This window comes from Helianthus annuus, chromosome 9 (genome assembly GCF_002127325.2).
Source record: "Helianthus annuus cultivar XRQ/B chromosome 9, HanXRQr2.0-SUNRISE, whole genome shotgun sequence".
Classification (NCBI taxonomy): Eukaryota; Viridiplantae; Streptophyta; class Magnoliopsida; order Asterales; family Asteraceae; genus Helianthus; species Helianthus annuus.
In genome coordinates this window covers 111,101,480-111,173,568 of record NC_035441.2, presented here as the reverse complement: position 1 = coordinate 111,173,568, position 72,089 = coordinate 111,101,480, and the positions used below count along the sequence as shown (strand labels likewise).

Below are 72,089 nucleotides of genomic sequence, written 5' to 3'. Positions count from 1 at the left end.
ATTGCCAAAATTCAACAATTAATCACATTATATATGAAATTATCGTCAATGTCAAACGTAAATAATCACTACATATAACAGTTCGCGTTCGTTTTTGAAACAATAACTTTTTTACCGAAATAATAATAACAAAATTTGCGTCATTAAGATTATACCAAGTCGTGAGTTGACTGAAGTTGACCGAGTCACCGAACCAACATCGAATCATATCTGCTGACCGTGGTTTGACTGAGAGTTGACGTGTGTTGACTGAACCCGAGACCGAGTCTGACCCGCGGTTGTCTTGCTGAACCGAATCGAGAACAAAGCTGAGCCAAGACTCGCCAAAAACTCGACCAAAACTGAAGCGAAACCGAATCTGAACCAAAGTCTAACCTGAATCGAATCGGAACAGAATGTGACCCGAACTAAGGTTAATCGAATGAGAACCGAACAAATCGCTACTGAACCGAAAAGGATCAAAACCCGTACCTGAACATGACCCGAGTTACGACTGAACCGAACTTGAATCTGGAACTGAACCGAGAACCCAGACTGGCCGGACCGCCGCCGCCATGAGCAACGCTGTTGCTGCCGCCGCTGTCTCTCTCTCTCTTTCTCTCTCTTCTCGTCTCTCTCTCTCTCTCTCTTCGCGTCTCTGTTCACGCCGTCGTATGCCACCACCAGAATGGTGGTGGTCGGTCGTTCAATCGGGAAGGGACAGGGGCTGCGTGGTTAGTTGTGCTTGCCAGAAATGAGGTGCCGGTGAGGTCGCTGGAGGTTTAAGAAGAAGAGAAGGGGATTGGGTGCGAAAAGGAGAGGGGTGTCGGCTGGTGGTTGAATGTGGGAGAGGAAGATGAAGTTCTAGTTTGATTGTATGAGATGAAGAGGTGAAATCAGGTTTAGAGAGAAGATACAAGTGTCGGCTGAAGTGTTTTAAAACAATTAGGGTTGGGTACCATTTAATACTATTAGGTAAATACATGATTAGTCCCTCCACTTATGGAGTTAATTAAATGGTCAAATTAACTTGGTTTGAGTTTGATTCCAATTAACTAACTAGGTTATCTAAATAACCTTTAAATCAATTAAATTAATTAATTACTTTATTTTATTATTATTTTTTTATTTATTTTACAAAACAAAAATATTTAATTATTTAAACCCTAAATATATAACCATTTTTTTATGACGGATTAGATTAAAGATGAAGATTTTTCGACGATTATAACGAAACGACTAATACAAGGTTACAAAGTTTCCAAAAATGGGAATATGAACAATGGTTTATAAATATGGAAAGTTACGAAAACGCGGGGCGTTACAGTCTCCTCTCCTTTAGGAAATTTCGTCCCGAAATTTATTTAGAAGGAAGACTCGATAGGGTTTTGGCAAACAGAAGAGGATTGTTTAAAATTGAGGCCTTGGAGTTTGAGACAACAGAGTATAATTGAGGTATAAGGGTGAACGTTTGATCTAATAACGAGTATGAGTATAAGAACAGCATAAATATTGTATAGATGAAAGTAGCGGGTTAAGAATGATGTCTCGTCGTGGATAATCGGATACAAGGCGTTTGTGAGTTGTTTAAAGTTTGAATTAGGTCCAAAAGGTCTGCAAAACACTGAATTTCTCATGGCACGTTTTACGAAAGTTTGGTAACATGGTGAAAACACTTATATATAGGAAGTACCAGCGGCGTATCCACTATGTTTTGACCACATTACGTCCGTTTCGTATTCGGTGTCATGTTACGTTCCGTGTCTTACCATACACAGTAGTACACTCTATGGTTTCTCATACGCCTATCACTATAATCCCGTGTGCACCCGCGATTATATTGATCGTCGCATGATCCGCATAGCTTGTACTAGTTGTGTATGAATTAAGGTATGTATAAATTATGAAGATGAGGCTGAGTGTGAAAGAAATGTAGCATATAAGCATGTTTGTGTTCCAAATAGCATAAGATCAACGTAAGCGAATCCCTCAGGTTTCGCTCGCGTATGGGTGCGAAAGTACAAATCTTGTGTATAAATGAAGCATAAGCATACATGTTTAAATATGAATACACGCGTGAGCATAAACGCAACACGCATGGCATGAGTATGAGAAAAAGGATAAGCATAACGTGTACGAAGAAAAAAATAAGTATAAGTGTGAGTACAATTTGAGCACAAACGAATGACGTGAGTATAGACACAATTCGTATAAATGAGAGTACAAACAAAAGTACGAGTATAACAGAAATCTTATAAACGTGAGTATAAATGCGAGTACGAATATAACGTAAATCGTCTAAACGGGAGTATAAATGCGAGTACGAGTATAACATAAATCGTATAAATGAGAGTATAAACAAAAGATGCATGAGTATGGATGTAAATGTGAAAATTAAGTGTAAAAACATGAATGTTTAAGTATGAATAAAATACATGTGTATGAGTATAAGTGTAACAAAGTTGTAAAAGTGCAAATGAAAACATAACTCGTATGAATATGAATACGAATGTAGTATAGACATGAATGTAAGGACAACGTAAATGTATAATTGTGAGTGTGTGTATAAACGTAAAACGTATGAATTTTGAACGTGAGTATAACATAAATGCGTAAGTGTGAACATAAGTGAAGGCATAAAATGTATAAGTATGGACGTAGGAATTAATGATTTTGTTTATAGTATAAAATTAAAATACACGAGTTTATGCGCATAAAAGATTTAAAGTTTTGAATATGAAAGGAAAAAGAGAACGAGTGACACGCGTGAGATTGTTGTGAGATATTGACTAAAACGTGTACAATGATATGCATATATAGTTGTTTGCGCAAAACGTGGAGTTAAAAATAGATTGAGTTCTCACGAAATATAGACTCTAGTTTGTGAATGTAAAAAGAGTATAAAACGTCTATTGGTTATGTGAAAAAGGTACTTTGGAAATGAATGGAATTGCTACTATGGTTTTAAAAGAATTTACATAGTTGAAAATTTGTCGTCCTTATAAAGTTTCCTTGCCCACGTGTTTTGAATTTAATTAGCGCATCAAGCGAGGTTTTGAAAAAGTTCTTGGGATTAAAAAGTTTGTATCGTTTAAGTAACTTTGTATTAGAAAGTTTAGAAGCTTACAGCTTCTTGCGAAAAAGTTGATCCTTAGAAAAAAGGAATTTGGTACATGAACTTAGTGATTGTTGAAAAATGTTTCATTGGTGTTGAAAAGGAATTTTAGTAAATGATTGAATAATATTGGTAATATTTTATAGGTATGTGCGACAAAGTGGATTTGATTCTCAATTGAAAATAAAAAAAATCTCTAGTTTAATGGTGTGAGAGGAGTGTGTTTCAATAATTACGTTGATTGGTGAATTTGTGGGCAATGGATTTATTAGACCGACTAGGCTGACAAGTAGTATTTCGTGAAATTTTGAAAATCGAGGAACAAGTGTTTATGGTAACATTAAAGTTTATGTGTACGCGAGTGATGTGAAAATAGATTATAGAATAAGAGGTACGTTTAAATAAATGAAGCATTTTGAAATTCATGATAAATGATTTAGGTATAAACATGATCGTATTTACATAAAATAATCTATTAAAAGAAAGCATTGGTAACGATCACCTAGGTAAGGGAATCACCCCTAATCCGTTGGTGAGGTCGTTGTAAGATGAGAAAGGAAGCGGAGTTAATCGTCAAGGTAAGGAGATCACTCCTATCTTGATGATATGTTTTCACTCGTTACAAAAGTGTAATTAAAATTTAAGTGAAATTATGCATGCTAATGATGTATAATCGTATGACGTATGCGCAAAAGTGAAATCTTAAAAATGGTTCAAAATTGACAAGAAAGAGTTTCATCATAAAAGATCGAAGATAATAAAGCGTACATCTGATAAAAAGAAACTTGGATGGTTCCAAAACGGAACGTTGACTAACCAATGTGGTCGAAAGGTCTTTTGAATTTGAGAGCATGCTTTGGCCCAATAGGTGGTATACTCTCGCTGACAAGTCGGTTAACGGTATTCACCCTTCCGGTTACTACATGCCCCAATTCAATCGAAAATTCGAGACTTGGCGAGATTTACGGAAAAATCAAGGAGTGGGACTAGTCGACTAGATGCGGGTTTCACCCCTAGCTTGACGAGTTCGTACCCTAAGTGTGGTTGGTACTCGTTGGGTTAAAATTTAATTTTGACACGTTAACGAGGGTCCACTAAAAATTGAATTTGAAATTTGAAATTTCCATTAAGATGTGGATTTCACTCCTAACTTAATGGTGTAATTTCGTGCAACAAAATGAAATCAAGCGGGATGAGAGTTGTTTACCAAATTGGGGATTTCACGCCTATTTTGGTAAACTCGTCCCGTTTGTGTAATATGAGTGTTGTCAGATTCAGAATAATCGAGTAAAATGCATGAGGGAAAGAGTATGTTAAAGGAATAAACAAACAAATATAAACGCACAATGAAGTATATCAAGAATAGCACATAATGAGTGGGACAATAAAACATGTATTAGCACATAATAAAGCAAGTATAACATGCCAAGTGTTAACACATGAGCGACATATATGCTTAAAAGATCAAAAGAGAATAAATAAGAGCAAATAAGGTAGCATGCAAGTAGTTTCAAGTAAAACATAAGAATAAAGCTCTAAAACTATAGACTAGGTTAAAGCATTCCTACTTTTCCTAATTCCCTATAGTTATGGCTCTGATACCAATCTGTCACACCCCAACCGATGGCGGAAACATCGGGATGAGACGAAGTGTGTATAGATTGCTAGAGACGTCATAACACTATGTGACAATATTTAATTAAATTCAAATTTCATTTCAAAACTAAATGTCATACAAGATTCAAAAGAAATAACAACATTGTTTCATAACATAACATAACAAACGAACGATAGATTAATCTAGGTGTGTATCTAGTCCACCCTAAACTTGTTTCATCAATCATCCATACTTCATTAGTCAACCTGCAACATGTATTAAAATAGAGTTTCAATGCAAAGGCAATGAGCGAGTATACAAGTTTGTTTACATCGCATAATAGAATAAAAGGCTCAAATCCAACATGATTCATAATATGTGAATTACTAGTATGCAATTTTGGCGTACACTATGATCAAACCCAAGAATCCAACGCATAAAATAGCCTAATCCCAATTGATAGCGGGATGGTAAAAGTTTAACTTAACAATACCCCAAGTTTAACGGGCGGTGCGTAAATCCTATAGCGCTATAATTGTTAAGGTGGGCTAGCAAAGTTAATGAGCATATACGTTCCAAATCGTTCAAATAGAGCATACAAGAATCATAAGTAAAGCACATTAGTTTCATGTTTGTACAAGGATTGAGTATGTTTAGTTTAGTTTAATGATGTTTGCATAATTATACATGTTGCATCCCAAAGTGTAAAGGGGAAAAAGGGATCGAGTATACTCACATAATTGCTAAGTCTTCCGATTATCCAAGTGTTGACGAGCGTAAAAGATTTGGAGGATGGAACACCGAGGTCACCCTATATGGGCAAACGACGGTGGATGAGTAAACGGGAGTCCAAGAGAACAAACGAGAGTGTTATCCTAGATGTTTAAAATATCGCGAACACGTTATTATTTATTAGGTTAAAAATAAATAATCCTAATATTTATGTTTTGCAAAATTTGGAATTCGTATATTATGTTGTCTTGATATGTATATAAAAAATATTGTTATAAAAGAATTCATGCTATAAATTTAGAGATTTGGTTATAAAGAAAACGAATCAAAAAGAATAAAAGAAATCGTTTTGAAATTATATACGTATTGTTTTGTGGATTTTACGAAAAACGGGCAGAGTTTCCTCTGTTTTTGGATGATCCCGACAATACCAGTTGTCGATAACATTGCCAAAATTCAACAATTAATCACATTATATATGAAATTATCGTCAATGTCAAACGTAAATAATCACTACATATAACGGTTCGCGTTCGTTTTTGAAACAATAACTTTTTTACCGAAATAATAATAACAAAAGTTGCGTCATTAAGATTATACCAAGTCGTGAGTTGACTGAAGTTGACCGAGTCACCGAACCAACATCGAATCAGATCTGCTGACCGTGGTTTGACTGAGAGTTGACGTGTGTTGACTGAACCCGAGACCGAGTCTGTCACGGCCCCCGACCCGGTTTGACTCGTTCCAGGAGCCGCGGGGCAGAAATCCCGTGGTATTTATTTTAGGCGACAGCGGAAGTCTTTTAAAAACAGGATCTTTTAATATTTAAAACTGCACGTTATCTAAATTAGGGATAAAACTCTGTAATTTACAATAAGGTGATTCCAATGGGAAATCTTTATTTTCAAAACATGTTTCTTTATTTATTTACATTGAGCCACTTCTCTAAGCTGGTAGTGCTCCACGACACTTTTCTTAGCTCACAACAGATCACCTGAAACATGTTTGAAAAAGGTTTTGTCAGCGGGAAATACTGAGTGAGTTCATTCAGGTTTTATAAAATGACTCTTAGTTATAAATTACAGCATAAGAGCGATTACAATGGTTTATATCTTATATTTATCTGGCGCTCTGTCACAATGGTGACAAGTCACAATGGTGACGATGGTCATACCACTATTAGATCAATGAACCTAAATAGTGATGATTATCCCTAGTAGGTCAATGAACCTGACTGGGAGAAAATTAGTAATGTGCACAATACCCCACTAACCAGTAATTCAAGATATCCACGACTTAGTCCCTGTAATTATAACTTTTGAAAATAATTTGGAGTATTGTAAAACAGTTGATAAAAAGAGAATGACTCACCTTGCAGATTTAACGAGCAGTGTATAAGCCTACTGATTAGCCTTGATTATCCTAATTTAAATAATAACGCACACAAACAGGTTTAGTAACTAATACAGCAGTTACGTCAATTCACGAGATTAAACCCTCACAACGATTTATAAGTGCAATACTTTAACAATTCAACGGATTCACAACGAATAACAGAGCATAGTCCGAATTCGAACAGCACTCAAATATTCAAGTCGAAATCACGACGAATAACAAAGTATAAGCTCAATTTGAGCAGCACTCAAACAATCGTTGGATAGTTACAATCGATCGGACGTTGTATCATAATAGCGATCGAGTTATTACCCTGATTGCGGCAGCACTTCGTGAATTTGTGTGTGTTGTGAACTGATTCTACTATAACTCGACGTACACAGAGTATTTTTACGTCGTTTCAATCACAGGTTTCAAGTGCCAATGTCTGCTATTTATACACGAATTTGGACATGCTTACGGACCGTAAGCCATATCCCTTACGGTGGAAGCAGTCCAAATATAGGCTGCCTAGGTTCGGGACTAGGCTTGCTGACTTATAAATTTTATCAAATCAGATTTCAACAACGAGTTTATGTTGATAATTATCAACTAGGGTTTACCCCCCTTGAGTTTTAGGGGCCCTGACCTTGATTCCGATTGTTCTGGAAATTTTAGGGTTTATGCAGAATTACTTGGGTGTCTCAATTAGGGTTTCCTATTGGTCAAATTATTTTAATAAATATGACTTTTGATGAGAGTTGTTACATCCTCCCCACCTTAAGAAAAATCTCGTCCTCGAGATTTACTGAAAATAAATGAGGATACTTTCGTTTCTTTTCTGATTTCAGTTCCTAAGTTACTAACACTAATCGTTTGTGTTTTGAGAAATTTGACTTTCTTGTCTTTTATTTGTAGTGGTTTCTCTACAATTTCAGCTTTTTATTTACCTCTACATCTGGAAGAGGTACTACCAGGGATTCGTCTGATAGACATTTCTTGAGATTGGATACATGAAATACTTCTTGTACTTCAGCTAACTCTTCTGGTAGTTGTAAACGATAAGCAACTGGTCCTATACGTTTGATCATTGAAAATGGTCCTACGTACCTTGGTCTTAGTTTTCCTTTCTTACCGAATCTAATACCTCTTTTCCAAGGAGATATTTTCAATAGCATTTTGTCTCCAACTTGAAATTCCAACGGCTTTCGTCTATTATCTGTATAATTCTTCTGGCAATCTTTAGCCGTTTTCAGCTTATCTTTCGTGATACTAAATATCACAGTTGTAGTCATTTAGGATCTTCATCCATTTCTTTTGTCTCATGTTTTAATTCTTTTTTCTCAAATATATATCTTAAATTCTTATGATCCGTATGGACAGTAAACTTACTTCCATACAGATAATGTTTCCAATTCTTAAGGGCAAAATTATGGCTCCTAATTCTAAGTCATGAGTGGTATAGTTTTCTTCGTGCTTTTTCAATTACCTTGATGCATACGCAATTGCCTTTTTGCGTTGCATTAACACACATCCAAATCCTAGCTTTACAGCATCACCCTATATTTTAAAATCTTCTGTTCCTTCTGGTAAGGCTAGAATTGAGGGCATTTGTTAATTTACGCTTTAAGATCTAAAAGTTTCTTCTTGTTTAGGTTCTCATTCAAACTTAACTGTTTTACAGGTTAGCTTAGTTAATGTATAGCTATCTTGGAAAAATCCTTAATAATTCGTCTTATAGTATCTGGCTAAACCTACAAAACTCCTAATTTCCATTGCGGATTGCAGAATCTTCCATTTGTTAATTGCTGAAATTTTATCATGATTTATGTGAATACCTTTATGATTCACCATATGATCCAGAAATTGTACTTCTGGCAGCCAAAATTTCATGCTTCGAAAATTTGGGCGTAAAGTTTCTCCTTTCTTAACAACGTTAAGAGTGCATGTAGGTGCTTGCAATGTTTCTCCTGACTTTTTTTTTGGAATAAATAAGTATATCGTTGATGAGAACGATTACCAATTTATCTAAGTATGGTTTTCAGATCCTATTTTACGAATGTTGCAAGTGCATTCGTTAATCCGTAGAGCATAACTAAAAACTTGTAATGACCATACCTAGTTCTTAGGTATGTCTTTTTCTTGTACTTGAACGTAAGTATATCTTGGAAAAATATCTAACTCCTTAAAGATCATCAATCCTAGATAATGTGTATTGATTCTTAATTGTAACCTTATTCCCTTCTCTATAATTAATATACATTTTCATCGAACCATTCTTTTTCTTAATAAATAACGTTGGTGCTTTCCCAAGGGAATGAACTAGGTTGTATGAAACCTTTACTTAGTAATTCATCTAATTGAGTTTTCAGTTCTAACATTCTTGTGAGTGCTAACCTATAAGGTATCTTAGCTATTGGTATAGTTTCTGGAATTAAATGTATCCTAAATTCTATCTCCCTATCTGGTGGTAATCCTGATAACTTTTCTGAGAATACATCTGGGTATTCTGAAACTACAGGAATTTCCTTAAGTTCTTTACTCTTAGTACTAATGATTTACTGAAATCATATATACTATTCCTTGCTTTCGTTCATAACTAGCAACTTTCATTATTGATATGAACTTCGTGACCTTATGTGGTTTATTTCATGTAATCATAATTACTTCTCCGGCGGTTGCCTGAATTTCTATAAAGTTCTTATCACAGAGAATTCGAGCATGGTTGGCTACTAACCAATCCATTCCTAACATATTCAGTTAATTTCATAGGTAATAGATTTGCAAAGAATTTATGACCTGAGAGTTTTATATTTTCCTTTTTTCAAAACCTTATCTATGCTACAGGTTTCCCTGTTTGTCGTTTCGACTGTAAAGATTTGCCTAAGTTTTGGTTAATGGTAAGTTAAGAGCTTGACGGAATGAAGTATTTATAAAACTTTGGTTTATACCAGAGTCAAATAATACTTTTGTGTAGATGTTGTAAACTAAGAACGTACCGGCTATCACATCTGGAATGAGTTCTGCTTCCTGAGCAGTCAGTTGGAAGGCTCTTACATTCCTTTTTGCTTCTTCTGCAGGTTTGGCTGTATTGTTAGATAGTTTGTTCAGTTTTGGACAATCTGGCCTAAGATGTCCAGTTTCTCCACAGTTGTAGCAGACTGAAAATCTCTTCCTCCGGCAGTCTTCTTCTTGATGCCCCAGAATTTTGCAAAAATTGCAATATCCTTTGCATCTTCCAAAATGCTTTCTTTTGCAAGAATCGCAAAATGGGCTAGTGGAAGATTGCCCATTTCCTCCTTTCTTGAAATTATTATGGTTACCCGGACGGAATCCTTGGGTAATCTTTTGGGCTACTTCCTTCCTTCTATTTTCTTCTCTTGTCCGTACTAGTTCATCAGTCAGAGTATTGGCTAGGTCCACCGCATCATCAATCGTGCGAGGTTTCGCAGCCTTGACGATATTACGGATTTCAGAAATCAATCCCCAAATATAACGGGAAATAAGTACCGGTTCTGGCGAAGCCAGGGTTGGTACTACTCGAGCATATTCGAAGAATGTCGAAGTATACTTTCGACAATCTACATCCACCATCCGGTGGGTTAAAAACTTATTGGTCATTTGCTCCTTTTCATATTCGGGACAGAATTTTCTTTCTACAAAGCTCTTAAATTCTTCCCAGTTCATAGCGTACGCCATCCTTCTTCCTTTTGCTTGTAACACCGTATTCCACCATTCTAGTGCCCCTTCTTTAAAAAGATTTGACGCGTACATAACCTGATCATCCTGAGCACATTTACTTATGGCAATTACGGCCTCGGTTTTCTCTAACCAACGCGCACTGCCGCAGTTGCTCCTTCATTGCCTGCAAACTCAGTGGGTTTACAAGCAAGAAATTCTTTGTAAGTGCAACCAGGCGTTGCAGCTTTCATTTTCTTAGGGAGCGGAGCTTGTCGTGGTTCATCGTTATGATTAACATGATTATTGCCTCCGTTTACGCTATTACTGAAGTTATCTTCAGAAATACGTTTACTAGGAATGATTTGTTGTGGTTCTATTGGATTTTTAACAGCATCAACGATTGCTGGAATAGCGTTAGCTATCCCTTGAGCAATTATTGTTGGAATAGTGTTGGCTATCCCTTGAGCAACGATATTTTCTATATCCTGTCTAGTCATATATTGATCCCCTGGTTGTTGCTCAGATTGATTAACCTCATTAACTGGTTCATTATTCGCGTTTTCCATTTGATAATTAATATATATATATATATATATATATAATTTATTAGTATCAAATAAATAACAATTATACACAAAATCATCATATAAATTTCACAATATACATATAGCCAAAACTATCGATTGCTCGATTCCCATTTTTATATTTTATAGTAGGCATCAATACATACTTTTATCTTACAAAGTTTTATTTGTAGTTATTTTACAGACTGATTTTGACTATTACTTTTACACAACCGCAGTTCCATAAATCCCCTATCCTTTGTTAGATGATATTCTAGTCACGGCGTTCCCTCTCATCGTATTTCCAGGAGATCTGTCCCCCAATCTCTTGGATCCTATTCCTAGTATCCATTAGTTCCTGGCCAAAGTGGCGAAGTTCAGCCATATTCTTGTTACTCTTTGATGGATTTGGTAAAGGTTCTGGATCAAACTGAGGAAAAAGCTTATAGGGATTGTTTTGTAACTGTATTTCATTAGTCAACCATTCGTCTATTCCGAAAGGTTGCGGGTGGATTGAAGGATTTGGAATAGCTGATTCTAAATTAGTTGGTAGTTGTGTTTCAAGAGAGTGAATAAACACATTTTCATTAACAGGCTTAATAGTACTATAGCTTGCTAATATAAAATTTAACTCTTCCTGGGATGGTAATTTTTCAATTTGCCGAGAACTTTCCCCAATTTCCATTTTCTTAGGCTTGGGTTTCTTGAGAGGTAATGCGTTGAATTCTACAGGTTCTTCTAGGTCTGATATATACCTATTGAAATCTCTAGAGACCTCTATTCTTACTGGATAGCGATTTAAATTCTGAAGGGCGTCAGACAAATTACTCATGTTGTTTAACAAAATACACACAATTACTAAGTTGAAATTTATAACAAAATTTGATAGAAAACTTTTAAATGTTATTTCATACTGGGTAATTATCAAAATAACTGAAATTTAAAACACCCCAGGTTTTATTTATAAATTTATTTACTTACTGAATAAGGCTTCTAGACTGTAGATAATAAAGGTGCTAAAACTTGGGTCTAATTATTTAAGAATTTGCATTAATTACTATATTGGCTAGCATATAAAGGTCTGCCCATACTGTACGCAATTAGTCAGATAATAAAACACATACTCACAAAATAGCAATTAATAAAAATTAAGTATTTTCTAAATACTTAATTGGCTTAAATCAGTGGCTTGATCAGTGGCTCTGATATCACCTTTTTCTGTCACGGCCCCCGGCTCGGTTTGACTCGTTCCAGGAGCCGCGGGGCAGAAATCCCATGGTATTTATTTTAGGCGACAGCGGAAGTCTTTTAAAAACAGAATCTTTTAATATTTAAAACTGCACGTTATCTAAATTAGGGATAAAACCCTGTAATTTACAATAAGGTGATTCTAATGGGAAATCTTTATTTTCAAAACATGTTTCTTTATTTATTTACATTGAGCCACTTCTCTAAGCTGGTAGTGCTCCACGACACTTTTCTTAGCTCACAACAGATCACCTGAAACATGTTTGAAAAAGGTTTTGTCAGCGGGAAATACTGAGTGAGTTCATTCAGGTTTTATAAAATGACTCTTAGTTATAAATTACAGCATAAGAGCGATTACAATGGTTTATATCTTATATTTATCTGGCGCTCTGTCACAATGGTGACAAGTCACAATGGTGACGATGGTCATACCACTATTAGATCAATGAACCTAAATAGTGATGATTATCCCTAGTAGGTCAATGAACCTGACTAGGAGAAAATTAGTAATGTGCACAATACCCCACTAATCAGTAATTCAAGATATCCACGACTTAGTCCCTGTAATTATAACTTTTGAAAATAATTTGGAGTATTGTAAAACAGTTGATAAAAAGAGAATGACTCACCTTGCAGATTTAACGAGCAGTGTATAAGCCTACTGATTAGCCTTGATTATCCTAATTTAAATAATAACGCACACAAACAGGTTTAGTAACTAATACAGCAGTTACGTCAATTCACGAGATTAAACCCGCACAACGATTTATAAGTGCAATACTTTAACAATTCAACGGATTCACAACGAATAACAGAGCATAGTCCGAATTCGAACAGCACTCAAATATTCAAGTCGAAATCACGACGAATAACAAAGTATAAGCTCAATTTGAGCAGCACTCAAACAATCGTTGGATAGTTAAAATCGATCGGACGTTGTATCGTAATAGCGATCGAGTTATTACCCTGATTGCGGCAGCACTTCATGAATTTGTGTGTGTTGTGAACTGATTCTACTATAACTCGACGTACACAGAGTATTTTTACGTCGTTTCAATCATTGGTTTCAAGTGCCAATGTCTGCTATTTATACACGAATTTGGACATGCTTACGGACCGTAAGCCATATCCCTTGCGGTCCGTAAGGGAAGCAGTCTAAATATAGGCTGCCTAGGTTCGGGACTAGGCTTGCTGACTTATAAATTTTATCAAATCAGATTTCAACAACGAGTTTATATTGATAATTATCAACTAGGGTTTACCCCCTTGAGTTTTAGGGGCCCTGACCTTGATTCCGATTGTTCTGAAAATTTTAGGGTTTATACAGAATTACTTGGGTGTCTCAATTAGGGTTTCCTATTGGTCAAATTATTTTAATAAATATGACTTTTGATGAGAGTTGTTACAGAGTCTGACCCGCGGTTGTCTTGCTGAACCGAATCGAGAACAAAGCTGAGCCAAGACTCGCCAAAAACTCGACCAAAACTGAAGCGAAACCGAACCTGAACCAAAGTCTAACCTGAATCGAATCGGAACAGAATGTGACCCGAACTAAGGTTAATCGAATGAGAACCGAACAAATCGCTACTGAACCGAAAAGGATCAAAACCCGTACCTGAACATGACCCGAGTTACGACTGACCCGAACTTGAATCTGGAACTGAACCGAGAACCCAGACTGGCCGGACCGCCGCCGCCGACTGGTGCGTCGCCGCCATGAGCGGCGCTGTTGCTGCCGCCACTGTCTCTCTCTCTCTCTTTCTCTCTCTTCTCGTCTCTCCCTCTCTCCCTCTCTTCGCGTCTCTGTTCACGCCGTCGTATGCCACCACCAGAATGGTGGTGGTCGATCGTTCAATCGGGAAGGGACAGGGGCTGCGTGGTTAGTTGTGCTCACCAGAAATGAGGTGCCGGTGAGGTCGCTGGAGGTTTAAGAAGAAGAGAAGGGGATTGGGTGCGAAAAGGAGAGGGGTGTCGGCTGGTGGTTGAATGTGGGAGAGGAAGATGAAGTTCTAGTTTGATTGTAGGAGATGAAGAGGTGAAATCAGGTTTAGAGAGAAGATACAAGTGTCGGCTGAAGTGTTTTAAAACAATTAGGGTTGGGTACCATTTAATACTATTAGGTAAATACATGATTAGTCCCTCCACTTATGGAGTTAATTAAATGGTCAAATTAACTTGGTTTGAGTTTGATTCCAATTAACTAACTAGGTTATCTAAATAACCTTTAAATCAATTAAATTAATTAATTACTTTATTTTATTATTATTTTTTTTATTTATTTTACAAAACAAAAATATTTAATTATTTAAACCCTAAATATATAACCATTTTTTTTATGACGGATTAGATTAAAGATGAAGATTTTTCGACGATTATAACGAAACGACTAATACAAGGTTACAAAGTTTCCAAAAATGGGAATATGAACAATGGTTTATAAATATGGAAAGTTACGAAAACGCGGGGCGTTACACAAGATTCTTTCCACGACTTACGCTCACTGGAAAGAGTTTCTTGCCAACTCTTGCGCTCCTCAGAAAGTAACTTGGCAAGAGTACGAACCTGTTTTAACTCAGCAGTTGTAGCCCACTCTGCGGTCTGTTTCTGCTTCTCAAAAGCAGCTTTATCCCTCTCAAGCTGCTCCGCACCCGCACGAGCAGCCTTCACCAACTCTTCCGCTTCGGCCCGCAAGCGAGCAGCTTCCTCCTCCCTGCGGCCTAGCACCTTGTAATCTTCCAGAATGGCGTTCGCCACTATGGAACTTCCTACTAACATGGTAGAAAGTTGGTTAATGCGCAGCTCACGGGGTGCGGAACGGGCACGTTCAACTTCAAATGGGGTGCCCAGACCACCCAAAATTTCCTTGCATGCAGAAGGATCATTGGAAATATCATCCCCCTGCAAAACAGTCCAGGGGGGGTCGACGATAACTCGTACTCCGATCCGGGGTGTACGTGCGGTAGTAATATTCCAACTCAGACTCTCCAGGCTGAATTGGAGGCCCTTCATAACCCGCAACCCCGGACGCGGAACCAGAAACCTTCTCAGCAGTTGGAGACTTCTGCGATCCAGCCCCAGATTTTTGTGGTCCAACATCAGCAAACCTCAAGTCCAACCCATCGCCATCATTTGGACTGATCAAGTTGTTGGAGGAATCCACAGTATCAGAAATCTGGGACGCAGTCTTCTCCACCGTCTTCTCCACCTGCACGGTGGGATCAGGAATCACCTCAACAAAAGGTGCCGCAGGCTCCTTTGGTACCCCCGCATCCGCAGCTGTGGTATGCGAGGAAGACAAAGGAGCATCAAAGAAAGAAAATCCTGCATCTTGTGGCTCTGCAATACAAGGAAAGCAATAGCTATTAATAAACAAGTTGTGCATACAAAACACTTGCAAAAAGTCATATTTACCAGCAGCGACCGCAGGTTTCTTTTGCGTCGGAGCAGCCCTTTTAGACTGCAGCTTCCGACGTTTCAATTCACCACCACCAGCAGCTTTTTGCTCCGGTTCTCTCTTCTTACCAACAACGGTGGGACCCGCAGCGCTTCCACCCACAGCCGCACCACTACCTGGAACACCCAAACCCTCAAGGGTGTCAGATACTACCACGTAATCGGTATATCTGCGATAACAAGAGCGATAGGTACCTGCGGCCTGTGACACCGGAGGAGGGGCAACTGAACCCTCAGTCTTCTCCTTACCACGACCCCACGCGGTTCTCTTCACTTGCTTCTTCTCCACTTGTTTCTTGGGGATGCGCTTTTCAAACTTCCCCAGATCCCTAAGGATACCTGCATTGAAGAAATCAAGCAAACAAGTTACAAAGGTGATCTTTGAAAACAAAGAGCAACTTAGAAAATACCTGGGCCTTCTGGCACGGGTGCCTTCAGCACATCACGTGTGGGAACGCGGAAGTTGCCCACAACCTCCAAATTAAAACCTTCCCGTAAATCACATGGGATCAACTCAACTTTGCCCTCGAAATCGGGCTCAAACATCCTCCACAGGCCAACCGCATTCGCTGATAAAGCACATACACATTAATAAAAAGATAGTGAAGCAAGGAAAAACAATAAAAGAGTAGCAGACTTACCACCACTTTTTTCCCGCAGAATGGGCCTTGCCTTCCTATCTGGCCTGGTAAGCATCATCCGCAACACCCACAGCTGGTTGTTGTCTAGCTTCTTGAGTTCAATAGGACGCAGCCTAGAGAACCATTCCACAGTCTTCGCGGTGGCAATAGGAATATCCTCATCAGTGACACCCACATTGACATCCCTGAAAGTCATATGGGCATATACCGCACAGGCTTTAACATAAAAGAATTTCATCTTCCAATGGGTCATACCCTTTGGAGGTGTCATCAACTTCAAACTCCCATGACGTTGATTAAAAGAAAAAAAACCGGTGTTCACCGTCAACTGGTAAAACCGCCGGAAATTCTCAACGGTAATGTCCAAGCCATGGGCACGAAAGGTGTACTCAAAGTTCCTAATCCGGAACATCCCAAATGGACTAAGTTGGGAAATATGGAGGTGATAGTACTCTAACACCTCAGCAACGAACACAGTCACCGGCAACCGAAGGTTGCCTTCGGTGAAAAAATCAGCCCACAGGGTGATATAGCCGACCGGAGCATCGGCACCGGTGTCCCCCTCTTGTGGGTAAGTGGCTTTCCAATCGTCAGCCATATGTACGGTGGTCATTGAGTTCTGAAAACCACCCCTCGTCCACTTCAACACCGGTAACCCACCACCGGGTGCACCACCGTCATCATCTTCGTCTTCATCAGCCGCCACTACCGGCTGCTCAGGGTTCTCACCCTCCACATTGTGTGGATTTGATGGTTCAGCCATCAGAAATATAGAAGATGAACACTAAAAACTCAAAACACCTCACTAGAAGTTCAGAAAAACGTATCGGAGAAGACACAGGAAACTTGTTTCTCTCACCGGAATTTTCGAAATTTTGAACAAGTGAGGGGAAACCACGAACGGTTTCCCCTTATATACTAATGCGGAGGGAGAAAACGAATCATCACGTTCAAAAAGAACCAATTATGCGGCAACACGTGTACAGCGACGGTTCCGCTGACGGTTATCACGCGCGCGTGACAACCCACGCGCCTGACAGAAGAGACGTTTACACTCCTTGCTACAGTGCATTTAATGCCTCGAGCAGTGCAAATGTCCTTTCATTTCAGCACATGCCAGAAAGATCTCACCAACTTCCAGCAACTCACACGTGTGATCAGCCACGTGTGCAACAAAAAGCGACTACATTATCCAATTCTATGCGGCATGCGGTTTCTCTGGTATACCGCACCATAACCCATACCGCATGTATTTTTTTTACATACCCCATAAAATAGCCAAAAAAATTATATCTTTCCATGGTTAAGGGGTATAAACATGTCCGCACATACCCACGAGCACACGTGGAATATGCGGAGATGACACACACGAGCCCGTACAGGTGTGTCAGATACTCAGAACCAGCGTTGTTCTTTGGACTGAACCGCATCTCAGAAACAGGTAAACCGCATTGCCTTCATTCTCTTCAAGCTTCAAATCCCTCCTGTCCGGTTCACAGCCACAGAGGGTGCATAAACAACTTCTTCAACAAGAAGAAGGAAGGGAATGTACGCACACACACATCAGCAACCCTGACTCCTGATCCTTCAAGAGCCACATCCGAGCAACACACCCGTTTCAAGCGAATATGGGGGACAAAACCGCAGACACTCATGAGTCGCTGCGGACACAACCATAGCTTCCGCAAACGGTTGCTACGGAAGAGCTACAACTAAGTTCACATAGATGAACGAAGCTACTTCAAAGAAAACTCCTCGGTATTGGAGCGTGAAGGAAGGTGGCTAAGGAAGAGATGCGGACGAGATCCCCAGTGATCATACGAGATCTCGTCGAACAACAAGCGATTGAACAGCGGTAACAAGTCTGCTTATGACTTTGTTACCCTACTTGTAAGACGGATAGAATAAACAATGGTGGGCATTACCATGCCTATGACCATGTTTATTTGACCATTATCTAGAATCACATTGTTCGACCAAACATGGCCAACAATGACGCAAGTACCCAACATGGTTTCCACAACCGTGGCCAACAATGTCAAGCAACGAGGTAACCGCAAAGGACGTGTGGTTACTAGAGAGCTAATTAGAAGAATATGAACACCCCACAAAAGGGATCATCATTCGATGTCCAATCATGACAGAAGAAAACTCTCTTCTTCATTCACCACCTCAAAGGTTGGTTCGAAGTTTGTGCACACCTTCACCACCATCTCAGAGATTGGTTCGAAGTTTGTGTATCCGCCCGGCAAGGTCTCAAGGTTGGTTCGACACACCAACAGGTGGCACCTAACCCAAGGCTGAGAATTTCGCATCAAACGAAATAGGCTCACCGGTACGGAAGAGGCATCAAATGACCCTTCCAGACCTCCAGCTTGATTTACAAAAAGCAAAGACCATCTACATGGCCTAGGATATTCTCCAGACTCCAAACTACCTTCTAAACACCATAGTCCAGTACTCCTCCCACATGCAACTTGCATATGGCAGCAACACTAGACTGGGGGGACTTGAAGGGGTATGGTCCCAGATCTCGCGTCAGCATCGACCGCGAGTGACCATTACCCTTATCAAAACCCCCACTAGCTAACAACCTACTTATGTCCGTGCGGGAACGCATCGACACAGTGGTTGAATCCAATCTGTCCAGTGATGGAGGAGGACTTACCTGGAATATGAGAACGGTATAGCGATGCGGCTGGCACCGCATCTGGTGTATGAAAACAGACAGCGATGCGGCCTGGCACCACATCCAGTGAACACTTCTATCAATACAGAGAAGCTGGATAACAGCAACAGTCACCACAGCCGACGATGCGGCCTGGCACTGCATCTCGCGTATTTCTTGATCAGAAGAGTAGGACGCGGGAACATCTACAGTTACCGCAGACAGCATGCGGCTTGCACCGCACCCTGTCTACTCATCAAGTGGGACTGACACCACAGAGCAAGTAGCACCAATGGCAGCCGCCTGTCAGGACTACGTAAGCAGCAGACTGACGTGGCGTCGCCTCCCCGGCCGACATGTCTGACACACCTGCAAAGGTGCAGCATGCCGTCAGTCTATCCATCTACCTCCTCCTTCACTCCTTGGCTATAAATACCAACCCCAAACCAGGTTTGAGGTATCTCTTCACAACTTTCTCACTACTACTACTATCATACTTTGCTTCCCAAGCAGACTACTGATTCTCACGCCGGAGAGTGGTAACAAGGAGCACTCCCCACCCCATCCTCCTTGTTACGAGTCACGGTTTATTTCCTTGTGCAGGAGATCAACTCACCGGTGACCAGCCAGCGATCCTCGAGAGGAAGGGATTAACCCTTCTTGACGAGACCAGTGAGTTAATCCTGCCCGGTTAACCATTGTTTCATCAGGCACGTTTGCCATTTTCGTCCAAAATGACACTTTTGTACCAAATTGCCCCCAACGTTTGTAAGTTTTTGTCATTTTCATCCAAACCACTAACTTAGTTTATTCTTCTGTTAAGTTGAGGATATTTGGATGAAACTGGCAAATATAAAACCGCAGGGACGATTTTGGCAATTTACTCAAACCCTTTTTAATTTCTTTTATTTAATTATTTTTTGTTACATATATAATAAAAAAGAATATACATGGAGTTTTTAGGAAAAAAAATAATAGTTTTGTCTAGGGCTGTAAATGAACCAAACGTTCAACGAACAGTTCCTGAACCGTTCGGCGGGAAGTTCGATCATGTTCGTCCATTTAATAAACGAACGAACATTGAACAAGAAATTTCGTTCGATTAGTTAAATGAACAAACATGAACAGATGTCTCGTTCGTTCAATTATGTTCGTGAACGTTCGGTAAGCTGTTCGTAAACTTTTCTTCATTTTATATGCGTTCGATAACGTCCGTATGTTTGTGTTTTAATTAAAGATTTTTGTACTTTCATATATTGTATCTATACTTTTAATATTATTAAACTTTTTTTATTTTATTACCATAACAATTAAACTAGGAAACCTTATTCCACTTTGTTTATGTACCATTTTCTTTTTCTTTCTCATTATTTACATCGACGAATACGATTGACCTTCGTTCCACAATAAGGGATTCAAATTCCAGTGCTACTTCCTGGGCCATCCACCATTATCCCTCGTCGCGTTGGCCAAATTTACTTGTGTTCGTGAACCGTTTGTGAACGCTCTCATTTCCTTAATGAACGAACACGAACATTAAATCCCGTTCGGTAACTGTTCATGAACCGTTCATGAACACATTTATTTCCTTAACGAACGAACACGAACACATTTATTTCGTTCGGTCCGTTTACAGCCCTAGTTTTGTCACATAATTCTTATAAATTTTCATCCAAATCACTAACTCAGTTTATTTTTTTTTGTTACGGTGAAGGACGTTTTAAATTTTATAAATTAAGACAGAAATTAATTTACAGCTTCTTTATATAAGCAAGTTTTATAAAGAGAAAACGTCATTGGTGTGCAACTCATAACAATCGATTACAACTTTTAGTATTTATCAGTTGTAGAGATAGAAACAAAAATGTAAAACGTTACATATTTTTTAAATCTGTTGAGCACCTAGGAAATATGTTGGTAGAAATAAAATATTTATTTAATTAAGATTATGAGGGTAACTAACTAATACTTATTCTGAGTGGCTTGAGTAAAGAAACTTTTGATTCATAACATTATAATTACAATTTGGTGGGTAATTTTAAGGTTTGGTAACGATACGTTGTTTTATAGAGGGTGGGGGGGGGCATGGCTTCTGTTTTTCCTTAGGAGCGAATTTAAAAAAAGTAGAAAATGAATTACAAACTTGGTACATATGATAAGATATTTTTATTTGACCTTTTTCAATAAGGCCACCAGCATTTTAGTTTTACAAAATTTAGAGGTTTAAGTAGATTTTATTTTTAGAAAACTGATCTATATAAAAAATTAGAAATTACTTTATGTCTTAGTTTATAAACATCCTTCGCCTTAATAGAAAAATTAACTTAGTGGTTGGATGAAAATTTATAAAAATAATGCGACAAAGCTATTATTTTTTTCATATAAAAATTGCAGGTATATTCTTTTTCATTATATATGTAACAAAATTAATTAAATAAAAGAAATTTAAAAGAGTTTGAGTAAATTGCCAAAATCGTCCCTGTGGTTTTATATTTGCCATTTTCATCCAAATATCATCAACTTAACAGAAAAAATAAACTAAGTTAGTGGTTTGGATGAAAATGACAAAAAGTTACAAACGTTGGGGGCAATTTGGTACAAAAGTGTTATTTTGGACGAAAATCGCAAAGCTGCCCAAACCTCAGGGACGATTTTGGCAATTAACTCTAATTTAAGTTAAAAATATTTATTGTTTTAACAAATAATTATATAACATGGAATAATATTAAGGATACAAAGAAACGTAACTTAAAGACACTAATTAATACTAAGTCAAGGCACGACCCGCTCGTCTAATAGACCATAGTATGTTGTATGTCACACCCTGACTTTTGCGGAAGCGTGATTATGGGGTGACTTACTTGTTATCATTGCATTCAACCATATCAAACAATCTATATGATAATACCAAAGATTTGCCATCCATAAAATGAGTTTAAAACATAACAACATTGTCTAAAATGTAGACTTCAAAATTTAAGTTTTACAAACCAGATGAATTGTATAAAAGTTTGCTAAGGACTCGTCAAAGATAATAGTTGTAATCAAAGTTTGGAAGACGTGTCTCGTCCAGGATTAAGACACACTGGCCAAACCCAAAAACCATGGATGACATCTTTATACTTAACATGACTTGAAATTCCAACGCCCGCCAGATCCATACTTAATTTCCTGAAATACATGTAGTTTGGAAAACATCAACAAAAGTTGAGCGAGTTCATGTGTATGTGAGTCTGTATAAATCGTTAATGTGTGTCTGTATAGATTGTGAAATATGTCTGTATAAATGTATGTCCTTGGTATGTAGCAATAAGGAAAAACAGATCAATTAATGTGTAGCTAATACATTAATAAGTGATATGGCCTAGGAAGCACTCAAACCTGTAACGCGTACTTCATACCGGTCCTTCCGGCGGAACGACATAGTCACCACATGCAGCCACACGCTGGCCCATGTGTGGGGCTCGCAACACCCAATAGATCTATCACTCATGCCTCTCGGTCCTTATACAAGGATTAATGGTCTTACGATAATAGCCTATCCATTCACGTGATCTAACAGTAAATTCCTTAGCTAATCATACCATGTATAAAAGTGTCTGTAAATGTCTGTAAGTGTCTGTAAATGTCTGTAAAAGTCTGTAAATGTCTGTAATAATTATAACATGTATTTCACCCCCGAAGTATAAAACTGAAAACGGTTAAGAGAAAAGGGGGACATGAACTCACAGTATTGCGTCTTCGGTACTCGTAACCCAAATCTCCTCAGCAAACACGACTACCTACAATGGTCTAACGTCTATTAGACGGACGGGCCGTGCCTTGACTTAGAGTTTAGTGTTTTGAGTTACGTTACATTGGCATTATGTTGTTAAAATAATAATAATTATATTAACTTTATTAGAAAAATAGTTAGACAACTATTTCGTATTTATTTTCTCGAATGTTTTACTAAGTGTTCGGATTCTCGGAAAATTTCGGCAGAGTCTCCTCTGTAAATAGAGGTGTCCATGCTTAATAGCATATCATTTTCTTTTATATATATCCAATAGTTCTTTTTCAATCATCAAACCGACATATCGACAAACAAAACGTTACTTACTTTATTTCAGCTTTATTACTCAAAACCAGACTGTTTTCGAGGATTTTTATAAAATAGTTAACCTTTTTTAAAAATTACCAAATTTTCACAGAATGTCACACATGTTCCAAAGTTTATTGTGTAAAAATATCAAAGTCCAATTCGTTACCCATATTTTATAGAAAATCATTTTCTCGACTGCAATCAGATTTGTTACCTTCTGATCGCAGTTTACGGAAATATTCACTAAAAATCAACCGTAAGTCCGTTTGACGAAATTCCAGTTGGAGGGTCGTCCTGACAATGGTGTCTATCTACTGTAAAAATTTCATGAGTTGATTTTACTCAGGTTTTAAGTTGTGACTCCGAAAATAACCCACTTTTTCTGCAGTAAAAATGCAGCTTGAGCTGCTGTCCAAAAATAACCTTTTAAAAATAGTAAACGGTCTCGAAAAATTACGATTCCAGTGCCATTTGTTTAGTTATTCCAAAACAGTCATTTTAGGCTTTAGAAAATCCGTTTTTCGACTTAAAATGATCCTGTTACAGCCTGTTGAAGTTGGCTGGAAATCCAACTCAGCAAGCTGTTTGAGTTTTTGTGTATGAAGAACAATCGAACAAGAATCGAAGTGAGACAAGAGTATGAATGGACTTACTACTAGCACAAGGCTAGGGTTGAAATCTTAGGATGAGATGATAAAGAATGATGGTGAGAAAAGCTTGAACAAGGCTTCTTGAGAGCACTCCAACTTCTCACTTCTATGGAGGATCTTTACCACTTGAATGTGAGCTTGATGGAGAAGAAATGGAGGTTTGATGTATGGTAGTGATGGAATTCAGTCGTGGAGAGAGTGGGGGGGGGTATGAGCCGATTTTAGAGGGAGGAGAGAGAGAGGTGTGTATCTTGAGGAAATGATGAATATTTCTTGGAAATGTGCATCTAGCTTGTAGGAGAATTATGACATGAAATTTGGCCAATGAACTCAAGATTCTCTTTACAAAAGATTTAAACAAAATATATCTTAATGATTAGGGCAGATTTTCGGTTATGGGGGGGTAAAGTGTAAATTTTTTGTTAATTAGTAGGTAATTATTAAAAGGTTAAGGGTATTTACAAGTATAGTGGGTGTATGTCATGTTTGCATGGTGCATGGGGATTTTTGTGACCTTGATTAATTTAAAATAATAAAATAATATTTCTAACAATATTTTCATGTCCCGGGTAATGTCTGGTTGTTCGGTTTCGCATCGTTCCGTTAAAGCGTTTAATTGACCCGTAAAGCGTCTTTTGTGCATCTTTTTGTAACGAATTTAATTCCAACACTTAGAAAGTGTCCAGGACCATTTAGTCAATACTCTGTATAATATGAGTGTGTTAAAAGCTGAATTGTTACTGAAAATGCGGAATTCTGTAATTAAATTGCGTTTTAGGCACTTTCCAGCACTCAAACTATCACCTAGTGACATAGTCTTATGGTCCTCACTTCCCTACACTCCATACTGGTGTAGTGTTTTATCCCTAGCCCATACTGGCCTAAAAATAGTGTCTGTCTATGTGCTGGCATTGTCAGCATGTGTCTGAGTTATTCGCTCACTGTACTAACTGTGCTTTGTGCATCAGGTTGTCACTAAGAGTCTGTATGAAATAATTGAAGTGACTGTATGTAAAGAATGCACATGTATGTATATAACATAAATCAGTAAGCAGTTTAAAGCATCAGATGTAATCAAGCACAGTTATTAAGCTCATAATTAAAATTAATTAATTGTACGGATGCATGCAAAATTGACGGTTGTCACATTCTCCCCCCGTTAAGAAAATTTCGTCCTCGAAATTTGTACTACCTTTACTCCTTAGGGTTTCATTATGTATGTATGCATATGAATAGTACCGAGGTAGATAATCACCAAATCGAATCAAACCCTATTCACATCAAGTGAGTCCAAGAATATATATAATATCACGAATCCAATGGTTAAAAGGTATGTGCTTTTAGCATTTAATGTCAAAGGCATAAGTCGTATTGACGTGTAGTCTAGTGTAATCCAGTTACAGGGGTTCCACAAAAGAGGAGTTTTGTCCAATAGGATTCTCAAATGATTGGTCATAGTATGCGAATTTTCACAAACCATAGCCTCCGTTATATGAACTCAAAATCAACAACTTGGAGATGAAAATGACTCGTCAACTTTCGAATAAGTAAATGGTAAGGATTTGTGAGTTGACATTCTCGAATTGTGAAAATACACCGAATGAAATGCAAGCGAATCTGGTGTATCATTGTCTTGATTCGTAGTTGCATCAGGAATGTTTAAATGACTTAGTTCAAACAAAAGTATATGTAGTTTTGTGTAAAACGATCGACCATGATTAGCACAAGCTGCAAATTTGCAATGACACCACAGGGTGTCGAAATGACGTGAAATAATAATGGTGACTGAACAAGTTCACCGTGCCTGAAATCAAATGAAAGTGTACTGAGACAACCAGAAGATTTGATTTACACAATGTCGTAAAGTTTCTAGTTGAATATGAAATATCAAAGAGCCACTATTTTTGATCGAAAGTGAAAGGTATTAAGTACCGCAAGGTATTCGATTGACAGTAAAAGTATCGTTAGGAGGTACATCATGCTACGAAATGAATCCATGTACCATTGCCTTAACACACAACTGTGTTGAGACTGCTTTAATTGTGATAAACGAGACGGATTTAGAGCAAATAAATAATTTAAATCCGTATATGAAGTGAGTAACCCAATTAGCACAAGCTTCAATTTTGTGAAAATATCACCTCAAGGTGTCGAAGTCAATCAAACGATTTAGTGGAGTCATAGATCAACCGAATCTACTACGACTCGTAATGAAAGAGTCTTTGCAAAAATGTTTGAATATGATGCTCTCAATACATCATATGACGTCTTAAACCAAATATGCGAAATGGAGAAGTTCAAGCAATTGAACTTATTTTCAGCGTAACCCGACAATAAACGTATGTATCAACAAGGGAAATCTCAGCATGGTTACAAAAAAAATAAAAAAAAAATAAACCATGAATGTATCTTGAAACAATAGAAGATTTCGCGAAAGTGTGTTGACTTGATAGCAAAGAGTCAACCGTTACAATAATGTAGGTCATTCGAATCACGAACCAGTAGTTAGATTTAGCAACATCATATTAGAATTTTAATGAAGCGTTCGAAATGAAACCGTATGCATAGCAGATGGTGCACGCGTAACATGTGAGTTTTCAAGTGATGAGACAATGAGTATGAGGTAATGACCAAATATCGAAGCAAATGTGTGTTCGCTCTCAGCGAAGAAAATCAAAGCGATACAACTACTTTAAGGGGAATAGAGATGCAAACATCTACTCGGCTAGAAGCAAAAATGAAGATTTAAACGAAAGAATTTCAAGTACTTTCTGTTCTGTTAACTGAAATGGCATATATGTCAGGTTAGTGGTGTTCGATTGAGTTAATAGATATGGTGTCTAAGTAACAAGCTTTACATGTTTGGACCTGGGTTCCCAAGGGTCCTAATCATATGTTTTCTAGATCCTCAAGGTTTCGTATTTTGTGTAACTCGGTTTTGTGCATTGTGTAGGAAACACCATCTTGTGTGCGTCTAAAAAAAACAAGTTATCGTCCCACGATTTCCCCGGTATACCTTTTTCCTGAATTCATCGCTAACGACACTTGATCATCAATCAGTCGTGTAATGGTAGTTGGATCCTCACAGTTAGTTAAATACGTAATTCGTTAATCCTTAGCGAGAGTCACCGACTCTCGTGGGTTAGCTCGTTCGGCTCCTAGTAATTGATGCTCATTTGAAAGTCACATCCTTCTTCTTGATGAGCAGAGCTGGGGTTACCCAAAATGGGAAACTTGGTCTGTTATCTTCCTTCTCTATCAGCTACTAAAGCTACACTGTCGATCCTTGCATGTCTGAAGGTGTAAATTGCCAAGGTGTATTGGCTGCAAGCGCGGCGCTTGGAAATCAAATCGATGCAAAATTCGACTTGTCACTGAGTAGATAATTCTGGCAAGTTTTCGGGGATGGCTTCAGGATATTCTTTTATCACAGGGACATCTTCGAGTTTTGGTTCTTCGGCTCCCTTGTCCCCGACATGAGCCATAAAACAACCCATCCTTTTCGCAACATTCTTTGTGCCTTCAAGCGATTTGTAATTTGCAGAGGCATATCCTGCTTCATGAGTCAAGATCACTTCTTCGTTCGCCATCATGGTGCGGATATCAATCTCCTATTGATCATTTGTCAACCAATCCCTCCAACTACCTTGTTGAAGTCTCCCAATTCATTGGCAGTAGATCAAGTGTAATCTTACGCTTCCCAGGCTCTATCTTGCTGATTCCAGTTACTGTGTTGGCTTCCACTAGCTTCCCCCTAAGCTAGTTCTAATGGGTACTGGAATATCTACTTACTCTCTGCTTAAACCAATTATACTCTCGAACTCTAGAGGTGCGAATCGTAGAATTTGCAACAGTATTTGGCAATACAGATGCATAAGTATGGGACGTACCGATATCCATGCTTGGATTCCTGGCATGCTTCTCTGGCTCTGGTGTTAGACATCTTTCCCATGATTTTGCTTAATCCCCTTTGGGCAATCTTTCCTAAAGTGCCTCATATCCCCGCAGGTATAACATCCCTTATCCTTCCCCTTTCCTTTCTTTCCACGCTTCGTCTCACTCCAACACGTTTCCCTGTTGTGTCCCACTTTGCCACAGCTGTCACAACTCCCAATTTTACATCGCCCGGTATGATGACGTCGGCACCTGTCGCATTTAGGTAGTTTACCCATGTACTCTTTTCTCTTTTTGACCTTGTTGTTGCTATTCGTCTGAGTACTCTGCTTGAAGTTTGCGAACTTCCTCTTGTTATCTCCAGATGACTCTACATGAGTCTCCTTCTTCTCCTCAGAGGTTGAAAATTTGTTCATCCTGATTGCCTCTTCAGTCAAGGCCACACTTAGATTAATGGCTTCAGCGATCGTTGTAGGCTTCGATGTCGTCACCATGCTCATGATTTGGGGTGCCAATCCCCAAATGAAACGCTCAATCTTCTTAAACTCTGGGTCTACCATGTAAGGAACGATGCGCGACAGAACTTGGAACTTCTCCACATACTCAGCTATTTTTGGACCTTCCATCTTCAAGTTCCAGAACTCAGTTTCCACCTTCTGGCTTTCTGTTCTCGAACAGTACTTTTTATGCATTAGCTCTTTCAGCTCGTCCCATGATAAAGCATACGCAGTAGTCTCGCCCATGGTCTGAACCTGGAGTTTCCACCATGACAGAGCCCCATCTTGGAACAGTCCGGAAATGTATGTGACCTGGTGCTCTGGGGCACATTTGCTCGCACGCAAAACAGTGTCAGTTTACTCAACCCAGCGCACGAAAGCTACGGCACCCCCAGTGCCGTCGAAATGTAGGGGCTGGCAGCCTAAGAACTGCTTGTAGGTACAGCCGTTGGCTGGATTATTTCCCGAGGTACCTCCTGCGCTCAGAGCGAAGGGCCTCGTACTGCGCGATGACCTGTAAGAGGCGTTCTTGAAATTCCGCCTCTGTAGTCAGCAGAGGGTTGTTGGTATCGGTGTTCCCTGGAGTCGACATCTTCCTAGAAGAATGTTGGTTAGGTCAGGTCTTGTTAAGGACACGAGTACACAAGTCTCTATTTAACGAATAGGACCTCAGAGGTATATTACATATATGTATATCCGCAGTCGTTGTAACATTCAATCACGTATCATCACAATTATTGCACAACTTGTAAATAGGAACGTAACAAATAAGCATGTAGCATTATAGTTGTAGCACAAATATGCTGATCAACAGCGTGCTTAGTGGGAATATAGCGACCGAGTTTTTCATTAGTTATTAGTCATAAGTATTGTCGCATGTTTAAAGATGATTGGGCTTTCGACATCCTCCGACCACAATCACTGTGTTTTACAAAACGTATCATATCAGAAGGAACGCAGGGTCACCCTACCCTTGTCCAACAAGTATATTAGTGCATCAAAATTACGTAGTCAGAAGTGGTCTTTAAAGTCTCCACAACCCGGCTTATCATTAGTGTTTTTACCAAAGTGTAATGCAATCCGCATGAATCCAGAAACCAACTATACTGGTGACTGAGGAAGAGGAGGAAAAGAAAGTAAACTGTTAACGCGTGTGGACTTCCTCCTCGGGCTTGTGTACATGTCGAAGTAATTGTCTGCTCTGCTGCTCGATAGTAAAGAAATGAGTATCAGAATCCTGTGAACGGTGTGATAGCAACGGTCGAGAGCGCGAAAGGAACCTTGATATATGTGGAGGTTAAATGTATACTGGCAATAGACAGGGTGGAGGGCGTGGTGTCTTACATAAACTTTTCAGGCAATATGTTGTTTTGTGATGTAAATACTTAAATCATGTTTTCAATTATGCAATGTTTTTGCATTTGAAGTTACCAAATGTGGTGTCAGCTCAAGCTCCAACACTCTGCGAATCATATCCTCAAACTGTAGCTCATGTGGCAGGTGTACTCATCCTGTGTGTAGCCTCCATAATGTGAGGGATGGCAAGGGTCTAAAATCAACATAGTGTAGTGTAACACCCCGTGTTTTCCCAAAAGTCAAAGTCAAAATCAAGAGTTGACTGTTATTGGAATTAAAGGTCAATAAAGATTAATTTCATTTTAGTTTCATTTTGATTTTCATATTATTTGGAGTAAGTGTTGTATAATCAAACTAATCGGCCGATAATCGAACTGTGAATCAACGACCGACTGTGAATGATAGGAAGTAACAATGCAATAAAGCTAGTCAATCAATAATCAAGCTAATCAAATCAATCATCGAACTCAAGTGTGGATAATTTTAATGCTTTTATACGTGTGTGTGTGCCTTACGTGTTACTTGTGCATGCTTACTTTATGTTAAAGTGTGTGGTGAATCAATCAAAATCAATCAAGAATCGAAGGATAATCAAACTCAATCGAAACCGACTTTGAAAATAGGTTGTAAGGATGCTTGTATGTTAGATATAGTAGTTGGGACTGAAAGTAATTTGAATAGGAACTCTATCCTACTCTACTCCTCAATTATCGAACTCGAAATATCAAAAATCGTCGCGAAACACTCAAAACCAGGCAAGCCGATCGAACAGGGCAACCTGATCGAACAGGCTAGCCGATCGAACAGGCTGTTCGATCGGGCAGCCGCTCGATCAGGGATGCTGTTCGATCAGCCAACCCTTTCCACTTTTGGAAGCCTATAAATAGGGCTGTCCTTGTCAAGCTTTCCACTTTTGGAAAAGCTCTGACCGACCAGCCTTCTATTCTCGCCATTTCTCAGATTTCTCTCAAACCTGTAAGTATTTCACTCCAATCTTTGTACAATCTTGTTCATTAATCGATTCTCCATCTTTCTATCTTTCAAAATCTGAATTCCAACCGTGAAATCACCAAGATCTAGGTGTTCTTGGGTGATGTCATCATGGTGTTCTTCAAGAACACTAAGTTTGGCATCATTCCACCATGAATAACTTAGATCTAACCGATTTCCACATAAACAACCTAAAATCTACCAAAGATCTTAACATTTCACGGTGGAAAAGGATTGAAAGACGGGTTTCCATCTATCTTTCAACTCTTTTACACTCAAACCGGCGAAAACGAAGCTTGAACCGACCTGTAAATCATCCTAAACAAACACATGGTTCAAGATTCGGACTTCACCACGAGATTACCGATTACGAGTTAAACGTTAAACTTAGGTCCTTGAACGCTCCCTGACCGAGCTTGGGTGATTCCAGCCGAGTCAGTGAGTAAAGTAAAGGCTGAGGATTTGATGGTTCAACTTGTGGTCAAACTATCTTTAAAACATCAATAAAATAACGGGAAATGACCAAGTGCTAGGTGATGGACTAACCAGGTCAGGGGCTGGCCGAACGGTTAGGCTATTCGAACGAACAGCCCAACCGAACGACTACGCCAGCCGATCGACTAGGCTAATCGATCGACTAGCATCTGGCCACAAACTCATGAGGTGTAATATTGACAGGGTTCTGTTCGATCGATCGAACCACTCGATTGTAAACATTACTCATCGAATCATGAGATACTACACTTCAACGCTAACCTCTTCGAAACATTTGGATGTCACCCGATCGAGCATGCCACCCGATCGAGTGACAATTTGCCAAGTGTGCAATGCTAACCGATCGGTTGGACCAACCGATCGAACGGACTGTTCGATCGGCCAACTTGAAAGGTAATACAAACCATCATACACAAACACATCCTTCACATCAAAGGAAGAAACAATCCACTTGAAAGAACCAGCCGATCGAGCCAGCCGGCCGATCGAACGGGACGTTCGAACGGACTTTAACCCAATCGAACAGCCCACTCGATCGAACAGCCGTCCGATCGAATGGTCTATCCGATCCAGTTTCCACTGTTCACTTTTTCCGCATTACTCATTGTATTGTTATCGAACTATTCAGGCTAACCTATTCTCAGTGCTCCTCTCAATCCACAACCAACCACTGTGAGTATACTCGATCCCTTTTTGCTTTCAGCACTTTTGGGTGTTACATACGTAATCTATCAAATTCACGAACAACACAAACTACTTGAACGCTAACCTACTTGCATGTATTACTTGACTAAATGATTGCTGTTTATTATGTTTACACGTGGAGTGCTATCTGCCTGCTTTAGCAACGTAGTACTATAGTTTGGACTCAGCACCCGTTCACACGGGGGTTGCTAAGGACAATTACTTGCATGGATTACAGTGGTAATCATGTATTGCGAACTGTCTCGGACAGTCAACTCGAAGTCGTTGGTATCGATGGTCCCATGTTGATAATTTACATGCATCGTTTGCCCTTGTGTACGTGCTTGGTTATGTGTAAACTTTTCGAACTTTATATGCTATATCAAACTTGTGTACTCACCTTTACATTTTATGTATTGACTTTTATTTTAACGTATGTGACAGGTGTTTAAGCTACTAGCGTGCTAGGGAAGCGAGGCAATAATAAGCTTCTAGGAGCCTGTGACCTTAGGACAGTGTCCACATACCTGCTCCAGGGCCATAGTTCTCTGTAGATCTTGTACTGGCACCTGTAGTCAGTAAGATCTACCGTTAGCCGTCTAGAAGTCTTAAAACAATATTTAAATTCGGTCTGTAATAATTAAGAATCTGAGTTGTCGGAACAGTTCCCATATTGTTTAGTTGATTTCTATGATAACTTGTTATTATTTGGGACACGGTATGGGACGTGTTATATAACTGAATTGTATGATAGTTGTTGTGGAAACTTCTGAACAATCTGTTTCGCTCAGTGCCGCGCCCCGATGATTCCGCCATCGGTTGGGGTGTGACAGATTGGTATCAGAGCCATAACTATAGGGAATTAGGTTAGACACGATCTAGTCCGGATCGCTGTCTTAGAGACCTAGACTATAGCTAGGAACCAAGAGACCAAGTTTATATGCTTATTTTATGTTGTTTCCTTCTATTCTATCATTACATCCGAACTCCGAGCCAAATTTTGTAATTTGGACGGGATTAGGAGTGAAACCCGCGAATTCCTGCCTAAATTACAAATTTTGCCAATTACTTTGTGCAAATTTCTATCAACAAACGGGGGAGAATTATACCAAATCAGGGCTGAAACCCGTAATTTGATGAAAACTTTCCTCTAAATTTTTCTTAAAACAAGGAAGAAATTGCTGAGCTAGGGGTGAAACCCTAACCTTGGCAGTTATTCCAACTTTATTTTATCTCGCCAAGGCAATTGACGGACTCCAACGACCTGAACTCACGAGTATGGCCTAGAATGCGCATGCATAATGCCCAAGAATCGAGGCAGAAACATGTCCCCTAGAGTCGAAAGTGACGACAAGTCAACTGTGAATAGTTAAATTGCCATGGTTAGTCAAAGTCTAGTAGCCGCAGACAATCCATTTTCCGATTTTGAGTGTGGCTTTGTTGATTTTATATGATTTACCTGTTTACGTGTTTTAAGATTCGTTGATTGCTCCATTTGTTATCAATCTGCGTGACCTTTGTTGCTATCCTATCTCGATTCAAATCCCAGTTGATGTGATCTAAACGAAACCAGTGTGCTATGCTACGCTAAACGACTAAGTTAGACAGTACCATGTGATGCTATCCGATATGCAAAACGGACGACACTCGACTTGTGGTTATAGGTTTCTGTTTTCTGACAGCCTCTGTGATAAAATTGCGTACGTGTTTAGGAAATTAAGTGCTCTATATGCTTAATTGCTTATGTGCTCTAATTGCTTCTGTGCTTATGTGCCTCTATGATTGTGAGCTTATGTGTTTATATGTGTTACGTGACGTGAGATGCGACGTGATTCTAAGCTTTAGTAAACTAAGACGTGCGAGATTCGAATTCGTTGTGTTGAGCCCTATGGCGATGTCTATTGCAGACCATGTCGTCATCATCAAGAACTCGCCAAAACCTTTCCCGTCAGGAAAAGAGAGACCGACGTCTCGCCAAGCTCATCTCAAGGTCTGTAGCGAAAGCTGTCAGTGAGGTGTACGAAAACACCAGCAAGTCGTCGGAAGAATCCCGAACCCTCACTGAATCCAGCAAAGCTCCGTTCAGTTTCAAGCAATTTAAGGCGTGTGGACCGAAGGAGTTCACCGGTGAAGAGGGCCCTACAGGCTTATTTCACTGGTTTGACTCTGTGGAAGTTACCCTTCGTCAAAGCGGATGCCCGGATCATCTTCGAACTCTCAATGCTACCGGTGTCTTCCAGTCGCGGGCATTGGACTGGTGGACAGCCGAAAGGAATAAGCGCGGGAACGACGCTGCCTACGAGCTGACGTGGGAGGAACTGAAGGCTATCATGCTGGACGAGTTCTGTCCTCCCCACGAACGCCAAAAGTTGGAGGATGAGTTCTGGACCATCAAGCAGAAGGAGGGCGACAACGCTGGTCTCACCGCCCGTTTCAAACAACTGAGCATTATCTGTCCAGACCAGGTCAAGACTCCCGAGATGACCATCAAGAAATACATCCGTGCACTTCCGGATTGTGTTGCAGATTTCGTGTTCGCCGCCAAACCCGCATCAATCGAGGAAACCTACCTACTCGCTGCCGAGATTAACGACAAGCGAGTTAAGGCTGGTGTCTGGGATAAGCCATCCAAGTCGTTGCATCAAGTTACTGCCGCATCAACCGACAACCCTGCTGCTCAAGCCTCCAAGTCCTCGAAAAGAAGAAAGAAGAACAAGAGTTGTGCCGCCGCAACCAATGCTGCTCCTCTTCAGTCAGTACCGCCACAACAGCAACAACCACAGCGCACTGCGCCAGTGATCAATGCGCCGCCGGCTAAGCGTGCGTACACCGGCCCCCACCCACTCTGTGCTACATGTTCTTATCACCACCCGGTGGGTGTGGCCTGCCGTTACTGTGCCCACTGCAACGTTTACGGGCATTTCACTGCGAATTGCCGCTATGGTCCTCGTCAAACGCAAGCTCAAGCCGCTGTTAACCAAGCCCTGCTACCTGCTCCTCAAGCTCCTCAAGCTGCACAGGCCCCGACAAACAATGTTCGGACCTGCTTTGCATGTGGTGACCCTAACCACTTCGCAAACCGGTGCCCGAACAGAGTGGTGAAACAAGAAGCCCAACAACCCCAGCAACAACAACAGCAGCCTCAACAACAAGCCGCTCACGCCAGAACTTTCAACATCAACGCACGCCAGGCTCAAGCTGATAACAACGTGGTCAATGGTACGTTCCTTGTGAATGGTATATATGCATCATGTTTGTTTGATACTGGAGCCGATAACTGCTTTGTGTCATTTGAATTTGAGAAGCTTCTTAGACGTAAGCGCTCTTATCTTTCGTCACCCTTCGAAGTAGAAGTCGCTACCGGAAGAACCATTGCTGTCAATTCTGTGCTCCGTGATTGTACTCTCGAGCTCAACAATCATATATTTCCGATTAATCTCATTCCAATGCAGCTCGGAAGTTTCGATGTCATAGTAGGCATGGACTTTCTTCGTGAAAACCATGCTGAAGTTGTGTGTTCCGATAAGATGATTCGTTTTGTGCTAGCTAGTGGTGATATTCTATGTGTTTATGGTGAAACTACTGCAAAAGATCTCAAGCTCATGTCATGTCTTCAAGCTCGCAAATATCTCCGCAAGGAATATCGAGCCTTCTTGGCCAACATTGTTGTAGCAGAGACGGACAAGAAAAGGAAAGTTGAAGTCAAGGATGTTCCCGTTGTCCGAGAATTTCCTCAGGTGTTCCCTGATGATCTTCCTGGATTACCTCCAAGTCGTGATATCGACTTTCGAATCGACCTTATTCCAGGAGCCAACCCAGTGGCCAAAGCTCCGTATCGACTCGCTCCATCTGAGATGCGAGAACTCTCAAACCAACTCCAAGAGTTACTTGAAAAAGGCTTCATTCGCCCGAGCACTTCTCCATGGGGCGCACCAGTCCTTTTCGTCAAAAAGAAGGACGGGTCGTTCCGAATGTGCATCGATTACCGGGAATTAAACAAGCTGACCATCAAGAACCGATACCCCTTACCAAGAATCGATGATCTGTTTGACCAATTACAAGGTGCTCAGTGTTTCTCCAAGATTGATCTACGTTCAGGCTACCATCAGTTGCGGATTCAAGAGGAAGACATACCCAAAACCGCTTTTCGAACCCGATACGGCCACTACGAATTTATTGTCATGCCTTTTGGTTTGACCAACGCACCCGCGGTCTTCATGGATCTGATGAATCGCGTGTGTAAACCGTTCTTAGACCGTTTCGTCATTGTATTTATCGACGATGTCCTGATCTATTCCAGATCGAGGGCCGAACATGCGCAGCATTTGCGATTGGTTCTCGAGTTGCTTCAGGGAAACCAACTCTACGCCAAATTCTCCAAGTGTGAGTTCTGGTTGGAGGAGGTTCAATTTCTGGGTCACATTGTGAATAGTCGGGGTATACACGTTGATCCTGCAAAGATTGAGGCAGTCAAGGGATGGGTTACGCCAAAGAATCCGTCAGAAGTTCGCTCTTTTCTCGGATTAGTCGGTTACTACCGGCGATTCATCGAAGGGTTCTCAAAGATTGCTGTACCGCTTACCTCCCTTACTCATAAAGACAAGCCTTTTGTGTGGGGAACCGCGCAGGAGACTGCTTTCCAAACCCTCAAACACATGCTGTGCCATGCACCAATTCTTACACTGCCGGACGGAAGCGATGACTTCGTTGTCTATTGTGATGCTTCAAACCTTGGACTTGGCTGTGTTCTCATGCAACGAGACAAGGTTATAGCTTACGCATCTCGACAGCTCAAAATCCACGAGAAGAACTATACAACCCATGACCTTGAGCTAGGCGCAGTTGTCTTTGCCTTAAAGATTTGGCGACACTACCTGTATGGTACAAGGTGTACGATCTTTACCGATCACAAGAGCCTACAACATATCTTTAACCAGAGAGAACTCAATATGCGTCAACGCCGATGGGTAGAACTTCTCAACGATTACGACTGTGAGATCCGTTATCACCCAGGCAAGGCGAATGTAGTTGCAGACGCCCTCAGCAGAAAGAATTACGTGATAGGTGTTCGAAACATCCAGGCTCAGTATAACCTCGAAGCTCTCATCCGCGAAGCACAAAACGCTTGCTTTAACGAGCGTACGTTGAAGAAAGAACGAATCTATCACGATGGAACTCAGCTCGTGAGCAAAGCCAACGGGATATTCTATTATCTGGACCGAATCTGGGTTCCGAGGAGGACAGATTTGCGAAAGATCATCATGAACGAAGCCCACAAATCCCGATATTCCATTCATCCCGGTGCGGACAAAATGTACCAGGACCTTCGCTACAAGTACTGGTGGCCTGGGATGAAAAGGGATATTGCTCTATATGTTGGTAGCTGTTTAACTTGTGCAAGAGTCAAGGCTGAACACCAAAGACCTTCAGGCTTACTCGAACAACCGCCGATACCCGTATGGAAGTGGGAAAGCATAGCTATGGATTTCATAACTAAGCTTCCGACCACGCCATCAGGTCACGACAGTATTTGGGTTATAGTCGACCGTCTAACCAAATCAGCCCACTTTCTGCCAATACGAGAAGACTATAAGGTGGCCAAGTTAGCCCAAATCTACACCGATGAGATCATTAAGAATCATGGTACGCCTCGAGACATCATTTCTGATCGCGATGCTCGGTTTACATCGAGATTGTGGGAAACTTTTCAAGCAGCTCTTGGTACGACGCTGAATTTGAGTACCGCATTCCACCCGCAAACCGACGGGCAGACTGAAAGAATGATTCGTACTATTGAAGACATGCTCCGTGCGTGTGTTATCGATTTTGGTGGTAGTTGGAGCAAACACCTACCGTTGGTCGAATTTTCGTACAATAATAGCTATCACTCCAGCATCGAAATGGCACCTTTCGAAGCCTTGTATGGTAGGAGATGTCGCTCGCCTATTGTATGGCACGAGGTCGATCATTCACAATTGACTGGGCCCGAGATTCTGCAAGAAACGACTGACAAGATCCACCAGATAAGGGAAAACTTGGTGAAGGCCCGGGACAGACAAAAGATGTACGCCGATAAACGACGCAAGCCCCGCGAATTTGCAGTTGGCGACTACGTACTCTTAAAGGTATCACCTTGGAAGGGAGTAGTCCGATTCGGCAAAAGAGGGAAACTTGCGCCTCGATTTGTTGGACCTTTTAAGATTCTGGAAAGGATCGGTAAAGTTGCCTACAAACTCGAATTACCGGAGGAACTCAGCAATGTCCACCCGACTTTCCATATTTCAAACCTTCGAAAATGCGTAGCCGACCACGACGCAATAATACCACTCGACGATCTTCAGGTCAATGAGACGCTACACTTCGTGGAAAAGCCTGTCGAAATCATGGACCGACAGACCAAGCAACTCAGACGCTCTCGCATTCCTATTGTAAAAGTACGATGGGAAGGCAAACGAGGCGCGGAGCTCACTTGGGAACTCGAAAGTGACATGAAGGCCAAGTACCCGCAGTTGTTCAGATAGATCTCAAGCATCAAATTGGTAAAATCACACGGCGATATACGGTTCTCGGCCTAATTTCGGGACGAAATTCCCTAAAGGAGGGGAGACTGTAACACCCCGTGTTTTCCCAAAAGTCAAAGTCAAAATCAAGAGTTGACTGTTATTGGAATTAAAGGTCAATAAAGATTAATTTCATTTTAGTTTCATTTTGATTTTCATATTATTTGGAGTAAGTGTTGTATAATCAAACTAATCGGCCGATAATCGAACTGTGAATCAACGACCGACTGTGAATGATAGGAAGTAACAATGCAATAAAGCTAGTCAATCAATAATCAAGCTAATCAAATCAATCATCGAACTCAAGTGTGGATAATTTTAATGCTTTTATACGTGTGTGTGTGCCTTACGTGTTACTTGTGCATGCTTACTTTATGTTAAAGTGTGTGGTGAATCAATCAAGAATCGAAGGATAATCAAACTCAATCGAAACCGACTTTGAAAATAGGTTGTAAGGATGCTTGTATGTTAGATATAGTAGTTGGGACTGAAAGTAATTTGAATAGGAACTCTATCCTACTCTACTCCTCAATTATCGAACTCGAAATATCAAAAATCGTCGCGAAACACTCAAAACCAGGCAAGCCGATCGAACAGGGCAACCTGATCGAACAGGCTAGCCGATCGAACAGGCTGTTCGATCGGGCAGCCGCTCGATCAGGGATGCTGTTCGATCAGCCAACCCTTTCCACTTTTGGAAGCCTATAAATAGGGCTGTCCTTGTCAAGCTTTCCACTTTTGGAAAAGCTCTGACCGACCAGCCTTCTATTCTCGCCATTTCTCAGATTTCTCTCAAACCTGTAAGTATTTCACTCCAATCTTTGTACAATCTTGTTCATTAATCGATTCTCCATCTTTCTATCTTTCAAAATCTGAATTCCAACCGTGAAATCACCAAGATCTAGGTGTTCTTGGGTGATGTCATCATGGTGTTCTTCAAGAACACTAAGTTTGGCATCATTCCACCATGAATAACTTAGATCTAACCGATTTCCACATAAACAACCTAAAATCTACCAAAGATCTTAACATTTCACGGTGGAAAAGGATTGAAAGACGGGTTTCCATCTATCTTTCAACTCTTTTACACTCAAACCGGCGAAAACGAAGCTTGAACCGACCTGTAAATCATCCTAAACAAACACATGGTTCAAGATTCGGACTTCACCACGAGATTACCGATTACGAGCTAAACGTTAAACTTAGGTCCTTGAACGCTCCCTGACCGAGCTTGGGTGATTCCAGCCGAGTCAGTGAGTAAAGTAAAGGCTGAGGATTTGATGGTTCAACTTGTGGTCAAACTATCTTTAAAACATCAATAAAATAACGGGAAATGACCAAGTGCTAGGTGATGGACTAACCAGGTCAGGGGCTGGCCGAACGGTTAGGCTATTCGAACGAACAGCCCAACCGAACGACTACGCCAGCCGATCGACTAGGCTAATCGATCGACTAGCATCTGGCCACAAACTCATGAGGTGTAATATTGACAGGGTTCTGTTCGATCGATCGAACCACTCGATTGTAAACATTACTCATCGAATCATGAGATACTACACTTCAACGCTAACCTCTTCGAAACATTTGGATGTCACCCGATCGAGCATGCCACCCGATCGAGTGACAATTTGCCAAGTGTGCAATGCTAACCGATCGGTTGGACCAACCGATCGAACGGACTGTTCGATCGGCCAACTTGAAAGGTAATACAAACCATCATACACAAACACATCCTTCACATCAAAGGAAGAAACAATCCACTTGAAAGAACCAGCCGATCGAGCCAGCCGGCCGATCGAACGGGACGTTCGAACGGACTTTAACCCAATCGAACAGCCCACTCGATCGAACAGCCGTCCGATCGAATGGTCTATCCGATCCAGTTTCCACTGTTCACTTTTTCCGCATTACTCATTGTATTGTTATCGAACTATTCAGGCTAACCTATTCTCAGTGCTCCTCTCAATCCACAACCAACCACTGTGAGTATACTCGATCCCTTTTTGCTTTCAGCACTTTTGGGTGTTACATACGTAATCTATCAAATTCACGAACAACACAAACTACTTGAACGCTAACCTACTTGCATGTATTACTTGACTAAATGATTGCTGTTTATTATGTTTACACGTGGAGTGCTATCTGCCTGCTTTAGCAACGTAGTACTATAGTTTGGACTCAGCACCCGTTCACACGGGGGTTGCTAAGGACAATTACTTGCATGGATTACAGTGGTAATCATGTATTGCGAACTGTCTCGGACAGTCAACTCGAAGTCGTTGGTATCGATGGTCCCATGTTGATAATTTACATGCATCGTTTGCCCTTGTGTACGTGCTTGGTTATGCGTAAACTTTTCGAACTTTATATGCTATATCAAACTTGTGTACTCACCTTTACATTTTATGTATTGACTTTTATTTTAACGTATGTGACAGGTGTTTAAGCTACTAGCGTGCTAGGGAAGCGAGGCAATAATAAGCTTCTAGGAGCCTGTGACCTTAGGACAGTGTCCACATACCTGCTCCAGGGCCATAGTTCTCTGTAGATCTTGTACTGGCACCTGTAGTCAGTAAGATCTACCGTTAGCCGTCTAGAAGTCTTAAAACAATATTTAAATTCGGTCTGTAATAATTAAGAATCTGAGTTGTCGGAACAGTTCCCATATTGTTTAGTTGATTTCTATGATAACTTGTTATTATTTGGGACACGGTATGGGACGTGTTATATAACTGAATTGTATGATAGTTGTTGTGGAAACTTCTGAACAATCTGTTTCGCTCAGTGCCGCGCCCCGATGATTCCGCCATCGGTTGGGGTGTGACATGTAGCATAGGGATCCATCGAAATGACTTGTCCAGCGTTGTAGAGGTGAATGTAGCAATCGGTGCGTCTTGTTAAGTTTAGGAAAAATGTTACCGTAGCTGAAGAATCGTTATGCGGGTGCTGATCTGGAGCGCCTTCCCGGGGTGCGGGTATGTCTTGAAAGAGAACGGTAGTCATGTCGGTGCAATGGACGTCGGTCTTCATAGATACAACATCAGCGGGTGCAGGTGCGGTAGAAATGTCTCAACAAAAGGAGATTCAATAGGTGCAGGTACTGGGTCTGGTAAGAGGAGTGCAAGGTATAGTAGTCCAAAGGAAATAATGTCACGTTTAAACAGGTTTAGCACGTGCAACATCAAGCTGGCCCGCAAGGAACTGGAGTTGCCTCAGGGGCAGGTCCTATGGAGTGTGAGGGTATGTGAGCTTGAGCAAGTGTTAGTGCAGTAGTCAAAGCGGCATCGTCGTCCGTGTCGGGAGCAAAAGTGGTAACCTGCCTGTTGGTAAAGTCGTAAATGTCGCAGACTCAAAGGAGTCTGAAATCGAGTGTATACTAGAATCAGAGGATAGCTTGATAATAGGGATCTCAAAACGTAGAGTTAGTAACAACGTCCTCATCTAACTTTCCATCATCCTGGGTATCAACGGAAGGATCATCAATAAGCAAATTAACGTCGTCATCAAAAATTTGTCAAAGAGGTAGATTCTTGGGGAAAATAATCATGAGGGGTACGGTGTCGAGAATCGGAGCCACGATGTGCGCGTCATCGAAGTGTCCAAATGATGAGGTGGTCGTGGACCGAAACAAGGATGACAGGAAGTTTCTTGTCAAGGAAGCCATCAGCAAGGGTAATTCATCACCAGAGTCTGGCAGCGCGGATGGTTGGCAGTCGTCCTCGTTCTTGGTCAACATGTCAGGGTCACTCTCAGGGTCTGACGTAAATATCTCTGGCGCAGGTACAGTCTCATCATCTGTGGCTGTGGCGGTAGGGTCGTCAATGCTTGACAACTCGCTTTTTGATCAAGGCGACATGTGTATCGGTGCATGGTAGTCATAGTATGTATTTCCATAGTAATCACTATCAGTTAGCGTATGCAAACAGGTTCCACATATGCACATTTATCAAAAATCAGCAACTAAGCATGCATGCGATAACAATGTAAGCAAGTAATCATCCTAGTCTTCCCTAGACTATCTCACCCAGTCTCTTAGACCGAACTCCCTAGTCTCTTAGACTAACTCCCTGGTCTCTAAGACCAACTCCCTGGTCTCTAAGACCAACTCCCCGGTCTCTAAGACCAACTTCCCCAGTCTCTAGGACTAAATCCCTGGTCTCTAAGACCAACCTCCCAGTCTCTAAGACTAAATCCCTGGTCTCTAAGACCAACCTCCCAGTCTCTAAGACTAAATTTTTCCCCAGCCTCTAAGACTGAACTTCCCCAAATTCCTAAGATTGGACCCCTCAGTCTCTTAGACTGAACCTCCCCAGCCTCTAAGGCTGAACCTCCCTCAATCTCTAAGATTGAATCCCTCAGTCTCTAAGACTGAACCTCCCTCAGCCTCTAAGACTGATCCTCCCTCAGCCTCTAAGACTGATCCTCCCCCAGCCTCTAAGACTGATCTATAAATACAAATTTGAAATGTGTATCTGTGCCTTTTTGTTTGTAAAAAAAAATGTTTGTTCCCTGGATCTGGGCATTTTGTGTATGCAATGAAAACATGTTTGTAAAAGCGTTTTCGTGAGAGCCCTATTGATCGTAGTCTAGACTCGAGAATGAATCCTAGTTCGCTACGATCGAAGCTCTGATACCAAGCTGTCACACCCTGACTTTTGCGGAAGCGTGATTATGGGTGACTTACTTGTTATCCTTGCATTCAACCATATCAAACAATCTATATGATAATACCAAAGATTTGTCATCCATAAAATGAGTTTAAAACATAACAACATTGTCTAAAATGTAGACTTCAAAATTTAAGTTTTACAAACCAGATGAATTGTATAAAAGTTTGCTAAGGACTCGTCAAAGATAATAGTTGTAATCAAAGTTTGGAAGACGTGTCTCGTCCAGGATTAAGACACACTGGCCAAACCCAAAAACCATGGATGACATCTTTATACTTAACATGACTTGAAATTCCAACGCCCGCCAGATCCATACTTAATTTCCTGAAATACATGTAGTTTGGAAAACATCAACAAAAGTTGAGCGAGTTCATGTGTATGTGAGTCTGTATAAATCGTTAATGTGTGTCTGTATAGATTGTGAAATATGTCTGTATAAATGCATGTCCTTGGTATGTAGCAATAAGGAAAAACAGATCAATTAATGTGTAGCTAATACATTAATAAGTGATATGGCCTAGGAAGCACTCAAACCTGTAACGCGTACTTCATACCGGTCCTTCCGGCGGAACGACATAGTCACCACATGCAGCCACACGCTGGCCCATGTGTGGGGCTCGCAACACCCAATAGATCTATCACTCATGCCTCTCGGTCCTTATACAAGGATTAATGGTCTTACGATAATAGCCTATCCATTCACGTGATCTAACAGTAAATTCCTTAGCTAATCATACCATGTATAAAAGTGTCTGTAAATGTCTGTAAGTGTCTGTAAATGTCTGTAAAAGTCTGTAAATGTCTGTAATAATTGTAACATGTATTTCACCCCCGAAGTATAAAACTGAAAACGGTTAAGAGAAAAGGGGGACATGAACTCACAGTATTGCGTCTTCGGTACTCGTAACCCAAATCTCCTCAGCAAACACGACTACCTACAATGGTCTAACGTCTATTAGACGGACGGGCCGTGCCTTGACTTAGAGTTTAGTGTTTTGAGTTACGTTACATTGGCATTATGTTGTTAAAATAATAATAATTATTTTAACTTTATTAGAAAAATAGTTAGACAACTATTTCGTATTTATTTTCTCGAATGTTTTACTAAGTGTTCGGATTCTAGGAAAATTTCGGCAGAGTCTCCTCTGTAAATAGAGGTGTCCATGCTTAAATAGCATATCATTTTCTTTTATATAAATCCAATAGTTCTTTTTCAATCATCAAACCGACATATCGACAAACAAAACGTTACTTACTTTATTTCAGCTTTATTACTCAAAACCAGACTATTTTCGAGGATTTTTATAAAATAGTTAACCTTTTCTAAAAATTACCAAATTTTCACAGAATGTCACAAATGTTCCAAAGTTTATTGTGTAAAAATATCAAAGTCCAATTCGTTACCCATATTTTATAGAAAATCATTTTCTCGACTGCAATCAGATTTGTTACCTTCTGATCGCAGTTTACGGAAATATTCACTAAAAATCAATCGTAAGTCCGTTTGACGAAATTCCAGTTGGAGGGTCGTCCTGACAATGGTGTCTATCTACTGTAAAAATTTCATGAGTTGATTTTACTCAGGTTTTAAGTTGTGACTTCGAAAATAACCCACCTTTTCTGCAGTAAAAATGCAGCTTGAGCTGCTGTCCAAAAATAACCTTTTAAAAATAGTAAACAGTCTCGAAAAATTATGATTCCAGTGCCATTTGTTTAGTTATTCCAAAACACTCATTTTAGGCTTTAGAAAATCCGTTTTTCGACTTAAAATGATCCCGTTACAGCCTGTTGAAGTTGGCTGGAAATCCAACTCAGCAAGCTGTTTGAGTTTTTGTGTATGAAGAACAATCAACAATCGAACAAGAATCGAAGTGAGACAAGAGTATGAATGGACTTACTACTAGCACAAGGCTAGGGTTGAAATCTTAGGATGAGATGATAAAGAATGATGGTGAGAAAAGCTTGAACAAGGCTTCTTGAGAGCACTCCAACTTCTCACTTCTATGGAGGATCTTTACCACTTGAATGTGAGCTTGATGGAGAAGAAATGGAGGTTTGATGTATGGTAGTGATGGAATTCAGTTGTGGAGAGAGTGGGGGGGGGTATGAGCCGATTTTAGAGGGAGGAGAGAGAGAGGTGTGTATCTTGAGGAAATGATGAATATTTCTTGGAAATGTGCATCTAGCTTGTAGGAGAATTATGACATGAAATTTGGCCAATGAACTCAAGATTCTCTTTACAAAAGATTTAAACAAAATATATCTTAATGATTAGGGCAGATTTTCGGTTATGGGGGGGTGGGGTAAAGTGTAAATTTTTTGTTAATTAGTAGGTAATTATTAAAAGGTTAAGGGTATTTACAAGTATAGTGGGTGTATGTCATGTTTGCATGGTGCATGGGGATTTTTTGACCATGATTAATTTAAAATAATAAAATAATATTTCTAACAATATTTTCATGTCCCGGGTAATGTCTGGTTGTTCGGTTTCGCATCGTTCCGTTAAAGCGTTTAATTGACCCGTAAAGCGTCTTTTGTGCATCTTTTTGTAACGAATTTAATTCCAACACTTAGGAAAGTGTCCAGGACCATTTAGTCAATACTCTGTATAATATGAGTGTGTTAAAAGCTGAATTGTTACTGAAAATGCGGAATTCTGTAATTAAATTGCGTTTTAGGCACTTTCCGGCACTCAAACTATCACCTAGTGACATAGTCTTATGGTCCTCACTTCCCTACACTCCATACTGGTGTAGTGTTTTATCCCTGGCCCATACTGGCCTAAAAATAGTGTCTGTCTATGTGCTGGCATTGTCAGCATGTGTCTGAGTTATTCGCTCACTGTACTAACTGTGCTTTGTGCATCAGGTTGTCACTAAGAGTCTGTATGAAATAATTGAAGTGACTGTATGTAAAGAATGCACATGTATGTATATAACATAAATCATTAAGCAGTTTAAAGCATCAGATGTAATCAAGCACAGTTATTAAGCTCATAATTAAAATTAATTAATTGTACGGATGCATGCAAAATTGACGGTTGTCACATTGTAGGTAGTCGTGCACACTAGTAGCAGCTTGAGTTATGTCGAATTGAAGAACACAAAACAGGGAGTTCATGTCCCCCTTTTCTTTTAACTGTTTTCAGTTTTATAACTCTCAGGGGTGGAATACATGTCACATATGTCACAATGGTATGATTTGGCTACGAAATGAACTATTAGATCATGTGAGCATAGACGGAAATTGAAATGCCATTAACTCTCATAAGAAATATGGACAAAGGTTAGATCTAACGGGTATGGCCGAGCCCCACTCATGGTCCTTATGTGACCAGTTTGAGTGTTTTGGTGTCCCAGTCGAGGTGACTCGACAACGGTCAAGGGTGATTTGACACAGTCAAGGTGATTTGATACGGTCAATGGAATTTGACACAGTCAAGGTGAATTTGACACAGTCGAGGGGAATTCGACACAGTCGAGGGGATTCGACGAGGGTATAAGCCTACTTATATTGAGTGCTCCCTATGCCTTCACATACATTAATGTCCCTGCAAAACATTAATTTGATCTGTTCATAGACGCTTTTCATACCTGTTTTCAAAGGAGTCTCTCAAATGTTTACAAGCTTATCAGTACTCATACAAAACGCATGAACTCGCTCAACTTTTGTTGATGTTTTTCAAAATTACATGTATTTCAGGTAACAAGTTGGATCTTGGGCGCTGGTGTTGTTTCTAGTAGTAAATTCCAAGTTTAGATGTCATCCACTTTTGTTGGTTTGTAACTTAGTCGAAGGTTGTGTTGTTTGAAACTTAAATGACCGGTGTTTGTAATACTTTAAACTTAATGAATGGATGGACATCGTTTTGATCATATAGTTGTTTATTATGATTGAATGCAATGATATTGAACAAGTCACACATCATACGATTCCGCAAAAGTTAGGGTGTGACACATGTTTAGATGTTTAATGTTTTGCTGTTAAAATTTTCGTTATAAATAATGCGAATAGACATACACACATTAACGATAAAAAGAAATTGATTATTATAAATAAATGTAAAAGTGGTGATGACGTGGAAATATAAGCATTGATAAAAACGTTTGTAGGGTTAGAGAGAAAATGCGTACTTTTTTGGCATTTGTTAAAATTTGACGTGTTAACTGAGTGGGCACATTTATAAATGCATTTAACACCTTGTATTGGTGATGGTCTTATGTGAATTTTATGAAGATGCACTTATATTTTTTTTAACAATAAGTTTATTGTTTATTTCCAATAGAATTTTAAATAAACTATAGAAAACCAAAGTAACAAAATTATTTTTCATCATTGTTTTTAAACCATGATCCACATTTAGCAAATATAGTTATAACTAGTTAAAAAAATCGTCGCCGCAACGCGGCGAAGTTCTTTTGTTATTTTAGTCTGTCTTTAGGCCGTGGGGTATGGTGGGGCTTGGGTTGGGGCATTTGTTGACACGTGGAATGGGAGCCCCCCACCACTGAAACCCACGCCCATGGGGTATGGTGGGGCTTGGGTTGGGGGCTTAGGTTGGGGGCATGAGTTTGGTTTGGCCATTGAGAGCCTGCCATGTCACTTACTAGCCCGCCCCACGCCCGGCTTCAAACCCACGCCAATGGGGCCACGCCCAAACCCACGCCCTAACCCAAGCCCCCCGGGGTGGTGGCTTTGGCGTTTTCAGCCAACCCACGCCCCAACCCAAGCCCCATACCCCACAGCCTTATATGTGTTTGAGATCACTACGAGCGCGTTGCACACGGAATCGCTGACACGAATAAAAAGAAAATGTAGAAAAAAAAACACTAAAAAATAACCGAAAGAAAATCAATTAAAAAAGTTGTATGGTAATGATGTTGTTCGGTAGCCCGTAGTCAGAGATGAGCAAATAGTAATGGATACCGGTACCGAATTTCCTGAACCGAAAGATCCTAAGTACCAGTTCGGTACTGACGTTTAGCGTTCCTAGTACCGGTTCACTACCGGTTTTTACCTTCATATACCGATACCGTAACCGGTATTTTCCGTACCAATACCGATTCGGTATCAGTTGACACCGAGCTGATCCCTACCCCTGAAACTAAAAAAAAGTTGTACGATACCGTTGGTGTTCATACGGTACCCGTGATCAGGGATGAGCAAATGGTACTGGGTAGCAGTACGAAATTTCTCGAACTAAAAGATTATCAAACTCAATCCGGTATCGACTTTTGGCGTTTTATGTACCAGGATGGTGCTGGTCTTTACCTTCATGTACCGATAACAAACCGATATTTTTGATACAACTACTAGTTAACACTAAGCTTTTCAGACTTAAAAAGTAAAGGAGATAAGAATTATTATAATATTAAGATAACAAAACTATAAAAGAAACTGTATATAATATTTAATTATATTTATAGTTACTGTTCATTAATTATTAATAATAATAATAATAAAATAATAATAATAATAATAATAAATTTAATATATATGAGAATTATAGAACAAAGACTTCGTTAAAAAAATCGAAGTTGATAAAACTATTATTAGGCTACACGGTATGGGGGTCGGCCCCGGCCCGTCGTGGGTCGGCGACGGTCCAAACACCGTGCCGCCCCCTACCGTCGCCGTCCTCTCCGTCCATATGTTGCCGTTTGCGATGATGCAAAAAAAGTGGGTCCCCCTCCATTTTATTGACCGTTACAAAATAAAAAAAAAACAAAAATACCATAATTGGGGAAAATGCCAAACGGTCACTTTTTTAAAATATATAAATATTACTTCCATTTTCACTATCAAACACCAAATTAACCTCAATAATTCACCTCTTTCTCATATAATTTTTACACTCCTTCCACTATTCTCTCAACCTTCTTCCACATAATTTTCATGGATCCGTTCAACAACCCGGAGAACCCGAACACTACGAACAACCCGAATACTCCCAACAATCCGACCCAACCAAATGTTTTTTCGGTTCCGGGATATTATCCAACGCTAGAACCGAACCAATTCTCCCAATATTCATCGAACGCGTTTGCTTCATTCCAACACTCGCCAAACCAATTCACTCAAATCTCCCAAAATCAACCGATCTCGACCCAATCCGAACCCGAAGACGATGTGGAGATTGTGCCCGAAACCCAACCGCCTAAAGGGAAAGGAAAACGAAACAAAGGCAAACAAGTAGTGGGTGATCAAACGTCGAAACCGAAGGCGATTAAGTGGACCCCAATCGAAGAAGAAGCCTTAGCCAAGGCTTTCATTGGCACTTCCGACAACCCGGTAAAAGGTTCGTACTTTTTTAAAGTTTACATCTTTTTAAAGTTTACATCTTTTTAAAGTTTACATTTTTTAAAGTTTAAATTTTTAAAGTTTAAATTTTAAATTTTTTTTTTTCTTAACAGTGGGTTTATATTTTAGTTTTAAAGTTTATTTTTTGTTTAAGCTTATTAGTTTTTAAGTTTAGTTTTTTATTAGGTTTAACAGTTTTAAATTTTTTATTTTTTTTTTTCTTAACAGTAAGTTTTTTTTTATTTTGTTTGTTTTAAAGTTTGTTTTGTTTTTTTAATTTTCTTTGTTTGTTTTTTTATAGGTAATAACCAACCGGGTGACGGGTTTTGGTCCAAGGTATTGGCCAAGTTTCTCGCCATGATGGACCAAGGCCCGTATAGAGATATCGACTCGGTTTCCTCGAAGTGGCGAAAATTGAACTCGGCCATTAATCGGTTTTGCGAGGAGTATAACAAATTACATACAAGTGACCGTCGTAGCGGGTGGAACGACGAGGATGTGTTCAAAATGGCATTGGAAAAGTATAAGCAAAATCATGGTTCCAACTTTCCTCACGTTCGCGCGTGGATGGTTGTAAAAGACGACCCAAAATGGGCGCCCATTCCTAACGAGGTGGCGATGGCGAAACGCCAAAAAACATCGGAAACGGGTAGTTTAAGCGCCGGTGGATCGGACGCGAGGTGTCACATTAACTTAAATGATAACGCCGACTATGACGAAGACAAGTATAACGTACGTGAACCCGAGCGTCCACCGGGCCGAGACAAAACAAAGAAGGAGCGGGCCAAGGGAAAAGAAAAGGAAAAGGTGGACCTGAACATGGTTGAGTTTATGGAACACCTAAAAGTGTACAACGACATCTCGGCCCAAAAGACGAAGGCGAAGGAGCGGGCCGTCGAAGAAAAAAGTCGTGCATCGGACGAAAAGTTAAAAGAGAAGGTCCGATTGTCGAATGAGAAAATCCGAATCTCCGATGAAAAAATTCGGCTTAAGGAATAGGAAATAATGACGATGAATGTCGAGGACGAACCCGAGCCGAAACGTTCGATGTTGAAAAAATTACAACACGACATCATGAAAAAACATCAAATTATTTAACTTTATGTTTATTTTTATTAAGTCTTTTTTTTTTAAGTTCATGTATTTTTTTTAATATTTATGTAATGTGGGTTTAATATTAATGAAAATATTTTATTAGTATATTTGTTAAATGTTAAAAAAAAATAGAATACTAAAAAAATTAAAAAAAACATAAAAAGTGGTGGAGGACTATGACTAGGATCATCCTACCATGCCTTCTAGTTTTGGAGGACGGACCATCTTAGAGAGGAATGTGACATGACGCCTACGTGGCGGATCATCCTCCAAGGATGGTCCATCACCATACCATGTAGTCTTAAAGGTTAAGCTTTATAATACACAATCACATAAGACAAAATCTTTTACCTTTATATATTATATCGCCTGTTGGGCATTTATCTTTATACTATTCTCTTGATGAATAGATGATCAAAAGGTAATTTAAAATCCCGAAATGCTCGATACGTCCAAGTTTGCACAGACAAACTGTTCATGATTTATTGTCATATGATAAACTGTTTATAATTCATGAATGTCAACTGTTTATGATTTAAAATTCTGTTAGTTGTTGCATGAGAGATGTGTTTTTGGTGGGTGTTACCGCTTTAACCCGAATAAGGAGCTTAAAGGTGCCGTTTGTTTAGCTCTTAATAAGGCTCTTAATAGTTTAGATATCTGGTTCAACACTTAATGGTTACTAATTCAGAAGTTGTCAAACAACCCATTACTTTTTTAACACTTTTTAATTTGTTTTCATTATTTATTACAAAATGTATAAATCATAGATGTCATTAATTCATACGTCATTTAGTAAATTTTCGATTTTCAAAAATTGACATTACCTATTGAAAATAAAACCATGTTATTGTTTTGCTGGATTATTAAAAAGGGCAAGTTCCTAACAGGTTCCACTCCCCACCAAACCCTTGATAAATAATGGAAGTTCAGAGCTTAAGTTACTGGAGATTCCATCATTTATTAAAGATAATAGATCCCAATGTTCAATCCACCATTTTAACAACAGTCTACTGTGCACATGGTCGCCTACAATAGTACAACTAACCCTGCACAAGTTACAGCTCCTATATTTTGCCCATTTACTAATAAACAAGTTTTTTTTTAAACGAGAAATTTGGATCACTGACGGATCACTAGAGTATCAATAAACAAGTTCCTTTTAACCTTGGCTTGAGTACATTTTTAAGAAAACTCACAACATTCTGTCATACCCTGCTAACTAATGAGACTAGTTGACCAGGTAAAACACCGCTTCCACTATAAACGGGCACTCATGAGCTGCTCAATATCGTATCGGTAAAAGCTCAAAACAAACAAAGCTCAAAACAAACAAAGCTCAAAACAAGTCAAGTTTAAATGAGCTATCGTATCGGTATAACTCATACAAGTTGCTCTTGTTAACTCATATCGTATCGGTATAACTCAAAAAAGTTGCTCTTGTTAACAAAAGATAACTTGTTTTAGGTATCTAGAATTCTACATGTCTGTGTTGGTGTTGCTGATAACACAAGGTTGCTTTTGCTGTTTCAAAAATCTTTTTAAATTATTGTTAAAAGGTTGCTTTTGTCTGTTTCAGATATCTTCTTAAATTATTGTTAAATAGAAAGAAGGTGAAAATGTGGTTTTTTATAGTATCCCAAATGAGTAAATTGTCATTTTCCTCCCCGAGGTTTGACCACTTTTGCAACTTTCATCAAAAGGTTTGTTTTTCTGCATCTGGGTCATCGTGGTTTAAAATCTTGTCATTTTCACCCCTGAGGACCAAATCGCGATGAACGAAAGTCGCAATAAATTGCCAAACCTCAGGGACGAAAATGACAAGATTTTGAAACCACCAAGACCCATATGTGAAAAAACAAAACCTTTGGATGAAAGTCGTAAAAGTAGCCAAACCTCATGGACGGAAATGACAACTTACTCCATCCCAAGATTATTATTATAATCTATATACTTGTTGTAGCTTTTTACATGCTGTGTGTGTCTTGATGTTTGAGGTTTAACAATATAACCCACTAACTAAGCCACTATTAGCACTAACCTTCGGGCTTATTGAGCTAAACTAAACTCAAAACATTGGGCCTAGATGAGCCCAAGTTCATAAAAAGCCCAATATGATTATACCCACAGCCCACTTTCTCGTCGGAAAACGAAACAGTAAAGATAAAGAATCAACGTAATCGCCATTCTCCACCACCGGCGACAACTAAAAACTCCGATGGTCTCCGCCACCGAAAACCGTCGTTATCCTCTCCACCACCACATAAACAACGTCTCTCACTTCATCCACTCAACCGCCACAAACATCTCCTCTATTCTCAACCCTAATTTCCCAAACTCATCAAATTCCGCTTCTTCACCGTCCAAAATATTCCTCTCGTTGCCACCTCTTTCGCCGTTTGATTCTTCTTCGATTGATGTTGACTCGTTTTCTTCTTCTGCAAGTCATCCATCTTCATCGGTTAGGAATATGTCGTCCGAGTCTACGAGCTCAGGGTTTCCGTCGACTGTTAGGGTTTCGAATTTGAGCTCTAACGGAAAGGGCGGTGGTCCGGCGTTTGTTGGTCAGGTTTTTAGTATGTGTGACCTTTCCGGTACTGGTCTCATGGCTGTTTCTACTCAATTTGACATTCCGTTTATCTCTAAAAGGTATTTAAATGCGTACATTTGTGTATAGTTAGTTATGGTTGTTATAGTTAGTTGATAAGAGAGCTCTATACCTGTCTTTCCTATACATATTGTGGAACTCATAATCTAGCAAGTGCATAAGATATGTTTTTATTTTTCTTATGTTGTATTGGATAGGGTTTGAATTTGTGTGCAGATAGATGAAATTACACTATGTGCTTGCTGATACATCTACGCAAAACAATGTAATCGGTATAATTCCGCTCATAGTAGAGCTATTAGTAGGGCTTGGGGATGGTGTGAAGGAGGCAAACAGGCTGCTCATGCGATATCCCCTGGCTTCGAAAACCTTTTTTTTAATTATTATATGTGTACAGTTTGGAGTATAGTGATCAATATAATATAAAATGTAGTGCAAACAACATACAAAAGTACCAATAATGGAAGTTGTAAACTGTAGTTAACAAACGGTGTCAGACATAGTAGCTACAGATAAAATAACAAGGAAACGGGAAAAAGAAGCACTAATCCCTATGTCAGTACCTATACACTTCCTTAGGAAAGGTCTACACGCCTAGACAACTTTAAGGCAAGGCTAAGGGGCTGTTTGGTAGCATCTGAATGACATTAAGAGACTACCTCTTAATGAAATCATTTAAGAGTTTAACAAAGATAATGTAGAAGAATGTTACATGTGATGGTTTACCATTCAGATGTTACCTCTTATCCAGTCAGACATAAGGTTACCTCTTATTCATTCAGACATAAGGGCCACAAATGATTTCATTAAGAGACAACTCTGAATGGATTAAGAGGCTACCAAACAGCCCCTAAGGCATAAGGCAAACAAAACGTATAGGAAAAGCTAAAGCCCAAGACAAATCGGTACACTCTCTAGATATAAGATGGATCTATGTCTTAGATGCTTGCTAATGCATCTAAGATATGTAAATGTGTTGGGATTATGATCAAAAGAGTTGATAGAAAGAGTGTGTGTGATGCCAATGTGTGGCTAGCTCACTTGGTCGAGGCACATGCCTCTTAGAGGGGATGTACAAGGTTTAAACCTGGGCAAGGAGGCACATAAATTTATATATTACAACAATAAAGCAGCAATATATGGCGCTGGCTTTTCCTCAACTACGTAACCTTTAATTAACTTGCTGATAATTTAAGCCATTAAGTGGAAGAAATATTAGTAATAAGAGACAATGCAATGCTTGTTAACTCTGCAACATTCATTATATACCCCTCTAATGGTCTGCACTCACCCAAGTCTTAGCATTCTCCATATTCTTCTCAAAATCTAGACCTTCTATTTCCTTCGTTGCCACAACTGATTTGTTCATCTCATCCACCGAATCACTCATGTTTTTCAAACAATATGCCATCGTCTGCCATAAATGTTCCAATTTTCCAATGTGTATTTAAGAACTTATAATTAAAAGTTTCAAGCAAGCCATAAATGCTCTAATTTTTATATCAGCTTTTCGTTTCTAGTGATCAATAGATGTTTTGAAACAGGACCCTTAAAGATGGGGTGGGGTGAGACGAAAAAAGTTTAAAAACTTGTAGGGGGATACCTGGTTTCGAACCTGTATTTCATGTGAATTAATCGAAGCGCTCAACCATCTGAACTATATCAACATATCAGTGGTGTTTTGATTCGTATTCAACTTAAATATAAAACAGGAAATTTTTATGGGCCCTAGGAGACTTTGGGCCCTGTTTGGTGGCCCACCGTGCACACCCTACGGGCCGGCCCATAATCAACGGTGGGGTCTGTGGTAAATTGGATTTTATAATGCAAACTATGACCCATTGGCAGATAATTATTTGTACTAGTAATGTGATCTTACATTCCTAACTTTCACTTTTGTTGCAATGGGCAATCTCACGTTAATTGAAAAGTAACTTCGTCTTCCCCTAGTTTTCATTTTTGTCGTTTCAAAACAGTATAATACATTCTGACTTGGATATTAATTAGTCAATTGTTCAATAAGAGCCTACGGAGTTGCTTTTTTAGAATGGAATCGCCCTTGGCAATGGAAGTGAAAGTTAGGAGTGTCATTGGTCACATTGCCAGTTTGGATTATTACTGGCCAATAGTTAATAGTTTGGATTACTAAAATCCAAGTTGCCTTGGTGTTTTTAATACTTAAGGTTCTTTCTTAAAGTGTATATGCTTTTTTAATTCAATTTCTAGAATCTTTTCTCTGCATTATATATCACATATTTCTAGGCGTTTCTTTTCACTCACAGAACACCGCAATGGCTTAAAAAGATGTTTCAAGCAGTTACAAAGAGCGAGAGGAATGGCCCTGTGTTCCAATTTTTCATTGATCTAGGAGATGCAGGTACAACTGCATGATTTCATTAAGCATTTTTTGTTACACGATGGAGAATAATTACATTTCTGTTTACCTTTTGTTTCAGTTTCGTATGTTAAACGATTGAGTATTCCTAGTGGGGTTGTTGGTGCCTGTCGCCTTGATCTAGCATATGAACATTTCAAGGTATGTCTATTACAACATTATTATTCATTGCTATTTGTTGGCATTCTTCTGTTTAAGTAATTTTTTTTATAACAGGAAAAACCTCACTTGTTCCAGTTTATTCCAAACGAAAGACAGGTCAAAGAAGCCAAAAAAATTCTAAAAAAGGCACCACAAAACACTCGTAAAAAGAAAGTTGAAGGGGTTCCTGTTTTTAGTGCACAAAATCTAGACATTGCAATAGCCACTGCTGACGGGATCAAGTGGTATTTATAGATTTTTAACTCAATACATGTCATTTATCATGTTATTTTTATTATCGACAATGTGATTAACTAAATATTTTTTTGTTCACCACTGACAATGTGATTAACTAAATATTTGTTTTTCACCACTCGTTTTCTTGCTTATATGCATCTTTGAATGTGTTATTTTTGTTAGGTACACTCCATATTTCTTCAATAAAAGTATGCTAGATGACATTCTTGAGGATTCTGTTGATCAACACTTTAACTCGCTAATTCAAACGCGACACTTGCAAAGACGCCGAGATATTATAGATGACAATATAGCTTCAGATCTATTGGATGATAATACAGATAACGTGTGGGAACCCCCAGAGGTACAACCATATTATTTAAAAGCCTAACTTATCTAAATTAACAAATACATTACGGAAACATCTCAGAACGTTGTCTAATTATTGTCTTATTTTTGTATTAGTACTTTAAATAGATAATGGAAAGATTTTTTTATTAGATGTATATATATTTTTGACAGGTTCAGGAAGTTATGGATGAAATTGGCCCTCCTTCTATACCGTTGAGTATAATTACAAAGGCTGCAGAGATACAGCTTTTGTATACGGTTGATAAAGTACTTCTCGGAAACAGGTGGTTGAGAAAAGCCACTGGAATCCAACCCAAATTTCCGTATGTAGTTGACTCATTTGAGAAAAGGTACCCTGTATTATACTTTGTGTATTTTGACCATGCTAGAAAGCCTGTTTTGACCCATTACACAACTTGCCACTCTTGGTTCCTTTACAAAATATCACTGTTTAATTGAACCTCATGTTTGTATTGTTGCAGGAGTGCAGTATCCTTTCAAAAGGCATCCATGCTACCCCATGACGGCCCGAATTCCAAGTCAGACTCTGAAAGCAAACAGCTCCATCACATTAATCCTTCAAAACACGAGTCTCAGGGTGAAAATAAAAATAAACCGGATTTCCATTACCCCTTTGGAGAATGGTTTACTAATCCGTGGTTGAAACCGCTTCACCCTCATCATAACCTACCTCACAACAGGTGACTACCCAAAATACTTGAAGGGGTGGGTCTGGTAACGGGTCAAAACCAGTCCGGGTTGAAAAGTCTTTTTTAGTAATTCTTAGTGGGCCAGGTTCAGTTGGGTTGACCATAGGGGTGTAAACGAGCCGAGCTCGAGCTCGGTTTGGGCTGGGCTCGTTTATTATCTATTAAATATATTAAATAAAAATAATATAAATAATAGACTCGTTTAGGCTCTTGAGCTCGATAAGTGAAGCCCGGTCTTGGCTCTTAAACAAGTTTAAATAAGCCCGGCTCGGCTTGTTTACTAGACAACTTTAAAAATTGGGGTAAATGTTATTAAATATTAATAAACTAAGGCTCAACGAGCTTCACATGCCAGGCTCAAGCTCGGGCTCGATATATAAACGAGCTTTATTTTAGGCTCAAGCTCGGATCGGGCTCGATAAGGCTCGGTTCATTTCGAGCTTTTTCTCAAGCAGCTCACAAGCCGCTCGGCTCGTTTACACCCCTAGTCGATCAGCCAACACTCTTTAGCCCCCTTTATAATATAAATTTTTTTACAAGTAACTAATGCACTAATTATGATTACAAAAAGCAATATTTTATTTTATCATAATAATAATCTAAATCCTTAAATAAAACAATTAAGAATTTGAAAAATACTTTGGTCTATTGTCAATACGTTTGGCCTTCTTTCCCTTGAGCAATTTTTTATTTATTTATTTTTTGATTCGACCTGTTTTATCCTGAGCATAACCAATTTATAACTATAAGTTTTCCTCTATTTATTTCATCGTCTTCATTTCTTACAGAGAGGGAGGTAGTGGTAAAGAATGTTTGAAAGAAGACCTCAACCCGAACCCATTTCTTCCAAAGATCACCATGGTTGGTGTGGCTACGAGTGAGGCTGGGCCAATGAACAAGGTGACACTGAAAAAGACCATGGATGATTTAACAAGAGAACTGGAAAACACAGACCATGGAACTACTTTTAACGGTTTTAGTGAATATAAATATGATGAAGAAAGGGATCCGCTTTTCGTGGCAAATGTGGGTGATTATTATTCGGGTTTTTCAAAAGCAAGCTCGGGTAAATGGGTTCGCCCTAGATCAAAAAGAAGATAAGTGTTTAGAATTGTTTATCTACAGGAATTAAATATTTTTTTGATAATCAGTCGACAAGTAAATGTAGATTATCATGATCATGATGTATGTGGTATGTTCAATTGTTGACTGTAAAAATAATAATGGAAGTGTGTTTTATTGTGATTGGACTATTGAGAATAAAACTGCTACACTATTTACTTCGAGTTAATTATAGATTGTTTCTAGTTTTATCAAAATGTTTTATACTGTGAGTTAATTACAGATTGCTCAAATGGCCCTAAATTACGCAGATGCTCCTTGTGGTATGCATTTTGTAACATGATTGGGCGGATGAATGTTAAATTCCTTTTAACTCCATGTAAAATGTTTATTTCGCCCCTAAGCTAAAAGACAACAATTATAACAAATCATGAATTACATTAAAGAATTTAAGCGGAAAGTGTTGTTACCAAGACGGCGTCTCCCTCTTCGTTCTTGATCGGGTGGCTGGAGGTTCTTTGGTGGTGGTCAGGGAAGATAATCGGCACTAGAGGAGAAGAGGGCGGTTCCTGGTGGTATTGAGATTGCCGTGAAGAAGATGAAACGGATGGGCCACACACACATATACAAGGTGTTTTTAATTTTATTTTTTAATATAAGGTTTTGGTTTTTAGGATTAAAAGGGCATTTTTGTTATTTTACGACTCCTTAACTAGCATTTGTCCACTCCAAGGAACACTCATGTTACAAAATGCATACCAAGAGGGATATCTGTGTAATTTTTAAGACTTAAGAACCAAAGGTGCAATATGTGCAAAACCGTCACACCCTAGCGGAAGCACATGTGTGTGATCTTGAAAGGTTCTCATTGCATTGGATAAAACAAAATTCTATACGATAAAATAAACCACGATGCCATTGTCATATATTGATTCAAATCACGACACTAGAGTTAAAAGTATTGTTACAAACATATCCAAATGTAATGAGTTTACGAAAAGACTTTTTGTTTTTTTTTTTTTAACAAAATAGAGTTTGAATATCAAGACTTTGGCCCCTCTATTTCCACACGAAGGCGGTATAGGAGGCAAACCCTCTAAAATATGGCATCATTCTTCGTAAAGCTTACTTTCCTGAAATACATGTAGGGATGAGATCGGTATGATACCGGTACCGTACCGGTACCGATACCGTAAATACCGTTACCGAAATTGAGAAAATGTGGATACCGATTACCGTACCGTATTTATAGATTCGGTACCGGTACGGTACCGGTATCGGTACCGGTATTTCGGTACTTTACCACGTTAGTACCGCTTTGGTGTCATCCATTGTTTTACCTAAAAAATATCATGTGAAACCCATCCATTTATTATTAACTGAACTAGAGTAATATTTAGAGGAATGTAAAAAAATGTAAACATATTAAACATCCATCGGTTCGACTTTTACACAATTCTGAATCACCATCAAGTTCGATAAAAGGGGTTTCTTCAACAATAGTGTCGTCTCCTTACACAACCAAATACAAAGATATTAAAAATCTAAAAATAAGAAAAGATATATTGATAATTTATAACCAAACCATTAAAAAGTTAACTTACTTCAATGGATTCCATGCTTTTTTACGATGATTATTAAATTCGGTATTAATACCGGTATTTACCGAAAAATACCGGTACCGATACCGTTTTTTACCGATACCGAATTTCAAAAAATCTATTACCGCTACCGGTACCGTTTATTATCGGTACGGTACCGGTATGGTACCGGTACGGTACCGGTATTTCGGTAAAAAATCTCATCCCTAAATACATGTTAAGTAAAAAGTCAACAATAATGCTGGTGAATTAATGTGTCTTATTTTTTGTAGCAAATGAATCTTGAAAACCTTTGTTAAGCTTTGTATTGAAAACCGGTATGCATAGCATCTATGAAATTTGTGGATCAATTAATGTTTTGCAAGGACATTAATATAGGTGTCGACATAAGTAAGCAACCAAACCTAGTCGATGTCTTTCGTTACCAGGCCGCTAATTCTATAGTGATCCCCGACTTTGGGACACAAAAGCATTCCAACAGGGTCTCACGAACCAGGAGTGGAGCTCGCCAAGACTCAATAGATCTACCTCTTTTGTTCGTTGATCTATATGTGTGATTAATGGCTACTCGAGTTATTCCACTTATGCGCACGTGATCTATGGTGATTTCATTCCCTAGCTATCATACCTTTGTGTAACATGTATCTCCCCCAAATTTTGAAAACAAAACGTATTTAAAAGAGGGGACATGAACTCATAGTTTTGCGTCGTGCAAAATAGCTAGCAATCAATGAGTTCTTTTGTTTGTATCTCGACCTACAAGTGTCCTAATTACGTTAAGACACTTAGATCCATTGTTTGATCATGTACAAGCTTTTCATCATGAATCCGGTTAAGACTTGTCTTTGTTTTGTTTGTTCGAAACCCTTGCTTGTTTAGACTCGTTGGTGATTGATTATCCGTATGTTCATTGTATAATGTATCTATATACATTTGTATTCTTTGTTCATGTATGTCACACCTTGCTTTCCAAGTGGGCGCGGACTTGGGGTTTATGCATGGCGATTGATACCAGTAATCACAATGCACAGCGGAAGATGGGATATTAAATTAATTATTACAAAGTACAAATGTAAAAGTCCAAAGTTCAAAAGTATAATGTAGACTGTTCGTAATAAAAAGGATCCACAGGCGGACCAGATGAAATAAAATACAACTTGAGACTAAAAGGCCTTTCGTGGAGTCGCAAATTCCAAATCGCCTAGACTGAGCAGCTCCAACCTATTCTGTATTTGCTATATAATCCGTGCTTAGTCTTTTGAAAATACGTCAATTTTCACTGGTAAATACAATTGTCGACTCTTTTTGAAAATCTTTTCAAAAAGTATTTGATACCATTTGGTATATCATTTTTTTAAATAACTTGGGATAAAGTAATGTTTCTTGTTACTAGTTTTACATGCTTGTCAATATATATGGGGACCAGAACTAAACGCCGGTACATGATTAACCGACACAACACATTTTCAATATCATATAATATAGCATTAGCGTCTGTCAGGTGTATGCCTACACCCCGCGCTTAGGTTGTGGCCACTTGCAATTAAATGAGCCGAGGATATCTAGGACATAGTCGTATTAATCCCCAATGTTTAAGTTATAAAGCAAATCAGATTAAAATGGGTTATTTTAATTTTTAGACATCATTCGTCATTGATTCAATACCCGACCAAGCTGCTTGTCATATCCCAAGCCCTTATAAAGGAAAATATGCTAAGAGTATTCACATGTGCTAGTTGTCACACCCCAACCTATGGCGGAAACATCGGGGCGGGACGAGGACGAGATTGCTCGAGACTTCATAACGCTAAGTGCGACAATATGCTGGATCTGAGTTTGATTTTGATTGTATTTTGTGTTTGAAATTAAGATGAAAGTGAATGAGTGTGCAGCGGAATTAAGATGAAAACAAACTTTGCATACAATCAAACGAGAGTAATACTTTGATCAAACATCTTTACACAATGAACCGAAAGATTGAATTTATTTCAACGACGATTACAATGAATGATGAATGAATGCAAACTCCCCCTCAGCCAGAGCTCAATTGTTTGTTCGTGCAAAGAAGACGAGTGATGCAAAAGAGCTAATAGAACAGTACAAAGTACTGAACTATTTATAGGCACTTGCAAACAACTGAGCATCTTAGCTTACGTCACCATGAAAGTGACATCTAACCTCCTAACAAACTCTAACCTCTGATCTATACAGACACTGCTTGTGTTAACTACTGCTAATACATTCTATTACAAAACAGACTTTAGAACAGCTGCTGCAACCTTCTACTGCTGTGAACCCAACAGCACTTGTCAGGATCAGCAGTGCTTGACTCAAAGCAGTAGATTGAATCAGCAGGACTTTAGTCTTCCATCAGATCTTTTACTTGAGCAGCAGTTGTAGGTCAGCACTTTGTAAGATCAGCAGATAGGAGGTCATCAGTTGTTGTAATCACTTTCAAGGGGAGAGACTTGTATGTAAACATCTGCTTATTCTGGATCCACTGCTCTGATCCAGTTTTGGCTTTAATTATATGTTCCTCTGATAGGGTTCAATCCCAACAATCTCCCCCTGGAACAGATAATGCCAAAACTCTTCATTATTGTGGACATTTTATTGCCTCATTAACAGCTCCCTTATCTGACCTTTAAATTGTAGTTCAAAGTCAAGGGCATCTGTGTCTTCATCATCCCTGCTAAGTGGAAGATCAAGGAGATCCTGCAAATCTTCAAGATTCAGGCCAAGAGCTTGTTCCCTTGATATTTTCTCCACTTCTCCACCAGACCTGAGCAAAGTCAATACGCAGGTCTGTTTGTCAGTTTCCCACTTTTGTATTTTTGAGCCTGGTGGGTTTCTTGGGAGATGCTTATTTGCAGAAGTATTTAGTGAGGCTGGCCTATTCATCACTGGCTGAGCAGTGTTTGCAGTTTGACCCAAGCCAAGAGATTCTATGATCATTTTCTTTATGCCTTCTTTTACAAGGTCATCTCCTTCTATCATCTCTTGGATGGTTTCATCTCTCAACTGTTTGTGTATCCTTCTTTTATAGATGGCATTACCAGTTGGAGCAGTGGCTCTCCTGATTTGCAGCTTTGATGGTTTTTTGAAACCGCTGCTTCAGGATAGTCAGGTTTTTGAGGAACTTTTGGATCTTTCTTTCTTAATTCCTCCAACCTTTTGTAGGTTGTCCTGACCACATCTTCTTTCCATCTTGCAATTTGTCTTTTGTTACCATATTCAGCAGCAACCAGTTCTTCTCTCATTCTTTTCAGTTCTACCTGTTTGTCAGGTACATTCTTTCTAAACTTTGCCCAATCAGGAGGAGTGTGAGTGACTTTCCTTTTTATCATGTCTTGAATTCTTGCTGCTTCATCTTCAAGCTCAGGAACAGTCCACTCTTTGTACATGTATCTCTCTCCTTGTACTTCTTGTGAGCCATGATGCTTTCAATGTAGTCTTTCTTCAAAGTTTCAGCTGCTCTTTCTGAAATTTGTTGACTGACATTTTTTGCAAATCGTTCAAGGGAGCTGACTTGTGTGAGCAGATATTGATAGTTTCTAGAAATTTCTTTGTCAGACTTCCCTTGAGTGTTTTTCTTTGAGATATCCTCTGCTTGCTTGGCCTTGATTTTCAAGTACTCATCAACATTTTTAGGCCAGGGATATCCTTTTATTGATGGCAAACTCCTTTTGGCAGGGTCATCCTCATAATAAAAGGATTTTATTTCTTCTCCAACAGCTTCTAGTTCAAGAGGAAATTGAACACCTGCAGGAGGTAAGGGCTTGTGCATTGGAACTGAAGAAAGAGAAACTGGTTTTGGTATTGTGACAAGAGCTAAAGATTTTGAAGAAGTTTGGGATGGTGAAGTGACATCATCTTTAAGAATTAGCTTTCTCCTCTTTATTTGAGGAGGGACTGATGATGTTTTGGATGGAATGGTGGTTGTAGTGGCAGTGGTTTGTGATAGACTAACAGTTGTTGAAACAACTGGTGTTCCAACCACTGTTGTCTTTACAGCAGATGTTATAACAGCTGCTGTCTTCTGCCTTTTGGCAGGAGGTGATTTTGTTTTTGGTGGTGATGGTGGTAAGGCAGTGGATGTAGTGTGTGTTGAACTGGTGTGTGTTGAAATGGGAGCAGATGTTGAAACCACTGATGTACCAACAGTAGTGGATACAGCAGGAGTTACAACAGCTGTTTTAGGTGGTGGTTTTGGAGCAGACTTTAAACGTCTGGTTGGAATGGATTTGGGTAGCCTGATTCTTCTTGTAGGCTTCTTCTTTTCATCAATAAGATTTTCATCATCTCTTGACCCTGAAGTACCCTGATCCGGATAATCAACCCTGGCTTTCTTTTTGGCCTCTCTATCCCTTTTTACACATGCAACTGCTTCTGCAAGTGCATTTGTGGTCACATCAATTTTCTTGCTTCCATCTGGCAGAGGGATCTGTTTGGTCATATTTGAATTTTCTGGTGCAATGTAGAGGCCATCCTCTATTCCCTTTCTTCTACATTCCTAAATTTTCTCCCCCTTTTTGGCATTATCTTCGGGAAGTTTATCAATGAAGAAAACTGGTGGAGGAGCAGTGCCAGTGGTGTGCAGGTAGGGATGGCAAAAATACCCGAGCCCAATGGGTATACCCGAAACCCGACACAAATGGGACGGGTATACACGATACCCGACGGGTATTGGGCCGGGTATGGGTTTAGTTTTAAAAATTTTCGCGGGTATGGGTCGGGTATGGGATTAGGTGATACCCGACCCGATTACCCGAAACCACATACCCGTTTACCCGAACTATATACCCGATCATATACCCGAATTTTTTTAATTTATATTTTTATTTTCCATTAACACTTGTCTATTGTTAATTTATTTTAGTATGATCATAATGTGAAAAAATAAATTTTCTTTTATTATATGCATTTGATAATAGTATTATATTTTGTATGTTGTGAAGTATATATGTGTAAGTGTATAAGTATAATAAAGTTATTATTAATTTATAATAAAACTTATATGTACGTAATGTGTATTTTTAATTATAGTTGTTGTATAAATAAAATTATATAATAATTATAATAGTAAAAAACTGTATTTAGAAATCCCAACGTATATATTTTAACAAACTAACGGGTATACCCGGTACCCGCGGGTATACCTGATACCCGATGGGTAATTACCCGACAAATACCCGATGGGTATTAGGTCGGGTATGGGACACGATTTTATAACCGGGTATGGGTATGGGATTACCAATACCCGACCCGAACCCGACCCATTGCCATCCCTATGTGCAGGATCTGAGATTTGAGAGCCTTTAGATCTACCTGGGTGTTTTTGAACCTTGACTCCATTGCATTTCGCAGCTGTTGAACATGTTTTTCATGTTGCTGATCTGCTATTTTTGCTTGTTGATGAAGAAAAGGTTGAAATAGATTCCAGAGCTCTTTGGTAGCAGATGCCTGTTGTGGAGCAGGTGCTGGAGATGGAACAGCAGTGGATTGTACCTTTTGTACTTGTAACAACTGTTGTAGCATATCTTTGAGTTCTGCAACAGAGTTATCAAGTTTTTCAACACGAGCCGTCAATTTCTGGTACTTTAAACCATCACCCAATTTAATGGGATCATCTGATTTCCCACTAACAGTGGTTTTATCAGTGGTAGAGGTAGGGAGTTTACTCCAAACATCAACCAGTGATGCCCCTTTTTCTCGGTACTGGGGTCTTCTCCCTTCAACACTTGACAACCTTTTGATGTTGCCAGTAGGATAGATAAGTCCACTGGTGGTTGACAGAGGTGCTATAAAAGGAATTGTCTCCAAGGAAGTCTTATTGATGTAACCACTGTCCAACTGTAAACCAGTGGGTTCAACAGTTGTAGTGGCTGCTTCACTTGGATTACCACCAAGAGTTACTTGTAACTCAAGGGGTTTAACCTCCTCAGGTTGTGTTGGTGGGTTAGCAAAGAATGATACATCAGGCTCAGTCAATTGTTGAGGCATATTCTCATTAACAGGTGATTGAGAAGGACTGGGTAATGCCTGATTCAAATCGATTGCATCCAACAGTAGTTGTGTTTTTGGTGGAATTGTGGATATGATGGTGGGTGTAGAAAAAGGATTTACCCCGGGCATTGAGCTGTGGATGATGGAAACGAGTGTATCCAGAGCATCATAATGTGGTGGCCCTTTGTGTACAACCTGTTCTTTTTGTGAAGAAGCAGGAGGAGTTATGGTTATGGGTTGAGATATTTGTACCAACTGCTGTGAGGAAGGAGCAGCAGTGGTTTCTTGTGACATTTGTGTTGTCACAGGCATTAACTCTGGTATCTCATCCTCCAGAGTTGCCGTTTTGATTGGTTTGGGGGGTTTTGGATTTTTCTTTTTGTTTTGCTTTTTGGGATTGGTAGGTGTGGGTTTCAAAACAGTTGATCTGCTGCTTTGATCACCTAGAGTAGTAGGCTCAGCAGCAGATACCTGAGGAGCAGTGGTAGCTGCTAAATTCTGCTCAGGCACCCCTGCTTGTGTTTTGCAAGGTGCTAACATTCGTGAAAAAGTTTCAGATGTTAGGCAGTTTATTACAGTTATCTCACCTTGGTTTATTAAAGCTAAATCATCCTTACTGAATTTCTTTTCAAAATAGTAACTTAAAAACCTTGGAAACAGTAAGAATGATTTGGTTTCAACATTATTAACCAAATCTTTAAAGATTTCCCGAGAATAGTTAAAATTTTCTTCTTGAAGAATTGCATATCCCAGATTTTGAATCCTTATAGGGATCTCATTAAAAGAAGTGGTTTTGTTTGAAACACATAGTAGGAGGGTATGAAATAGGAATCTGGTTGCAGGAGGAAAATAACCTTTTTCTAAGGTAAGTTTCTTCATCATTGTGGCTTCATAGCCTCGTTCAATGAAGTCAATGTGCAACTCGTTTTTACTGAAGGAAGTTTTACCTGCCTGATCATCGAGTTGAAAGACTTCGGAGATGGATTGTGGTGTGATTTGGACAACTTTACCCTTTATAGAAGAGTGAATGGTGGTTGCAATGTCTCCTTGTTTTTCAAGGGTTGCATTCTTCCAAAACTCCCTTTGGGTCGCCAAATAGATTGGTGCATTGGCGGTGAACAAAGTTTTGTACTTTGATTTTGCCATGATGGTAATAACGGAATCGAAAACATTGGTGGTTCCTGGTTTTGTGAGAAGACCCAGGAGATTGTGAGATGATTTGAATGGAATTTCAGTGGAGGTTGCCTTTTTAGAGGCTGTTTTTGATGATGATTTTGATGAGGGTTTTGTAGATGGCTTCGATTTTGTCATTTTTGAAACGAATGATCGAAGAAATTTGTGAGAAATGAGAAGAAAAACTGCTTTGAGAAGAGAATTTTTAAGAATTCAATTCGACAGTAAAACCCTGTTTTGATGGTGAGTGGGGGATTTTATAGGAAAGAAAGTGAATGCTGACGTGGCAGCCGTTACAAAAGGTCTGACTGCTATGTACTACCCACGTGACAACCCCTGGTGAAAAATGAAGGACAGTACTTTGATGAAATCAACTGATGAAGGCAGTGGTAAGGAAACAGTGGATGATTTTCACTATCAGTGGATAGCATATCAGTGGATAAGACACTGCTTTTGTACAACAGAGGTTATCAAGAAATGAGAGAACAGAGGTTGCCTTTCAGCAGTGGGCAGGCTTTTTGAAGTAGAGCATACTTTTGAACAATCAGTGGTTATGGCAGACTTTTAAGGATTTTAATGAAATTTTCATTTTTAGCTATTTTCAAGGATGGATTTTTAATTTTCTGAAAACATTTTGTTGCTTTTATTCATAGAAAAACAAGATGTTGCTTGTTATTCCATATTTAGCGTCCCAATCCTAGAGACCAGACTTTCAAAAGTGGCTGTATCAAGTGCTTTGGTGAGCACATCTGCCAGCTGGTCTTTAGTTGGGACATGATGCAGAGAAATCAAACCTTTTTCATAGCAATCCCTCACAAAGTGATGTCTGATGTCGATGTGCTTTGTGGTAGAGTGGGAAACTGGATTTTTATGATATTTTCTGCTGCCTGGCTGTCCAACATGAGTGGTGTTTTTAAGGCAGTGATACCAAAATCCAGTAACTGATTCTGAAGCCACAGGAGTTGGGCTGTACAGCTTGCAGCAGCAATGTATTCAGCCTCAGCAGTGGATGTTGAAACTGCTGCTTGCTTTTTGCTTTGCCAAGAAACTAAGCAATCACCTAGAAACTGGCACCCTCCTGAAGTGGACTTCCTAGTGGTGTGACATCCAGCAAAGTCACTGTCTGAAAAACCTGAAAGCTTGATATTCCCATTAGCTGGATACTAGATACCAAGTGTGGGAGCACTTTTTATGTATCTGAGAATCCTTTTTACAGCAATGAGATTTGATTTTCTGGGAGCTGATTGACTTCTTGCACAGACACATGTTGCAAACATGATGTCTGGTCTAGATGCAGTTAGCTACAATAAAGACCCAATCATGCTTCTATAAAGTGTTTGATCAATCAGCTCATCCTTTTCATCAGACATGACCAGCTTATTTGTTGCCATGGGTGTGCTGCATGGTTTACAATCATTCATATCAAATTTGGTTAAAAGTTCTTTAGCATATTTGCTTTGATGAATGAAAGTTCCATTTTGCAATTGCTGTACTTGGAGACCAAGAAAGCATTGCAGCTCACCCATTGCACTCATTTCAAACTCAGCTATCATGAGCTCTCTAAACTCTTCACATATTTTGGTACATGTGCTTCCAAAAATAATGTCATCCACATAAATTTGGACAATCATTAAATCTTTCCCTCTCCATTTAAGAAATAGTGTTTTATCAATGGTACCTCTTTTGAAACCATTTGAGAGTAGAAAGTTGGAAAGAGTTTCATACCAGGCCCTTGGTGCTTGTTTCAGGCCATACAAGGCTTTGTTTAGCCTGTAGACATGATCAGGATAAAATGGATCCTCAAAACCTGGAGGTTGACATACATATACCTCTTCATGCAATGTACCATAGAGGAAAGCACTTTTGATATCCATCTGAAACACCTTCATGTTGTGGTTGACAGCAAAGGCCAGGAACAGTCTAATAGCTTCCAATCTTGCAACAGGGGCGATTGTTTCATCATAATCAATCCCCTCTTCCTGTCTGTAACCTTGAACCACAAGCCTGGCTTTGTTCTTGACAACAATGCCCCTTTCATCTTTTTTGTTCTTGAAGACCCACTTTGTGCCAAAGGGACTAACCTCTTCTGGCAGTGGTACAAGCTCCCATACTTGTTGTCTTTTAAACTGTTGGAGCTCCTCTTGCATGGATTCTACCCAGCTGTTATCTTTTAGTGCCTCTTGGTACTTGACTGGCTGATGGAGTGATAGAAAACCAGCAAAAAGACAAATGTTTTGGGTTTGGCTTCTTGTGAGCACCCCTTCATTGATGTTGCCAATGATTTGATCAGGTGGATGAGATATCAAGAAGATTAAATCTCCTTGGTATGGTATGATGGCATTTGTTGGTGAAGGCTGCAAATGTGTATCATCTGAGCTAACCACTGCTGGTGACTTTGATGACCAGCAGTGGCTTCAAAGGGTGGTGGAATAGGAGGTAATGAAGTGGACCACTGCTGACTTTTATCCACTGATTGAGGACTTTTGTCAGCAGTGTTTGAGGATGTGGAAGCAGTGGTAGATGGGCTACTTTGGTCAACAACTGTTGAGGTAGCAGTGGTTGAGCTTTGGCAGCTGTTTTGAACAACTAGTGCTTTTCCCTTTGTGGCAGACCTTTGAGGGATGATGATTTCATACCCATACTCTGGTGTTGTATCCTCTGATGGACCTGCACTGTTAGTCTTGACAGCAGTATTTTCAAAAGTAAACTTTTCAAGATCAAACAGATCAGCAGGATTTGCTGGGATTTTCATTGAAGAAAGTTCATTAAACTTTACATTCAAAGTCTCTTCCACTGCCTTGGTCCGTGTATTGAACACTTTGTAGGCCTTGCCAGTGGCTGAGTATCCCAGATGATAACCACAATCAATTTTGGCTGCAAATTTTGAAATGGAATCTTTTAAGTTCAAAATAAAGCATGGGCAGCCAAACACTTTGAAATATGAGATCAGTGGTTTGATTTTATACAGAATTTCATAGGCAGTCTTTTTGTGCCTGGGGTTTATTAAAACTCTGTTCTGGACATAGCAAGCAGTGTTTACTGCCTCTGCCCAGAAAGTTAATGGCAAACCTGAATCTGCAAGCATAGTTCTGGCAGCCTCAATCAAAGTTCTGTTCTTTCTTTCCACAACCCCATTTTGCTCTGGTGTTCTAGGGATGCTGTACTGCCTTACAATCCCTTTCTTCACACAGAAGGCATCCAACTCCTTATTTTTAAATTCTGTGCCATTGTCACTCCTGAAGCTTTTCACTGGAAGGTCAAATTGCTTTTCAACCTGTGTCACAAAGTCTTGCAAAATGCCTGCAGTCTCATCTTTTGAGTGTAAAAAGAAAGTCCATGTAAACCTAGAAAAGTCATCCACAATAACCAAACAATATGTTTTCTTTTTGAGGCTCATGACTTGAACTGGGCCAAACAAATCCATGTGTAGCATTTGCAAACACTGGGTTGTTTTGGACTCTTCAATGGACTTGTAAGAACTTTTATGTTGTTTTCCTTTTAAACAGGAAATGCAATGTTCAGGACATGAAAACAATTTTTGTGGTAGGCCTCTCACCAAACCATTTTTTGAAATTTCAGTTATTGTCTTAAGATTTGTGTGCCCCAGTCTTCTGTGCCAAAGTTCTGTCTCTTTGTTAGAGGCAGCTGAGAACAGACAGGCATCAGCTCTGGGACACTCTTTTGACATGTCAACAACATAAACATTGCCACTTCTTTGAGCAACAAGTTTAGTTTGACCATTTTTTATTATTGCTTCAATCTTTTTGACCATTTCTGGTCCGACAATCCTACAACAATCTTTTGTGAAGAATGACCCAAACCCTTTGTCACTCATTTGAGATACACTCAGAAGGTTGAATTTCAGATTGTCTATTAGATTGACATTTTCAAATTTTACATTACCAGATTGCACTGTACCAGACCCTAAAACTTTCCCTTTACTATTATTCCCAAAGGATATATCACCCCCTCCATGGATTTTAAAGTCTTTGAGGAGGGCTTTACATCCTGTCATGTGCCTAGAGCCTCCACTATCTACATACCAAAGACTATCAAAGCATGCAGAAGCTCCCTGCACATGAAGTAAAAGGATTAGTTCATTAAGGACTCCAAAGCCAACAGGGCTTTGGATGGAGTTTCAACAGTGTCTGGTATGGATGCAGTGTGATGGACAGTGGTTAAGTCAGGGTTTTGGACAGTTTTAGTACTGTTTCTTGCTAACCACTGTTGGGGGTCTTGACCAATCACCTGCTGATAACCAAAAGGATGCCTATTCACTCTGGGTTTAGAGGGCTTTTTGTAGACCTCATAAACGTGTGGTATCCTTTGGTAAGACTGTTTTTCCTTGCCTTTTCTGAACTGATTGGCAGGAGGTGCATCAGTAACCTGAACATCTCTTTTGACAGATGTTTGGTTCAGCTGTTTTGTGACAGCTGTTTGAACTGGCACAAACAGTGGTTGTTTCTTGGTGAATTTGACAGATGGTGATGATGCTTGATGAACTCAAGGATGTTTTAGCAATGTACTCATTCTTCTTCTTATCAAAGTTTTTGAGATACACACATGCTTGAGTTTTATGGTTTGTTTTACCACAAACACTGCAACTTTCAGCAGAAGTAATGACACTTGTTTTGGTTAAATCATAAGCTTTTAAGTGGAAGCAGTCTTTTGTTAGATGATTCCTTTTCTCACAGAATTCACAAAACAAGTTATCAATTTTTTCTTTCTTCTTTCTCTTTTCAGACTCCTTTGCAGCAGAGGTTTTAACCACTGTTGGGATATCTTTGAGAGGTATGACTTTAGCTTTTGGAGCTTTAACACCATCAGTTGATGTAAAGTCCATTGGCTTGAAATTTTCAAGAATATCACACTCATCAGACCATTTTGGTTTAAACTGATGGTTCTCAATCTCCTCAAAAACAGAGGGGCCCATTAGTCTGTCAAGTGTGATTTTGTTACCAAGTTTGTCAGTGATCTTCACTTCTTGGCCATTCTTGTTTATGGGAATGAACTCAGCAGTCCCATCAGTGGTCGAGACAGATTTTCCAAAAGCAATGTTTTCATCATCATGTTTTCTATAGCCAACCCCAAATTTCACATTGCTTTTTATCTGTTTCTCAAGCATAACCTCATACCCTTTGCATGATTCCACCCATCTCTCACATGTGATCTGGGTGGATTCTAACTCCTTTTTGCAACCTTGGTATTTTTCTACCAAGGTTTGGAGTTGGGTTTTGGTTATGCTTTGCTCTTCTTTCATGCTGCTAATCTCTTTCTCTTTTTCAGCCAATTTGTTTTTAAGTTCTTTTTGAGATCTTTCAAATTTGACTTCATCAGATAAGATTTTATCACGAAGGTTTTCATTCACCTCTTTGATGTTAGCAAAAGCAATAATGCAATTTTCAGAACACAGTTTTTCAAGAACTTGAGGTGATACCTTGGCAGCAGCCATCATTGCACAATCACATTGAGGATTTTC

At 39.4% G+C, this 72,089-nt stretch overlaps 2 protein-coding genes across 2 annotated transcripts; both read left to right on the top strand.

Moving 5' to 3' along the window:
- The first annotated feature begins 48,761 nt into the window (after positions 1-48,761).
- On the top strand, positions 48,762-50,230 carry LOC110926898 (glutathione S-transferase T3-like). The gene is made up of 2 exons (XM_022170533.2): positions 48,762-49,229; positions 49,533-50,230. Exons 1-2 carry the CDS (start codon positions 48,827-48,829, stop codon positions 50,228-50,230), a joined length of 1,101 nt encoding a protein of 366 aa, XP_022026225.1. The 5' UTR covers positions 48,762-48,826.
- A 2,252-nt stretch (positions 50,231-52,482) lies between these two features.
- LOC110926897 lies at positions 52,483-58,021 on the top strand. Its single transcript, XM_022170532.2, has 8 exons — positions 52,483-52,975; positions 55,217-55,311; positions 55,391-55,470; positions 55,546-55,715; positions 55,891-56,071; positions 56,230-56,408; positions 56,541-56,759; positions 57,557-58,021. The coding sequence occupies exons 1-8, from the start codon at positions 52,545-52,547 to the stop codon at positions 57,867-57,869; spliced, it is 1,668 nt and encodes a 555-aa protein (XP_022026224.1). The 5' UTR covers positions 52,483-52,544; the 3' UTR covers positions 57,870-58,021.
- The last annotated feature ends 14,068 nt before the right edge of the window (positions 58,022-72,089 follow it).

Bases quoted from the DNA above. Each gene is read 5' to 3' on its own strand.
- LOC110926898 (XM_022170533.2), top strand. From the start codon at position 48,827: ATGGATCCGTTCAACAACCCGGAGAACCCGAACACTACGAACAACCCG. The intron at 49,230-49,532 runs GTTCGTACTTTT...GTTTTTTTATAG, and splicing joins TTCCGACAACCCGGTAAAAG to GTAATAACCAACCGGGTGAC.
- LOC110926897 (XM_022170532.2), top strand. From the start codon at position 52,545: ATGGTCTCCGCCACCGAAAACCGTCGTTATCCTCTCCACCACCACATA. The intron at 52,976-55,216 runs GTATTTAAATGC...TTTCACTCACAG, and splicing joins ATTCCGTTTATCTCTAAAAG to AACACCGCAATGGCTTAAAA. The intron at 55,471-55,545 runs GTATGTCTATTA...TTTTTATAACAG, and splicing joins TAGCATATGAACATTTCAAG to GAAAAACCTCACTTGTTCCA.